The following is a 71,760-nucleotide window of genomic DNA, read 5'->3' on the forward strand; positions in this document are numbered from 1 at the left end:
TTTTACAGCATTATGATCTTTGACTATGTCGACAGGAGTACCGACAGGAAGATTTTCTAAACCCCCCCTTGGATCAATGAATTTGTCTCTGCAGAACTTCTGTGGAAGGTCTATTCCACTATGTAATTCCCATGATATTCAGATCCTAGAAGTAGATTCCTATCTGGAATTCTAAACCCTCGATGCAATCTTTCCAACAGTGATAAGCGAATTTATCTGTTGTGGGATGTGAACCCTCCGGTCTCCTATAGCAGGATCCCCGACCCCCAGTCCGTGGACCTGTCCCGGTCCGTGGCCTGTTAGCAACCGGGCCGCAGAGTAAGGCAGAGAGCTTCACTTACCCCTTATTTTAAAAAACTCCATGGGGAACAGGGATGGGGTGTGGGCTTGGGGACAGCCTGGGGCAGCAAAAACTCCAGCACCCCCCCATCCGCACTGGAATTTTACATAGCTGCTTATATTTTTAAATTTATTTTAGACATTTAGATTTTGTATAAATGAACTGAACAACTGAATGTAGTTTTATAATATTAGGCGTGTAATTTTCTTTTACTCTTCTTTCTTCTTTTAGTTGTAACGGCCAATGGCCATACACAATACAATAAACTACCCCTACCACCAAGCGGTAGCAAGAGTTGAAGGGCTTGGAAGGCAAAGACAAAAGGGGTTGGGATCCCATGAAGGACCCCTGGCCGCCCGCTGGATTTGAACCTGGCTCCCCACGTTCAAGGCCTGCCGCAGGATTCGCCAGAGCCCTCAGGAGGATTTGCACCTGGCTCCCCACGTCCACCTCCTGTGGCTCTCGCTAACAGCCACGCTGAACCCCAAAGAACAAGGAGTCAAGAGCTGATATTTCAAAGCTTGTTTCACGAGGAATTTCCAAGTTATGGTGAGGGCAGGATTCTCTAGAGACTCATTTCCCTTCTCCTTGGAGTCAGTGTCTCCTCTCGTTCCTCTCCCTTCTCTCAGTCAATTTAAAAAAACTCCCAGTTGGCCTCTTTCTGAGGCCTTCTCTGTCTGTTGGAGTGTTGCAGTGCATTCTGGGAAGCCCTGTATGCAAATGACCTCATGCTGCCACCAAGGCTGGCCCCTTGTTGGGGAAGGGGAGGACAGGAGGGCCCAGAGCTCCCCCGCCATAGGACCCCTAAACACAGTGCCACCCCCTAGGGTGCATGGTGCCCCAGGAAAGCCACCTGCCTGCCCCCCACCCCTGCCACTGCCCCAACGCTGCACTGTGCTGGGGAAGGGAAGGGGGAGTGGGCAGTGTTGGCGGAGACAAACAGGCAATTGTTTTGGGCAGGGGGGGGAATCCCAATTCCCCCCCCCCTTTCTGGCGCCCTAGGCATTTAAAAGGTGTGTGATCCCTTTAAATGTGATGGTCAGAACTCCCTTTGGAGTTCAATTATGCTTGTCTTGTTTGGTGGCCAGTTTGGTGTAGTGGTTAAGTGCGTGGACTATTGTCTGGGAGAACCAGGTTTGACTCCCCACTCCTCTACTTGCACCCGCCATAGCTCTGGCAGAGGTTGTCCTTGAAAGGGCAGCTGCTGTGGGAGCCCTCTCAGCCCCACCCACCTCACAGGGTGTCTGTTGTGGGGGGAGAAGTTATAGAAGATTGTAAGCCGCTCTGAGTCTCTGATTCAGAGAGAAGGGCGGGGTATAAATTTGTGAATTTAGGGGGGAGGTGTTTGTGAGTTTCATGCATTGTGCAGGGGGTTGGACTAGATGACCCTAGAGGTCCCTTCCAACTCTATGATTCTAATTCTTCTTCTTCTTCTCGTTACAACCTTCCTCCTGGCCCAACACTCAGAGTCCCCAGACATTTCTTGAATTGGACTTGGCAATCCTAGCTCACTTATAGAACCAGCCCTTAACAGTAAAGTTATTCCTCATTTGCTGTATGGAATAGAACTCTGGGGCTGGAAGGAACAACGCTTGCTAGTTGGGAGACAATCCAAAACCATTTTTGTGGCGCCTTTTGGCATTACTGAAGGGGTCTCCAGCAGCCTTAGTGCGGACAGAAGTAGGCACCCCTTCATTTAGGGCCCGAGGACATTCAGCTGTCCTGAAAACCTGGAAGAAATACCAACTCTTACCAAGGGATTTTCTTACTAAACTTTTTGTGAGCTATTATATAAGGACCAAATTTACTCTGAATTTTAAAATAACAATATTGCTCGATATACGTTTCCGGACGACTTACTTAGACAAAATTCAGGATCTGCGACAATGGGTGTATAATGGAGATGCTCTAATACAGGGGTGTCAAACATGCAGCCTGGGGGCCGCATCAGGCCCTTGGAGGGCTCCTATCAGGGCCCCTGAGCAACTGGCTCTAGTCTGCTTCCTTCTCCCTCTCTCTTGCTTCCTTCTGTGTAACAGATTGCTTTGCCAGGTTCTCTTGATCGCACAGGAGCTACAAAGCAAAACCTCTATTTTCTCTGTTGGCTGAGGATCCTCCCCCCTCCTAGTCCCCTGAGGGAGGGAGGGAGGGAAAGAGCCAGAGCTTCCTTCATCCAGTTCCCTGGATCCCCTGGGAGAAATACAAAGAAAGCACCTTTAAGACCAACAAGTGCTAATGTTTTAAGCGTATTTTATTTTAAGGTTTTGGGTTTTTTAAATCTTTAGTTATGTTTGTGTCCTTTAAAAAGTTTATATCTCTGATACCTAATCTTAAACAGGTACACATATGGCCCAGCCTGGCCCAGCCAGGCCTGGCCCAACAAGGTCTCTTTTATGTCAGATCCGGCCGTCATAACAAATGAGTTTGACGCCCCTGTTCTAATAGACCATCAGCTTCTTGCTCAACTGAAATCTACTCCTTGGTATAAAGTCCTAAAGAAATGTCATTCCAGAGCCCCTCATTTGGCTAATATCACCGCGCACAGTTCAAGAGAAGCTTTTACAGCATTATGATCTTTGACTATGTCGACAGAAGTACCGACAGGAAGATTTTCTAAACCCCCCCTTGGATCAATGAATTTGTCTCTGCAGAACTTCTGTGGAAGGTCTATTCCACTATGTAATTCCCATGATATTCAGATCCTAGAAGTAGATTCCTATCTGGAATTCTAAACCCTCGATGCAATCTTTCCAACAGTGATAAGCGAATTTATCTGTTGTGGGATGTGAACCCTCCGGTCTCCTATAGCAGGATCCCCGACCCCCAGTCCGTGGACCTGTCCCGGTCCGTGGCCTGTTAGCAACCGGGCCGCAGAGTAAGGCAGAGAGCTTCACTTACCCCTTATTTTAAAAACTCCATGGGGGAACAGGGATGGGGTGTGGGCTTGGGGGCAGCCTGGGGCAGCAAAAACTCCAGCACCCCCATCCGCACTGGAATTTTACATAGCTGCTTATATTTTTAAATTTATTTTAGACATTTAGATTTTGTATAAATGAACTGAACAACTGAATGTAGTTTTATAATATTAGGCGTGTAATTTCTTTTACTCTTCTTTCTTCTTTTAGTTGTAACGGCCAATGGCCATACACAATACAATAAACTACCCCTACCACCAAGCGGTAGCAAGAGTTGAAGGGCTTGGAAGGCAAAGACAAAAGGGGTTGGGATCCCATGAAGGACCCCTGGCCGCCCGCTGGATTTGAACCTGGCTCCCCACGTTCAAGGCCTGCCGCAGGATTCGCCAGAGCCCTCAGGAGGATTTGCACCTGGCTCCCCACGTCCACCTCCTGTGGCTCTCGCTAACAGCCACGCTGAACCCCAAAGAACAAGGAGTCAAGAGCTGATATTTAAAGCTTGTGTCACGAGGAATTTCCAAGTTATGGTGAGGGCAGGATTCTCTAGAGACTCATTTCCCTTCTCCTTGGAGTCAGTGTCTCCTCTCGTTCCTCTCCCTTCTCTCAGTCAATTTAAAAAAACTCCCAGTTGGCCTCTTTCTGAGGCCTTCTCTGTCTGTTGGAGTGTTGCAGTGCATTCTGGGAAGGCCTGTATGCAAATGACCTCCTGCTGCCGCCAAGGCTGGCCCCTTGTTGGGGAAGGGGAGGACAGGAGGGCCCAGAGCTCCCCCGCCATAGGACCCCTAAACACAGTGCCACCCCTAGGGTGCATGGTGCCCCAGGAAAGCCACCTGCCTGCCGCCACCCCTGCCACTGCCCCAACGCTGCACTGTGCTGGGGAAGGGAAGGGGGAGTGGGCAGTGTTGGCGGAGACAAACAGGCAATTGTTTTGGGCAGGGGGGGGAATCCCAATTCCCCCCCCCTTTCTGGCGCCCTAGGCATTTAAAAGGTGTGTGATCCCTTTAAATGTGATGGTCAGAACTCCCTTTGGAGTTCAATTATGCTTGTCTTGTTTGGTGGCCAGTTTGGTGTAGTGGTTAAGTGCGTGGACTATTGTCTGGGAGAACCAGGTTTGACTCCCCACTCCTCTACTTGCACCCGCCATAGCTCTGGCAGAGGTTGTCCTTGAAAGGGCAGCTGCTGTGGGAGCCCTCTCAGCCCCACCCACCTCACAGGGTGTCTGTTGTGGGGGGAGAAGTTATAGAAGATTGTAAGCCGCTCTGAGTCTCTGATTCAGAGAGAAGGGCGGGGTATAAATTTGTGAATTTAGGGGGGAGGTGTTTGTGAGTTTCATGCATTGTGCAGGGGGTTGGACTAGATGACCCTAGAGGTCCCTTCCAACTCTATGATTCTAATTCTTCTTCTTCTTCTCGTTACAACCTTCCTCCTGGCCCAACACTCAGAGTCCCCAGACATTTCTTGAATTGGACTTGGCAATCCTAGCTCACTTATAGAACCAGCCCTTAACAGTAAAGTTATTCCTCATTTGCTGTATGGAATAGAACTCTGGGGCTGGAAGGAACAAACGCTTGCTAGTTGGGAGACAATCCAAAACCATTTTTGTGGCGCCTTTTGGCATTACTGAAGGGGTCTCCAGCAGCCTTAGTGCGGACAGAAGTAGGCACCCCTTCATTTAGGGCCCGAGGACATTCAGCTGTCCTGAAAACCTGGAAGAAATACCAACTCTTACCAAGGGATTTTCTTACTAAACTTTTTGTGAGCTATTATATAAGGACCAAATTTACTCTGAATTTTAAAATAACAATATTGCTCGATATACGTTTCCGGACGACTTACTTAGACAAAATTCAGGATCTGCGACAATGGGTGTATAATGGAGATGCTCTAATACAGGGGTGTCAAACATGCAGCCTGGGGGCCGCATCAGGCCCTTGGAGGGCTCCTATCAGGCCCCTGAGCAACTGGCTCTAGTCTGCTTCCTTCTCCCTCTCTCTTGCTTCCTTCTGTGTAACAGATTGCTTTGCCAGGTTCTCTTGATCGCACAGGAGCTACAAAGCAAAACCTCTATTTTCTCTGTTGGCTGAGGATCCTCCCCCCTCCTAGTCCCCTGAGGGAGGGAGGGAAAGAGCCAGAGCTTCCTTCATCCAGTTCCCTGGATCCCCTGGGAGAAATACAAAGAAAGCACCTTTAAGACCAACAAGTGCTAATGTTTTAAGCGTATTTTATTTTAAGGTTTTGGGTTTTTTAAATCTTTAGTTATGTTTGTGTCCTTTAAAAAGTTTATATCTCTGATACCTAATCTTAAACAGGTACACATATGGCCCAGCCTGACCCAGCCAGGCCTGGCCCAACAAGGTCTCTTTTATGTCAGATCCGGCCGTCATAACAAATGAGTTTGACGCCCCTGTTCTAATAGACCATCAGCTTCTTGCTCAACTGAAATCTACTCCTTGGTATAAAGTCCTAAAGAAATGTCATTCCAGAGCCCCTCATTTGGCTAATATCACCGCGCACAGTTCAAGAGAAGCTTTTACAGCATTATGATCTTTGACTATGTCGACAGAAGTACCGACAGGAAGATTTTCTAAACCCCCCCTTGGATCAATGAATTTGTCTCTGCAGAACTTCTGTGGAAGGTCTATTCCACTATGTAATTCCCATGATATTCAGATCCTAGAAGTAGATTCCTATCTGGAATTCTAAACCCTCGATGCAATCTTTCCAACAGTGATAAGCGAATTTATCTGTTGTGGGATGTGAACCCTCCGGTCTCCTATAGCAGGATCCCCGACCCCCAGTCCGTGGACCTGTCCCGGTCCGTGGCCTGTTAGCAACCGGGCCGCAGAGTAAGGCAGAGAGCTTCACTTACCCCTTATTTTAAAAACTCCATGGGGGAACAGGGATGGGGTGTGGGCTTGGGGGCAGCCTGGGGCAGCAAAAACTCCAGCACCCCCATCCGCACTGGAATTTTACATAGCTGCTTATATTTTTAAATTTATTTTAGACATTTAGATTTTGTATAAATGAATTGAACAACTGAATGTAGTTTTATAATATTAGGCGTGTAATTTCTTTTACTCTTCTTTCTTCTTTTAGTTGTAACGGCCAATGGCCATACACAATACAATAAACTACCCCTACCACCAAGCGGTAGCAAGAGTTGAAGGGCTTGGAAGGCAAAGACAAAAGGGGTTGGGATCCCATGAAGGACCCCTGGCCGCCCGCTGGATTTGAACCTGGCTCCCCACGTTCAAGGCCTGCCGCAGGATTCGCCAGAGCCCTCAGGAGGATTTGCACCTGGCTCCCCACGTCCACCTCCTGTGGCTCTCGCTAACAGCCACGCTGAACCCCAAAGAACAAGGAGTCAAGAACTGATATTTAAAGCTTGTTTCACGAGGAATTTCCAAGTTATGATGAGGGAAGGATTCTCTAGAGACTCATTTCCCTTCTCCTTGGAGTCAGTGTCTCCTCTCGTTCCTCTCCCTTCTCTCAGTCAATTTAAAAAACTCCCAGTTGGCCTCTTTCTGAGGCCTTCTCTGTCTGTTGGAGTGTTGCAGTGCATTCTGGGAAGGCCTGTATGCAAATGACCTCCTGCTGCCGCCAAGGCTGGCCCCTTGTTGGGGAAGGGGAGGACAGGAGGGCCCAGAGCTCCCCCGCCATAGGACCCCTAAACACAGTGCCACCCCTAGGGTGCATGGTGCCCCAGGAAAGCCACCTTCCTGCCGCCACCCCTGCCACTGCCCCAGCGCTGCACTGTGCTGGGGAAGGGAAGGGGGAGTGGGCAGTTTTGGCGGAGACAAACAGGCAATTGTCTTGGGCAGGGGGGGGGAATCCCAATTCCCCCCCCCCTTTCTGGCGCCCTAGGCATTTAAAAGGTGTGTGATCCCTTTAAATGTGATGGTCAGAACTCCCTTTGGAGTTCAATTATGCTTGTCTTGTTTGGTGGCCAGTTTGGTGTAGTGGTTAAGTGCGTGGACTATTGTCTGGGAGAACCAGGTTTGATTCCCCACTCCTCTACTTGCACCCGCCATAGCTCTGGCAGAGGTTGTCCTTGAAAGGGCAGCTGCTGTGGGAGCCCTCTCAGCCCCACCCACCTCACAGGGTGTCTGTTGTGGGGGGAGAAGTTATAGAAGATTGTAAGCCGCTCTGAGTCTCTGATTCAGAGAGAAGGGCGGGGTATAAATTTGTGAATTTAGGGGGGAGGTGTTTGTGAGTTTCATGCATTGTGCAGGGGGTTGGACTAGATGACCCTAGAGGTCCCTTCCAACTCTATGATTCTAATTCTTCTTCTTCTTCTCGTTACAACCTTCCTCCTGGCCCAACACTCAGAGTCCCCAGACATTTCTTGAATTGGACTTGGCAATCCTAGCTCACTTATAGAACCAGCCCTTAACAGTAAAGTTATTCCTCATTTGCTGTATGGAATAGAACTCTGGGGCTGGAAGGAACAAACGCTTGCTAGTTGGGAGACAATCCAAAACCATTTTTGTGGCGCCTTTTGGCATTACTGAAGGGGTCTCCAGCAGCCTTAGTGCGGACAGAAGTAGGCACCCCTTCATTTAGGGCCCGAGGACATTCAGCTGTCCTGAAAACCTGGAAGAAATACCAACTCTTACCAAGGGATTTTCTTACTAAACTTTTTGTGAGCTATTATATAAGGACCAAATTTACTCTGAATTTTAAAATAACAATATTGCTCGATATACGTTTCCGGACGACTTACTTAGACAAAATTCAGGATCTGCGACAATGGGTGTATAATGGAGATGCTCTAATACAGGGGTGTCAAACATGCAGCCTGGGGGCCGCATCAGGCCCTTGGAGGGCTCCTATCAGGCCCCTGAGCAACTGGCTCTAGTCTGCTTCCTTCTCCCTCTCTCTTGCTTCCTTCTGTGTAACAGATTGCTTTGCCAGGTTCTCTTGATCGCACAGGAGCTACAAAGCAAAACCTCTATTTTCTCTGTTGGCTGAGGATCCTCCCCCCTCCTAGTCCCCTGAGGGAGGGAGGGAAAGAGCCAGAGCTTCCTTCATCCAGTTCCCTGGATCCCCTGGGAGAAATACAAAGAAAGCACCTTTAAGACCAACAAGTGCTAATGTTTTAAGCGTATTTTATTTTAAGGTTTTGGGTTTTTTAAATCTTTAGTTATGTTTGTGTCCTTTAAAAAGTTTATATCTCTGATACCTAATCTTAAACAGGTACACATATGGCCCAGCCTGGCCCAGCCAGGCCTGGCCCAACAAGGTCTCTTTTATGTCAGATCCGGCCGTCATAACAAATGAGTTTGACGCCCCTGTTCTAATAGACCATCAGCTTCTTGCTCAACTGAAATCTACTCCTTGGTATAAAGTCCTAAAGAAATGTCATTCCAGAGCCCCTCATTTGGCTAATATCACCGCGCACAGTTCAAGAGAAGCTTTTACAGCATTATGATCTTTGACTATGTCGACAGAAGTACCGACAGGAAGATTTTCTAAACCCCCCCTTGGATCAATGAATTTGTCTCTGCAGAACTTCTGTGGAAGGTCTATTCCACTATGTAATTCCCATGATATTCAGATCCTAGAAGTAGATTCCTATCTGGAATTCTAAACCCTCGATGCAATCTTTCCAACAGTGATAAGCGAATTTATCTGTTGTGGGATGTGAACCCTCCGGTCTCCTATAGCAGGATCCCCGACCCCCAGTCCGTGGACCTGTCCCGGTCCGTGGCCTGTTAGCAACCGGGCCGCAGAGTAAGGCAGAGAGCTTCACTTACCCCTTATTTTAAAAACTCCATGGGGGAACAGGGATGGGGTGTGGGCTTGGGGGCAGCCTGGGGCAGCAAAAACTCCAGCACCCCCATCCGCACTGGAATTTTACATAGCTGCTTATATTTTTAAATTTATTTTAGACATTTAGATTTTGTATAAATGAACTGAACAACTGAATGTAGTTTTATAATATTAGGCGTGTAATTTCTTTTACTCTTCTTTCTTCTTTTAGTTGTAACGGCCAATGGCCATACACAATACAATAAACTACCCCTACCACCAAGCGGTAGCAAGAGTTGAAGGGCTTGGAAGGCAAAGACAAAAGGGGTTGGGATCCCATGAAGGACCCCTGGCCGCCCGCTGGATTTGAACCTGGCTCCCCACGTTCAAGGCCTGCCGCAGGATTCGCCAGAGCCCTCAGGAGGATTTGCACCTGGCTCCCCACGTCCACCTCCTGTGGCTCTCGCTAACAGCCACGCTGAACCCCAAAGAACAAGGAGTCAAGAGCTGATATTTAAAGCTTGTGTCACGAGGAATTTCCAAGTTATGGTGAGGGCAGGATTCTCTAGAGACTCATTTCCCTTCTCCTTGGAGTCAGTGTCTCCTCTCGTTCCTCTCCCTTCTCTCAGTCAATTTAAAAAAACTCCCAGTTGGCCTCTTTCTGAGGCCTTCTCTGTCTGTTGGAGTGTTGCAGTGCATTCTGGGAAGGCCTGTATGCAAATGACCTCCTGCTGCCGCCAAGGCTGGCCCCTTGTTGGGGAAGGGGAGGACAGGAGGGCCCAGAGCTCCCCCGCCATAGGACCCCTAAACACAGTGCCACCCCTAGGGTGCATGGTGCCCCAGGAAAGCCACCTGCCTGCCGCCACCCCTGCCACTGCCCCAACGCTGCACTGTGCTGGGGAAGGGAAGGGGGAGTGGGCAGTGTTGGCGGAGACAAACAGGCAATTGTTTTGGGCAGGGGGGGGAATCCCAATTCCCCCCCCCTTTCTGGCGCCCTAGGCATTTAAAAGGTGTGTGATCCCTTTAAATGTGATGGTCAGAACTCCCTTTGGAGTTCAATTATGCTTGTCTTGTTTGGTGGCCAGTTTGGTGTAGTGGTTAAGTGCGTGGACTATTGTCTGGGAGAACCAGGTTTGACTCCCCACTCCTCTACTTGCACCCGCCATAGCTCTGGCAGAGGTTGTCCTTGAAAGGGCAGCTGCTGTGGGAGCCCTCTCAGCCCCACCCACCTCACAGGGTGTCTGTTGTGGGGGGAGAAGTTATAGAAGATTGTAAGCCGCTCTGAGTCTCTGATTCAGAGAGAAGGGCGGGGTATAAATTTGTGAATTTAGGGGGGAGGTGTTTGTGAGTTTCATGCATTGTGCAGGGGGTTGGACTAGATGACCCTAGAGGTCCCTTCCAACTCTATGATTCTAATTCTTCTTCTTCTTCTCGTTACAACCTTCCTCCTGGCCCAACACTCAGAGTCCCCAGACATTTCTTGAATTGGACTTGGCAATCCTAGCTCACTTATAGAACCAGCCCTTAACAGTAAAGTTATTCCTCATTTGCTGTATGGAATAGAACTCTGGGGCTGGAAGGAACAAACGCTTGCTAGTTGGGAGACAATCCAAAACCATTTTTGTGGCGCCTTTTGGCATTACTGAAGGGGTCTCCAGCAGCCTTAGTGCGGACAGAAGTAGGCACCCCTTCATTTAGGGCCCGAGGACATTCAGCTGTCCTGAAAACCTGGAAGAAATACCAACTCTTACCAAGGGATTTTCTTACTAAACTTTTTGTGAGCTATTATATAAGGACCAAATTTACTCTGAATTTTAAAATAACAATATTGCTCGATATACGTTTCCGGACGACTTACTTAGACAAAATTCAGGATCTGCGACAATGGGTGTATAATGGAGATGCTCTAATACAGGGGTGTCAAACATGCAGCCTGGGGGCCGCATCAGGCCCTTGGAGGGCTCCTATCAGGCCCCTGAGCAACTGGCTCTAGTCTGCTTCCTTCTCCCTCTCTCTTGCTTCCTTCTGTGTAACAGATTGCTTTGCCAGGTTCTCTTGATCGCACAGGAGCTACAAAGCAAAACCTCTATTTTCTCTGTTGGCTGAGGATCCTCCCCCCTCCTAGTCCCCTGAGGGAGGGAGGGAGGGAAAGAGCCAGAGCTTCCTTCATCCAGTTCCCTGGATCCCCTGGGAGAAATACAAAGAAAGCACCTTTAAGACCAACAAGTGCTAATGTTTTAAGCGTATTTTATTTTAAGGTTTTGGGTTTTTTAAATCTTTAGTTATGTTTGTGTCCTTTAAAAAGTTTATATCTCTGATACCTAATCTTAAACAGGTACACATATGGCCCAGCCTGGCCCAGCCAGGCCTGGCCCAACAAGGTCTCTTTTATGTCAGATCCGGCCGTCATAACAAATGAGTTTGACGCCCCTGTTCTAATAGACCATCAGCTTCTTGCTCAACTGAAATCTACTCCTTGGTATAAAGTCCTAAAGAAATGTCATTCCAGAGCCCCTCATTTGGCTAATATCACCGCGCACAGTTCAAGAGAAGCTTTTACAGCATTATGATCTTTGACTATGTCGACAGAAGTACCGACAGGAAGATTTTCTAAACCCCCCCTTGGATCAATGAATTTGTCTCTGCAGAACTTCTGTGGAAGGTCTATTCCACTATGTAATTCCCATGATATTCAGATCCTAGAAGTAGATTCCTATCTGGAATTCTAAACCCTCGATGCAATCTTTCCAACAGTGATAAGCGAATTTATCTGTTGTGGGATGTGAACCCTCCGGTCTCCTATAGCAGGATCCCCGACCCCCAGTCCGTGGACCTGTCCCGGTCCGTGGCCTGTTAGCAACCGGGCCGCAGAGTAAGGCAGAGAGCTTCACTTACCCCTTATTTTAAAAACTCCATGGGGGAACAGGGATGGGGTGTGGGCTTGGGGGCAGCCTGGGGCAGCAAAAACTCCAGCACCCCCATCCGCACTGGAATTTTACATAGCTGCTTATATTTTTAAATTTATTTTAGACATTTAGATTTTGTATAAATGAACTGAACAACTGAATGTAGTTTTATAATATTAGGCGTGTAATTTCTTTTACTCTTCTTTCTTCTTTTAGTTGTAACGGCCAATGGCCATACACAATACAATAAACTACCCCTACCACCAAGCGGTAGCAAGAGTTGAAGGGCTTGGAAGGCAAAGACAAAAGGGGTTGGGATCCCATGAAGGACCCCTGGCCGCCCGCTGGATTTGAACCTGGCTCCCCACGTTCAAGGCCTGCCGCAGGATTCGCCAGAGCCCTCAGGAGGATTTGCACCTGGCTCCCCACGTCCACCTCCTGTGGCTCTCGCTAACAGCCACGCTGAACCCCAAAGAACAAGGAGTCAAGAGCTGGTATTTAAAGCTTGTTTCACGAGGAATTTCCAAGTTATGGTGAGGGCAGGATTCTCTAGAGACTCATTTCCCTTCTCCTTGGAGTCAGTGTCTCCTCTCGTTCCTCTCCCTTCTCTCAGTCAATTTAAAAAAACTCCCAGTTGGCCTCTTTCTGAGGCCTTCTCTGTCTGTTGGAGTGTTGCAGTGCATTCTGGGAAGCCCTGTATGCAAATGACCTCATGCTGCCACCAAGGCTGGCCCCTTGTTGGGGAAGGGGAGGACAGGAGGGCCCAGAGCTCCCCCGCCATAGGACCCCTAAACACAGTGCCACCCCTAGGGTGCATGGTGCCCCAGGAAAGCCACCTGCATGCCCCCACCCCTGCCACTGCCCCAACGCTGCACTGTGCTGGGGAAGGGAAGGGGGAGTGGGCAGTGTTGGCGGAGACAAACAGGCAATTGTTTTGGGCAGGGGGGGGAATCCCAATTCCCCCCCCCCTTTCTGGCGCCCTAGGCATTTAAAAGGTGTGTGATCCCTTTAAATGTGATGGTCAGAACTCCCTTTGGAGTTCAATTATGCTTGTCTTGTTTGGTGGCCAGTTTGGTGTAGTGGTTAAGTGCGTGGACTATTGTCTGGGAGAACCAGGTTTGACTCCCCACTCCTCTACTTGCACCCGCCATAGCTCTGGCAGAGGTTGTCCTTGAAAGGGCAGCTGCTGTGGGAGCCCTCTCAGCCCCACCCACCTCACAGGGTGTCTGTTGTGGGGGGAGAAGTTATAGAAGATTGTAAGCCGCTCTGAGTCTCTGATTCAGAGAGAAGGGCGGGGTATAAATTTGTGAATTTAGGGGGGAGGTGTTTGTGAGTTTCATGCATTGTGCAGGGGGTTGGACTAGATGACCCTAGAGGTCCCTTCCAACTCTATGATTCTAATTCTTCTTCTTCTTCTCGTTACAACCTTCCTCCTGGCCCAACACTCAGAGTCCCCAGACATTTCTTGAATTGGACTTGGCAATCCTAGCTCACTTATAGAACCAGCCCTTAACAGTAAAGTTATTCCTCATTTGCTGTATGGAATAGAACTCTGGGGCTGGAAGGAACAAACGCTTGCTAGTTGGGAGACAATCCAAAACCATTTTTGTGGCGCCTTTTGGCATTACTGAAGGGGTCTCCAGCAGCCTTAGTGCGGACAGAAGTAGGCACCCCTTCATTTAGGGCCCGAGGACATTCAGCTGTCCTGAAAACCTGGAAGAAATACCAACTCTTACCAAGGGATTTTCTTACTAAACTTTTTGTGAGCTATTATATAAGGACCAAATTTACTCTGAATTTTAAAATAACAATATTGCTCGATATACGTTTCCGGACGACTTACTTAGACAAAATTCAGGATCTGCGACAATGGGTGTATAATGGAGATGCTCTAATACAGGGGTGTCAAACATGCAGCCTGGGGGCCGCATCAGGCCCTTGGAGGGCTCCTATCAGGCCCCTGAGCAACTGGCTCTAGTCTGCTTCCTTCTCCCTCTCTCTTGCTTCCTTCTGTGTAACAGATTGCTTTGCCAGGTTCTCTTGATCGCACAGGAGCTACAAAGCAAAACCTCTATTTTCTCTGTTGGCTGAGGATCCTCCCCCCTCCTAGTCCCCTGAGGGAGGGAGGGAAAGAGCCAGAGCTTCCTTCATCCAGTTCCCTGGATCCCCTGGGAGAAATACAAAGAAAGCACCTTTAAGACCAACAAGTGCTAATGTTTTAAGCGTATTTTATTTTAAGGTTTTGGGTTTTTTAAATCTTTAGTTATGTTTGTGTCCTTTAAAAAGTTTATATCTCTGATACCTAATCTTAAACAGGTACACATATGGCCCAGCCTGACCCAGCCAGGCCTGGCCCAACAAGGTCTCTTTTATGTCAGATCCGGCCGTCATAACAAATGAGTTTGACGCCCCTGTTCTAATAGACCATCAGCTTCTTGCTCAACTGAAATCTACTCCTTGGTATAAAGTCCTAAAGAAATGTCATTCCAGAGCCCCTCATTTGGCTAATATCACCGCGCACAGTTCAAGAGAAGCTTTTACAGCATTATGATCTTTGACTATGTCGACAGAAGTACCGACAGGAAGATTTTCTAAACCCCCCCTTGGATCAATGAATTTGTCTCTGCAGAACTTCTGTGGAAGGTCTATTCCACTATGTAATTCCCATGATATTCAGATCCTAGAAGTAGATTCCTATCTGGAATTCTAAACCCTCGATGCAATCTTTCCAACAGTGATAAGCGAATTTATCTGTTGTGGGATGTGAACCCTCCGGTCTCCTATAGCAGGATCCCCGACCCCCAGTCCGTGGACCTGTCCCGGTCCGTGGCCTGTGAGCAACAGGGCCGCAGAGTAAGGCAGAGAGCTTCACTTACCCCTTATTTTAAAAACTCCATGGGGGAACAGGGATGGGGTGTGGGCTTGGGGGCAGCCTGGGGCAGCAAAAACTCCAGCACCCCCATCCGCACTGGAATTTTACATAGCTGCTTATATTTTTAAATTTATTTTAGACATTTAGATTTTGTATAAATGAATTGAACAACTGAATGTAGTTTTATAATATTAGGCGTGTAAGTTCTTTTACTCTTCTTTCTTCTTTTAGTTGTAACGGCCAATGGCCATACACAATACAATAAACTACCCCTACCACCAAGCGGTAGCAAGAGTTGAAGGGCTTGGAAGGCAAAGACAAAAGGGGTTGGGATCCCATGAAGGACCCCTGGCCGCCCGCTGGATTTGAACCTGGCTCCCCACGTTCAAGGCCTGCCGCAGGATTCGCCAGAGCCCTCAGGAGGATTTGCACCTGGCTCCCCACGTCCACCTCCTGTGGCTCTCGCTAACAGCCACGCTGAACCCCAAAGAACAAGGAGTCAAGAACTGATATTTAAAGCTTGTTTCATGAGAAATTTCCAAGTTATGATGAGGGCAGGATTCTCTAGAGACTCATTTCCCTTCTCCTTGGAGTCAGTGTCTCCTCTCGTTCCTCTCCCTTCTCTCAGTCAATTTAAAAAACTCCCAGTTGGCCTCTTTCTGAGGCCTTCTCTGTCTGTTGGAGTGTTGCAGTGCATTCTGGGAAGGCCTGTATGCAAATGACCTCCTGCTGCCGCCAAGGCTGGCCCCTTGTTGGGGAAGGGGAGGACAGGAGGGCCCAGAGCTCCCCCGCCATAGGACCCCTAAACACAGTGCCACCCCTAGGGTGCATGGTGCCCCAGGAAAGCCACCTGCCTGCCGCCACCCCTGCCACTGCCCCAACGCTGCACTGTGCTGGGGAAGGGAAGGGGGAGTGGGCAGTGTTGGCGGAGACAAACAGGCAATTGTCTTGGGCAGGGGGGGGAATCCCAATTCCCCCCCCTTTCTGGCGCCCTAGGCATTTAAAAGGTGTGTGATCCCTTTAAATGTGATGGTCAGGACTCCCTTTGGAGTTCAATTATGCTTGTCTTGTTTGGTGGCTAGTTTGGTGTAGTGGTTAAGTGCGTGGACTATTGTCTGGGAGAACCAGGTTTGATTCCCCACTCCTCTACTTGCACCCGCCATAGCTCTGGCAGAGGTTGTCCTTGAAAGGGCAGCTGCTGTGGGAGCCCTCTCAGCCCCACCCACCTCACAGGGTGTCTGTTGTGGGGGGAGAAGTTATAGAAGATTGTAAGCCGCTCTGAGTCTCTGATTCAGAGAGAAGGGCGGGGTATAAATTTGTGAATTTAGGGGGGAGGTGTTTGTGAGTTTCATGCATTGTGCAGGGGGTTGGACTAGATGACCCTAGAGGTCCCTTCCAACTCTATGATTCTAATTCTTCTTCTTCTTGTTGTTACAACTTTCCTCCTGGCCCAACACTCAGAGTCCCCAGACATTTTTTGAATTGGACTTGGCAATCCTAGCTCACTTATAGAACCAGCCCTTAACAGTAAAGTTATTCCTCATTTGCTGTATGGAATAGAACTCTGGGGCTGGAAGGAACAAACGCTTGCTAGTTGGGAGACAATCCAAAACCATTTTTGTGGCGCCTTTTGGCATTACTGAAGGGGTCTCCAGCAGCCTTAGTGCGGACAGAAGTAGGCACCCCTTCATTTAGGGCCCGAGGACATTCAGCTGTCCTGAAAACCTGGAAGAAATACCAACTCTTACCAAGGGATTTTCTTACTAAACTTTTTGTGAGCTATTATATAAGGACCAAATTTACTCTGAATTTTAAAATAACAATATTGCTCGATATACGTTTCCGGACGACTTACTTAGACAAAATTCAGGACCTGCGACAATGGGTGTATAATGGAGATGCTCTAATACAGGGGTGTCAAACATGCAGCCTGGGGGCCGCATCAGGCCCTTGGAGGGCTCCTATCAGGCCCCTGAGCAACTGGCTCTAGTCTGCTTCCTTCTCCCTCTCTCTTGCTTCCTTCTGTGTAACAGATTGCTTTGCCAGGTTCTCTTGATCGCACAGGAGCTACAAAGCAAAACCTCTATTTTCTCTGTTGGCTGAGGATCCTCCCCCCTCCTAGTCCCCTGAGGGAGGGAGGGAGGGAAAGAGCCAGAGCTTCCTTCATCCAGTTCCCTGGATCCCCTGGGAGAAATACAAAGAAAGCACCTTTAAGACCAACAAGTGCTAATGTTTTAAGCGTATTTTATTTTAAGGTTTTGGGTTTTTTAAATCTTTAGTTATGTTTGTGTCCTTTAAAAAGTTTATATCTCTGATACCTAATCTTAAACAGGTACACATATGGCCCAGCCTGACCCAGCCAGGCCTGGCCCAACAAGGTCTCTTTTATGTCAGATCCGGCCGTCATAACAAATGAGTTTGACGCCCCTGTTCTAATAGACCATCAGCTTCTTGCTCAACTGAAATCTACTCCTTGGTATAAAGTCCTAAAGAAATGTCATTCCAGAGCCCCTCATTTGGCTAATATCACCGCACACAGTTCAAGAGAAGCTTTTACAGCATTATGATCTTTGACTATGTCGACAGAAGTACCGACAGGAAGATTTTCTAAACCCCCCCTTGGATCAATGAATTTGTCTCTGCAGAACTTCTGTGGAAGGTCTATTCCACTATGTAATTCCCATGATATTCAGATCCTAGAAGTAGATTCCTATCTGGAATTCTAAACCCTCAATGCAGTCTTTCCAACAGTGATAAGCGAATTTATCTGTTGTGGGATGTGAACCCTCCGGTCTCCTATAGCAGGATCCCCGACCCCCAGTCCGTGGACCTGTCCCGGTCCGTGGCCTGTGAGCAACCGGGCCGCAGAGTAAGGCAGAGATCTTCACTTACCCCTTATTTTAAAAACTCCATGGGGGAACAGGGATGGGGTGTGGGCTTGGGTGCAGCCTGGGGCAGCAAAAACTCCAGCACCCCCATCCGCACTGGAATTTTACATAGCTGCTTATATTTTTAAATTTATTTTAGACATTTAGATTTTGTATAAATGAATTGAACAACTGAATGTAATTTTATAATATTAGGCGTGTAATTTCTTTTACTCTTCTTTCTTCTTTTAGTTGTAACGGCCAATGGCCATACACAATACAATAAACTACCCCTACCACCAAGCGGTAGCAAGAGTTGAAGGGCTAGGAAGGCAAAGACAAAAGGGGTTGGGATCCCATGAAGGACCCCTGGCCGCCCGCTGGATTTGAACCTGGCTCCCCACGTTCAAGGCCTGCCGCAGGATTCGCCAGAGCCCTCAGGAGGATTTGCACCTGGCTCCCCACGTCCACCTCCTGTGGCTCTCGCTAACAGCCACGCTGAACCCCAAAGAACAAGGAGTCAAGAGCTGATATTTAAAGCTTGTTTCACAAGGAATTTCCAAGTTATGGTGAGGGCAGGATTCTCTAGAGACTCATTTCCCTTCTCCTTGGAGTCAGTGTCTCCTCTCGTTCCTCTCCCTTCTCTCAGTCAATTTAAAAAACTCCCAGTTGGCCTCTTTCTGAGGCCTTCTCTGTCTGTTGGAGTGTTGCAGTGCATTCTGGGAAGGCCTGTATGCAAATGACCTCCTGCTGCCGCCAAGGCTGGCCCCTTGTTGGGGAAGGGGAGGACAGGAGGGCCCAGAGCTCCCCCGCCATAGGACCCCTAAACACAGTGCCACCCCTAGGGTGCATGGTGCCCCAGGAAAGCCACCTGCCTGCCGCCACCCCTGCCACTGCCCAGCGCTGCACTGTGCTGGGGAAGGGAAGGGGGAGTGGGCAGTGTTGGCGGAGACAAACAGGCAATTGTCTTGGGCAGGGGGGGGAATCCCAATTCCCCCCCCTTTCTGGCGCCCTAGGCATTTAAAAGGTGTGTGATCCCTTTAAATGTGATGGTCAGAACTCCCTTTGGAGTTCAATTATGCTTGTCTTGTTTGGTGGCCAGTTTGGTGTAGTGGTTAAGTGCGTGGACTATTGTCTGGGAGAACCAGGTTTGACTCCCCACTCCTCTACTTGCACCCGCCATAGCTCTGGCAGAGGTTGTCCTTGAAAGGGCAGCTGCTGTGGGAGCCCTCTCAGCCCCACCCACCTCACAGGGTGTCTGTTGTGGGGGGAGAAGTTATAGAAGATTGTAAGCCGCTCTGAGTCTCTGATTCAGAGAGAAGGGCGGGGTATAAATTTGTGAATTTAGGGGGGAGGTGTTTGTGAGTTTCATGCATTGTGCAGGGGGTTGGACTAGATGACCCTAGAGGTCCCTTCCAACTCTATGATTCTAATTCTTCTTCTTCTTGTTGTTACAACTTTCCTCCTGGCCCAACACTCAGAGTCCCCAGACATTTCTTGAATTGGACTTGGCAATCCTTGCTCACTTATAGAACCGCCTGTAGCAGCCGTAGAGGACGCAAGGACTACGAGTCACAGCATGCACCTCGCGAAGGGAGGCCGCGCCGTTTCCCCCCCCCACCCCCGCTTCCACGTTTTTGGAGACCGGGGGGAAAGGCTTCTAATCCAGGGGTCCCCCGGCAGGGCGGGGGTTTTGGGAAGCCTATCTTAAGTACTGCCCCACTCTGGCTTTAGTGTGGTGAAGTGAAATGCCAATATCATTGTTCAGCTGTGTGCTGGCATTTTCCTGGGCTGAATTGTAAAACTGTGATTTAGCTATGCGTTCTGAAAACCAGTCACTTTCCAGTTCTGCCAGAGACATGCCCAGGCCTTGCTAGATTGTCAGTTTCTGCCTCTAATTTGTCAGGTTTTGTCTTACCTCTGCCTGTTGCTTGCCAAATTCTGTTCTTGCTCCGCCCCTGATTTGCCAATGGCACCTTCAGCATCCAGACTCCACACCTGGCCTCCGCAATTCAGCTCCAGCACTACTTCCTGGCCTGCCCATTGGGTAGGGTTGCCAATCCCCAGGTGGGAGACTGGGAGAAAACTTTCCGTGTTCCTTTTCCTTTTTTGCCCCAGGTACGGGGCAGGGGATCCCCCGGTTTGGAGGACCTCCCCCCAATTCAGGGTCATCAGAAAGTGGGGGGGGGGGGAATGTCTGCTGGCCCCTCCGTTATTTCCTATAAAGACCGATTCCCATAGGGAATAATGGAGAATTGATCTGTGGGCATCTGGGGCTTTGAGGGGGTTGTTTTTTTGAGACAGAGGCACCAAATTTGCAGCATAGCATCCAGTGTCTCTCCCCAAAATACCCTCCAAGTTTCAAAAAAGATTACACCAGGGGGGTCCATTTCTATGAGACCCAAAAGAAGGTGCCCCTATCCATTATTTCCAATGGAGGGAAGGCATTTAAAAAAAAGTGTGGTCCCTTTCATTGTGATGGCCAGAACTCCCTTTGGAGTTCAATTATGCTTGTCACCACCTTGCTCCTGGCTTCACCCCCAATGTCTCCTGGCTCAACCCCCAAAGTCCCCAGCTATTTCTTGAATTGGACTTGGCAACCCTAGACTAGGGGTGGAATTCTAGGAGCTCCTTTGCATATTAGGCCACACCCCCTGATGTAGCCAATCCTCGAAGAGTTTACAAGGCTCTTTTTTATAAGCTCTTGCAGGTTTGGCTATATCAGGGGTATGTGGACTAATATGCAAAAGAACTCCTAGAATTCCACCCCAGCAAAGTGATCCGAATGTAATGGTGATGCCTAATTTTTCAGTGCACTTTTCCATGTGCTTACTTAGTGACCAAATGATGAACTGAAGTTCTTCATAAGCCATTTCATTCAATATTGGTGAAATGAGTTTTATCACAGTTGTGCAGACCCAATTTTTTTTAAAAAATGGATTGAATGTTTATCAAATTACAGTGCTGCAACTATGGAATGCTCTTTGTCGGATAAGAATTAACCCAGATCATCTGCTTCAGCAATTGACAGGAATGACACAACTTCTGTAGAAAGCCTGAACCTCTTTTGGGGGTGTTACTGGAGCATCAGATATAATCAGCTTCTCTCCCTGTGTTTCTCTCTCCGTGTTGGGAGCCGATATTGCCTCTCTCTGATCTGCAGGAAGCATACACTGGCCTAAGTCCAACACACTAATTTCAGGAATGAGGTGACAGTTTATGTTCCCTTATCTGGTGGTGAGCTGCCCTGAACACAGAGGAACTTGAATCTGGCTAAAGTGTAGAGGAATGAGCACTTTAAACCTGTTCCCGTTTCAAAAAGGAGGGCAGGCTGCTTGAATCCAACACACGAAATTCAATGTTAGAAAGAACAGATGATTCATAAGTAGCATAGACCACAGGTCCCCAGCCTTTTTTGAGCCTTTTATGGTGTAAACTGGCAAAATCCAGTTGGAACATGCATTGAAATTGGACAGAAAGTGCATTATTTAGTGTGTGTGATCACAGCCTAAGTTTCTATGCCCGAGAGAAGCCCTGCGTTTTGCATCAGCTGCCTTGCAGTATCAAGATCAGGATGGCCCTGTAGGCAAACTTGCTTGTTCAACATGCATGAGCTGCCTTGGACTGATGTCCATTTTGACTGGCAACAGCTCTCAGGAGGAAGTCACTTTACATCACCTACAACAACCTGGTCTTTTCAATGGAGGAGCCAGGGATGGAACCTGTGGACTTTTGCATACAAACCAGATGCTCTGCTACTGAGTCATGCCTCCTACCCAGCCCTTTAAACCCCAATTATTGCACAAAACCTTGGTGATGCCCATTTTTACTGCAAACGGGAGGGTGAAACCTGCCTCCTCCCTCCCACACCAGGGCACTTAGTGGCTTTGTGTTTGGCCCCATGCCTGTCTGATGCAGGAAGCAGATCAAGATGAGTAGGGGGAGTTAAAGCAATGGAGTGCCCCAAATGGAAAGCAAGAGAGGGGCTGAGTTTAGCTGCTCCCTTGCATGCTTTGCATTCAGTTTCTGCTACTTCTGCTTTATGTGGCCTTTTCTGTCCTTGTCACATTTTCATCTTTCTCCGAGAAGTCAAGGAAGATGAAAATGTGACAAAGCGCACATCATACTGCCCCCCCTCTACTTTGACCCTCACTACTTTGTGAAGTTGGTTAAGCTGGCAGGGAGAGTACCTGATGGAGGATTCAAACCCAGGTCTCGCAAAGGCTAGCCCAGTCATTTCACCACACTCAGCCTAGTGGATCCTCCTGTCAATCATGCCTGTCTGTTGGCCCTGGCAAACCTGGCTCAAATAGATTTCCTGAATGGTTGCATGCAGGCATTTAAGAAGCCACACTTAATGATTAAAAAAAACATTTCTGCTTTTCATGTTGACTGCAGAAAAAATCAGTATACTATGAGCAGTTCCTTCAACGCATTTAACATGTAGCATTGCTGTCACTTCAGGATATTTGGGGCAGAGGTGATGGCATGAGAAGGGGGAAAAAAGTTTTTGCCAGTTAGCAAAGGAGCTGTTAGCCTGTCTTTGCTTTAGATCTAAGGCCGTTTTCGCACTCACGTTTTACTGGCGCCACGACCCTCCTCACGCCGGCGAATCTGCATGGATTTCGCACCAGAAGCGCCGGCTACTTCCGTCGCTAAGCCAGCGCAAACGGAAATCGCAAAGATGCAGGAAAACGTTTGCGCTGGCTTAGCGACGGAAGTAGCCGGTGCTTCTGGGTGCGCCGGCGCTTCTGGTGCGAAATCCATGCAGATTCGCCGGCGTGAGGAGGGTCGTGGCGCCAGTAAAACGTGAGTGCGAAAACACCCTAAGTGTTTTTCTTGTTTTCCAGCCTGACTCTGGTTAATGGGGTGGGGGCGGAGATTTCCATTTGGAAGAATGTGCATTCCCTGGACAAGGCTTCAGCATCACTTCTTATTTATTTTGGCGTTTGTGTAGACATTTTTCTCTTCTAACCAAAAAGAGAAAATCAATATTATTTTGGGGCTGGGTACAAGTATGATAAAGAAGCTCCATGGCGCAGAGTGGTAAGCTGCAGTACTGCTGTCCAAAGCTCTGCTCATGACCTGAGTTCAATTCCTTCACAGGCTGGGTTCAGGTAGCTGGCTGAGCCTTCCATCCTTCTGAGGTGGATAAAATGAGTACCCAGTTTGCTGAGAGGAAAGTGTAGATGACTGGGGAAGGCAATGGCAAACCATCCCGTAAAAAGTCTGCTGTGAAAACATGTGACGTCACCCCAGAGTCAAAAACGACCGGTGCTTGCACAGCGGACTCCTTTTACCTTTTTTTTTTTTACAGGTATGATAACGCTATGAACAAAGAAAATCAGCCACCAGCCTCAGAATTTAAGATCGCAAAGTTTCCCAAACGGAAGTTCTTGATCCCCCTCTCTCTCTTTCCCTCCCTACCCCCCTTCAGCATTCATGTTGGGTGCTTGGAGGAAAGAGAAGTTGCTACGGTGCTGGCCAGGGGCTGAGTTCTGGTTTCCCATGAATGAAGCCTGGTCTTGATCCTCAGCTGGCCCCTCCTCTTAAAGGACAGGAGGCCTTGGGAAAGACTTTTTGTCTGCCGCAAACCAGGAAGGGCCACAACCAGAACAAAACTCATGCAAAACTCAGAGCAAAAATTGGATGGACCAATGGACTGACTAAACGTAAAGCAGTTTCATACATAACACCTGAAACTTAGGTGGAAGCAAATGAACAGAGCAATCAGAGCCACCAGGAAACTGAAAAGTCCTCTAGACTCAGCGGATTGCAGCACTGCATTTGACACACCAGGCTTTGTCACTACATACCGATCATACCCTGTCCTTTCATTAAAGTTCACACCTGGAGCCTCCTCTCCATTACAGGTTCTTGGAGGCACTCTTTCACTCCTTCCACAATCGCTTGTGGCTTCTGAACCACAGGAGTGTTAGGAAACAGCTATGCTGACTGTTCAATCTCATGAAGGATCTGGCTGTACGTCATTTTCAGCACCATGATTCAACTTTGCAATTTGTGAGGTGTTAACAAGTCAGAGAGTGCCTTTGAGGACGTGCAGAGGGAGTTCCCTTCTCTGCCCAGCAACCACACCCAGTCTGCATCTATCTGGGATTGAGGTGGGAATCGGAAGGAGGACTCCCAGGGTTTACAGGGTGACTTTGGTAAGGCTCTGGCTCCAGAACCTCTCATTAGAGCCAGCCTAGTCCAAGAGTTCAAGTGCCTGCACCAGATGGGATTGAACCCAGCTTCAGATTCACATCCAGCCTTGAAACTCCATGGGTGATCTTGAACCAGCCACCCTCTCTCAGGCTAGCCTACCTTGCAGGCTTGTTGCAAGGATAAAATGGAGCAGGCCTGTGCTCTTGACTGCCTTGGAGGAAAGGCAAAGGAAGAAAATTAATGGGCTAAACCAGGGATGTCAAACTCCTTTGTTGTGAGGACTGGATCTGACATAAATGAAACCTCGTTGGGCCGAGCCATGTCAGGCCAGACCATGTGTGTACCTATTTAAGATTAGGAAGCAGAGATATACATTTTATAAAGAACACAAACACAAATATATTTTTTAAAACTTAAAACATGCGTAAATGTTAGCACTTATTGGTCTTAAAGATCCTTTCTTTGTATTTCTCCCATGGGATCCAGAGAATTGGGCAAAGGAAGCTCTGGCTCTTTCCTTCCTTTCCCAGGGGACTGGGGTGGGAGGAGCCTCAGCCAATAGAAGGAAGAGAGGCTTGGTTCAGTCACTCTGCTGTGCGATTGAGAGAGCTTGGCAAAGCAAGCTATTCCCTTCCCCTTCCTCCCCAATGGAGGAACCTTAGTCAATGGAGAAAATTTTGCTCTGTAGCTCTTGTGCAAACGAGCAAGCCTGGCATAGCAAGCTCTGATGCTGAAGGAAGCAAGAGAGAGGGAGAAGGACACAGATGACAGCCAGTTGCTCGGGGACCTTATAGGGGCCCTCCGGGGGCCTGATTCAGCCCCCAAACTGCATGTTTGACACCCCTGGGCTAAACAGTAAAAGAACTCAAAAAGAGAGGCTGCTCTTTGCAAGATCCATGGAAGCTTTATTAAAGGTTCTTCTTTCAAGCTGCAAAATAACAATACAGTTCGTGGGCAGATCTCAGCTGTTGCACAACTATTTGGCTATCTTAAAAAAAAAAAAAACCCTAAAATCACAGACCACATCTCTGTGTCTCTGTGGAAGAAAAGGGCAGTTCTTTGCAGGTAGTGAAGGCACCAAATTTTTCAAAAAAAGGGAAGTACATCTTTTGTTTTATGCATCAAGCTCTGCCAGAGCTCTCTGCAAGGGATCTATGCTCCAGTAATCATCTTCCCAGCCCAGGAACCAGCCGGTGAAGGTGGGGGGTTCGTGTCCTTGCCGGATGACAGTGACGGGAGTCCTTCTGTCACGGTTGGCAGGATCGGTCTCGATGTACCTTGTTGCTGTAAAGATTGGAAAAAGAAAATGAGTCCACTGCTCTGATCCTAAAATCCCACCACACCTTACAGTGGAGAGCTGTGACTGTATACAATTCTGTTTTTGCTAACGCAATCTTTGGAAAGGGAGTCCAAATATAATTGGAGCAGCACCACCAAAGGGATGGAGTATTTAGCCATACCAGTTACCAATTCTTAATTTTTCTCCTCACTTGGCAGATGCTGTTGGGTGAAAAAAAAATACAAGTGCTCTCCCACTGCAGTTGCATTAAAATACGGGTGAAAATGTCAGGACCTTCAGCAGCATGCAGTTCAGACATTCCACCTTAAGAGAATACAGGATATTGAGAAACTGGATAGAGACCCTTCCCACCACCACCCCCCTTTTCCATTACACAGGAACTCAGGGGCATCTAGTTTTCATGGGCAGTAGATTTAGGACAAACCCAAAGGAAGTTCTTCTATACCAGGGATGGCTAAACTTGCTTAATGCAAGAGCCACACAGAATAAACGTCAGATGTTTGAGAGTGGGAAGGGAACGGAAGGAAAGGAAAGGAAGATAGATGGGGTGGGAGAGGTAGAAAGAAAGCAGCTTTAACTTCAAATGCATTCTCCAAGCTGCCAGCTGACTTGGCTTGGAGAAATTAAAGAGACAAATGCCTTCTCCAAGCTGGCCAACAGAGTGGTGGGGGCTTCAAGAGCCACACAATACGTGTGAAAGAGCCACGTGTGGCTCCCGAGCCACAGTTTGGCCACCTCTGCTCTATACACAATGAGAGATGTGGGCAGGCCAACTTACCTGATGTCTGAGCCTCTGTCTTTTCCTCTTCCTGGGCATCTTTTCCAATCCATACAAAGACCTTTAAAAAAATTAAAAAGAGGATAATGCAATAAGGAGGGAGGAACCCCAAAATATACAAACAGCTGCAATCAGAAAATTTGGGATGGTGGCTTTAGAAACACGAAAAACTGGCTACCCACTTACACTATCAGCAAAATCAAGCAATAGTTTTTCTTGGGTTGAACTATTTCAGGGGGACTGACCATGCAAGTGCATCCCCGTGAAAAATATTTTTAAAAACCCTGCACACAGGAAAACAGCACGGCAGGCGAAGTGTGGCTAAATGCTTCTCCCTGATATGGTAGTTTTCTTCATGCAAGGAGGAGCTATTCCCAGGAAGGAGCTTTCAAACATATTCAAATGTTAAGTTTATCACTTGATTCAGATGACTGTATACATTGGCCTTCAGCCCAATAAAGCTGACTTATAAACAAAGACTCCTCCCGACCTCAAAGCCTCTTGCAGTCCACCTATTTTTGGATGACGAGTCAAGAGTCAAACTGTTAAAGGAGCAGCTGGGTTTCTGCAAAGAGCAGCAGCCTCATGACTCTCTCCTCCCTTGGCAATGCCAAGTCCAACAAAACAGCAAGGTTTTCTTCTTTGTAGAAGGCTCAGTGTCTCTAGCATGGAGTGCAAACAGACCTGGTTTTAAGGGAAGGGCTACATACCTGGTCCCAGGTGTCCAAGAGCATCACATCATCTGTGGCCAAATCATCTTGGGTCAGCTCTCCAGGAACTTCTTCAATCTAAAAGGAATATACAAAGATGTAATGGGCCTGAATACTCCAAGTATAATGATTGGATGTTCATGCCCTCAGGGAGCTACCACAAAGAAGACCCTGCTCCTAATAACTGGAAGAATAACTAAGACAGCAAGTGGCTGATCAAGGGACAACTGATCAAGCGAAGCAACTTTCCATAGTGTTAACAAACAAGATACTTACAACAAAGCGCCCACTCTTGTTGGAACAGGCAAAAAGCCGAGGTGGATGAGCATCCATTTTCTTGTCCTTCAGCCGTGGGGAAGTGCGATATGGGGCTCTCCCGCCCAGAGCTTCCCAGAAGCTGTCTGTAAAATGGAACAGGAGCTTCACAAACAAGTTTTACCAACCGTATCATCCCATTGCCCACAACAGGGGGGTATGCACTGAGTGCACTCGCTACAGTGGACTGGTTCTTACTGGGAAAATAATCCCTGGTGGGCTGCTTCTGTAGAGGAGGAAGCCATACAGAGCCAGTGCTGCCGGTGACAGTCACTACAGACCCAGCCAGCAGAATTGCAGATTTATAAGAAAGAATTGCAGATTTATACCCCACCCTTCTCTCTGAATCAGAGACTCAGAGCAACTTACAATCTCCTATATCTTCTCCCCCCACAACAGACACCTGTGAGGTGGGTGGGGCTGAGAGAACTCTCACAGCAGCTGCCCTTTCAAGGACAACATCTGCCAGAGCTATGGCTGACCCAAGGCCATTCCAGCAGGTGCAAGTGGAGGAGTGGGGAATCGAACCCTGTTCTCCCAGATAAGAGAGCTATGGCTGACTCAAGGCCATTCCAGCAGGTGCAAGTGGAGGAGTGGGGAATCAAACCCGGTTCTCCCAGATAAGAGTCCACACACTTACCCACTACACCAAACTTGCTCTCTTCAAGCAGTAATTTCTTAACTATGTAAATTGCCATTATATTGCTATTCTATTTAAAATTTGAATTCTATGTTAGAATCCTTGTATTGTAAGCCGCCCTGAGCCCGCTTCGGTGGGGTAGGACGGGATATAAATCAAATAAATAATAATAATAAATAAATACCCAGGACAGGCTTGGCCTCATTTGCAGTCTCCTCCTGTGCTATAATCAGGGGTGGAATTCTAGCAGGAGCTCCCTTGCATATCAGGCCAAACACCCCTGATGTAGCCAGTCCTCCAGGAGCTTATAAAAAAGAGCCTTGTAAGCTCTTGGAGGATTGGCTACATTAGCGGTTTGTGGCCTAATATGCAAAGGAGCTCCATCTAGAATTCCACCCCTGCCCATAATAACCAGATGCAAAACAAGCTTCCCTTCCTCTGCAGCACGGAACAGCTCAGCTTATTCCTGAGTCCTGAACCATTTTAATGTTTCACTCTGGTTTGAAGATTATTTAACAAGACTCCTTCAATATATCACCTACTTCTTGCCCCCCAAAGGTCTGCGATACAGTGAGCAGTAAAAAATGGTAAAATACATACAAAATCACATAGCATAACTTATATGGCAACAATGGTAGACCTGGGAGTAGAAAATAAAATTACTCTGGGGAGAAGAGGAAAATTCTCTGGCTAATTTCTCTGCTTTGCCCACAATTTAGAATTGGGATTTATCTACCCATAATTCCATTTCTCTCTCTCAGCATTCTCAAGTCTAGATGGTACTTGATTTTTTATTTGCAGGAATTCATTCCTTCTTTTTCTGGATTATTATTGAAACACTACCACCCCACGTTTCATATACCCAAGGCATCTTATAATCCAACTCAAGTAAAAACAGATAGAAATAATCATAATCTAAAACCTTTAAAAGGTCATTTTCCCTTATCATTATTTTTTTCCACTGAAGGGAGCCACAAAAGTTTTGATATAAAGAGGAAGACTGGGGTTGGGGGAGAAGTCTGTTAAATCTTCCTCCTCTCACCATTTATTTGCCACAATGCACCATTTCCCCAGTTACCTCCACTGGGGAGGGGGAGAAATGACTATCCATAAATGTTTCCCAGTGGAGAAAAAAGCAGCTTGGGGGAGGCACACAGGGGAAGAATGAAATAATTGCTCTCCCTCAATCCCAGGTTGGTTTCCCACTTTAAATCAGAGCTCTGCGGCTGCATTTGATTGAGGGGGAAAAATAGGAAAGGAAAGGAAAGGTCCCCTGTGCAAGCACCAGTCGTTTTCAGCTATGGGGTGACGTTGCTTTCACAATGTTTTCATGGCAGACTTTTTACAGGGTGGTTTGCCATTGCCTTCCCCAGTCATCTACACTTTCCCCCCAGCAAGCTGGGTACTCATTTTACCGACCTCAGAAGGATGGAAGGCTGAGTCAACCTGAGCTGACTACCTGAAACCAGCTTCTGCTGGGATCGAACTCAGGTTGTGAGCAGAGCTTAGGACTGCAGTACTGCAGCTTTAACACTCTGCGCCACGATGCTCTTGTCAGAAAAATAATCGCAGTACTAAATGTAACATATAGTCCTTTAAAATCAACTGTGGAATTTGGAAAGGTAATGTTTACTACAGGGCTTTTTTTGAGCAGGAACACACAGGAACGCAGTTCGGCTGGTTTGGGGTCAGGGGGTGTGGCCTAAAATGCAAATGAGTTGTTGCTGGGCCTTTTCTACAAAAAGCCCTGTGTGAAACAATGGTGACATCAAGAGTGTGGCCTAATATGCAAATGATTTCCTGCTGGGCTTTTTCTACAAAAAAGCCCTCGTTTATAACATAATAGCTTCCATAGCATTCATAGTTCATCCAGGAGATTCAACTCGTTTCAAAATCTGACACTTGGAAAGGGTCCTAGGACATATTCTGATGAAATCTGGACCTGGTCAGTGTCCAGATGGGAGACCTCTTGGGAACCTGATATAGGCCACTTTATGTTCCACAATGGAAGAAAGGACGTATATACATGAAATAAAGCTCCCTGAGTCTGGCACTGAAATGCTCATAATTTTCAGGGTTTTGGCCCTGGCTAAAGGTCTCCAGGTGGTATGTGGGGATCCCCCAGAATTGCAGCTCATCTCCAGACTATATAGATCAGTTCCCCTGGAGAAAATGGACACACTGGAGCAGGGGTGGCCAAACTGCGGCTTGTGAGCCACATGTGGCTCACACATATTGTGTGGTTCTCAAAGCCCCCACCACACTGTTGGCTGGCTCGAAGAATGAATTTAAAGTTGCTTTCTTTCCATCTCCCTCCCTCCCCCATCTATTTCCTTCCTTCCTTCCTTCCTTCCTTCCTTCCTTCCTTCCTTCCTTCCTTCCTTCCTTCCTTCCTTCCTTCCTTCCTTCCTTCCTTCCTTCCTCTCTCAAACATTTGACATTCATGTCTTTCAGCTCTCAAACATCTGACGTTTATTCTATGTGACTCTTAATATTAAGCACGTTTGGCCACCCCTGCACTGGAGGCTGGTTGCTATGGCATTGTATCCCACGGAGGCATCTGTTCTCCCCAGGCTCCTTCCTCAAATCTCCAGGAGTTTCCCAACCTGGATCTGGCAACAACCTTACCCCCAATCCCCCACTAGTGGCCAGTGGGAAACCTGGCAACCCTCGCTAAAGGCCAACAAACCAACCCAGGGCTGCAGACCACAGAAGGCTTAGAAAGGGCCGGTACGGTTAAGAATGCCACTTCATACCTGGTTCTCGACCCTCTGCAACCTGGGTTGCACTTGCACCTAAAACCTTCAACAGCTGCTGGGCCCCAGACTTCTCAGCATCGCTGGCTCCTTGGCCCACCCAGAGGTAAGCAGCTGAGGGAGTTTTTAATACAAAGACATCATTGGAATTGAGTTCTTTGGCTGCTGGATCCAGCTGTAAAGGAATAAGCACAGCTTAGCATTAGGGTTGACAATTCTGACTTTTCTCGAGGTACTGAGATTTCTCCACAAAGACACTCAAATGCCTAATTTCCCTTTTGGCTTCCAGCAAGGCAGACACCATTTACAATATATGCAAAATCATTAACAAAATCAACTCTAAAAATAAAAGCTTTCCTGGAGAGAAGCCCACCGAGCAAAAGCATTCTGGGAATAAATTATAAATTCATGGCAGCAGTTTGGTAATCAGTCATCCTTATCAGCAGGAAAAGAGGAACCTTCCAGAAATATATCTAGACCATGCAGTGCTATCTAAATTGCTATACAAGCGCCAACAAACTTCAGCGCATCTACTTAATTGCATGGCAGTCAGAACTTTCTTCGGTACATAAAATTAACAAGGTTGTCCCTTTGGACACTACAAATAAGTTATATTCACACCCTATAGCAGTGTTGACCAGTAGCAACTATTTTTCAGCAGATTAAATTAAATCCAAATAGATAATGTTTAAAATGAACTACAACATTTGCTTCCTAAAATATTGACATCAGAGTTAGTGGAAATCCCTGGCAAGAATTCTATCTGCATGTTCATTTACCTGCCCTAGGCCAAGAGATTTGTGTAATATCTACTTCCCTTCCAAATTTCAATAGCTCTGCCATTTGCAGCTATTACAAACTGTGTGATGGCTGGAAGTTTGGCATGGATTGGGAAGGCATGGATTCCAATCTATGCCAGAGACACAAAGCTGGCTTTGAGCCAATCATTCTTTCTTGGCATACCCTACTTCACATTATTGTGAAAGAAAAATGGGATTATGCCATCCTAAATTCCTTGGAGGCAGGATAGGATATATATGTGTGGAATAAATTAACCTGTTACATTTACATTTGTGTACCTGTCACTCAGTCACACTGCATGATGAGTTTTGTAGTCTTATGCGACGGTTTTCAGGTATGCATATTTTGCTCAGATTGTAGCTATGCAAATATTATATTCCTTGTAGGAATGTTCATGTGTACAAAATACATTTAGGTAAATAGAGTTCCTGTTTTGAAATAAGATTCTATATCCACAGGATCCCAAATTCCATTCTGAATGTTATATTATATTCCTTGTAGGAATGTTCATGTGTACAAAATGCATTTAGGTAAATAGAGTTCCTGTTTTGAAATAAGATTCTATATCCACAGGATCCCAAATTCCATTCTGAATGGAATTCAGCTGTACTACTAATTGGCAAAGCACCACCAAGAGATTCTAAGAAAAACCCATATTTCAACCACAAAGAGGAGGCAGTGGTACATAAGTTTTAAGTGTCCTGTCTATGAAGTCTTTTCTTATGGGTCATATACCTCTACTGCTCTGGTAGCTCCAGAAGTGCTGGACCGGACTTGGAACAGCCGTGTTGCTGCAGGGCTTGTTTGCCCACCTTCTCTGGAGGTGCCACCCTTGTACACAATCAGAGGTTTCCCACCAAACAAGCTCATGAGATGAGGTGGTTCTTTGCCCTGGACCACTCGTTTCTGTTGAGAAGAAGAAGAAGAAAAAGATATTGAATTTATATCCCGCCCTATACTCTGAATCTCAGAGTCTCAGAGTGGTCACAATCTCTTTTACCTTCCCCCCACCACTACAACAGACACCCTGTGAGGTGGGTGGAGCTGAGAGAGCTCTTACAACAGCTGCCCTTTCAAGGACAACTCCTACAAAAGCTATGGCTGACCCAAGGCCATTCCAGCAGCTGCAAGTGGAGGAGTGGGGACTCAAATCCGGTTCTCCCAGATAAGAGTCTGTGCACTTAACCACTACAGCAAGCTGGCTCTTGAGAAAGAGACCCATGATCAGACTACAGAAGAGGAGAAATTTTAAGGTAGATGCTCTGTCATGCAAGGAGTGGCCACTGGTACACATCCTGCACTAGGCTTCCCTGAAAAAAAGACCAGCAATTCCATGGATCACATAGTTATCTTAAATGCTAAATAAGATGTTCTACAAGTTTATATACACAATAGTACTTTATGCACAGTAGAATTTTGTTATATGTGGAATTAATCTACTTGATACCACTTCATTCAACAAAGTTCTGTACAACTTGGAATTTTCAATAAGCTTATCATATGTTTAAAAAAAAAAACAAGGCCTTTGGCTTGTCAACCAGTTAGAGAATTTATACTCCATCTATCATCTGCTTTTTAACAAACAAATCAGTTTGCTAGAAATTCTCCACTGACTGGTTCGTGATTCTCATGATCTTTGTGAGTACACTCCTCTTAAGAATTCCATCTTGAAGTTCATTTTCTTGACTTAGGTTGACAGATTTCCAAGAAACATCTGCTCAGATTTCATCTTGTTTTGTCAGTAATCCCCTTCCTTCCAATGATGTTTTCACATATGCATGCTTTACATGCCACTATACTATAGTCAACAGTTCTCCAAGAGAAGTATTTCCAGCTTCCAGCCTTCTGTAGCGTTGCTAGTTCTTTTCAGACCTTATTCCTTCCCTAGCTATGCTCCACCATACCCTTAAACTTCCTGGATTGTTCTGCTGGGTCTAATTACCTGTACAGGAGTGCCACCCAGCTCTTCATCCAGTTGGACAGTAAGAAAAGCTGAAGTTGCAATCTCATCTTGAGAAGAATCAGCACCCTGCCTGGAAAAGACAGAATGAAAACAGGGATGTATCTTTCAGGCCTTGCAGAATGAGTCCATTCTTTAAAATTAAATAATAATTCACTTATTTAAAATTTTTAATCATCATCTTTTGTGTAACCTAGAAAGTAACAGAGCAATAGGTTATGGCTTTTATTAAAGCTCTTTAACACAGATTTAGGAGAAGAAGAAGATATTGGATTTATATCTCGCCCTCCACTCTGAATCTCAGTCTCAGAGCGGCTCACAATCTCCTTTATTTTCCTCCCCCACAACAGACACCCTGTTAGGTGAGTGGGGCTGAGAGGACTCTCACAGCAGCTGCCCTTTCAAGGACAACCTCTGCAAGAGCTATGGTTGACCCAAGGCCATTGCAGCAGCTGTAAGTGGAGGAGCGCAGAGTCAAACCCGGTTTTTTCATATAAGAGTCCGCACACTTAACCACTACACTAAACTGGCTCTCAGGTTTCATTTGCTTCTACCTGACCATTTTCAAATGCATCAAAATTCTTAAGCAATGCTCATAATCTATTAAATAAAGGAATAGCTAATATTTTAATAAATGCCTACTGAACATCATCTGGCAGTTTTTCTGCAAATTATTTTGGCAGAGGCAGTATAAATGGTAAGTCTTTTCCTAGGAAATTTGTCTGAATTTGTCATCTATTTTAGCTGGAAACTGTCTGGAACAAATTTTAGTCCCAAGAACAGTTGTTTAAATTGATTTTTAAAAATTTATTTCCTTCTATTTATATCCTACCCTTCCCGCAAGCAGCTCAGGGCAGGTTACAACAAAGAATAAAACAACAGAAAGAAGAGTCAACCTTCATCCCCTAAGATGTTCATAACTAGGGTGTTCATAACTAGGTGGATCATTTCCTTGAGGTGATGAAAGGAACAATCCATTAACACACACACACACACACACACACGAAGCTGCCTTATACTGAACCAGCCCATTAGCCCATCAAGATCAATGTCTACTTAGACTGGCAGTGGCTCTACATACAACACCTCAGGTGAAGGTTTTTCACATCACCTACTGCCCGGTCCTTGGCAGGGATTGGACGTGAGACCTTCTGCATGCCAAGCAAAGGCTCTTCCACTGAACCACATAAGAACATAACAGAGGCCATGTTGGATCAGGCCAATGGCTCATCCAGTCCAACACTCTGTGTCACACAGTGGCCAAAAAACCCAGGTGCCATCAGTAGGTCCATCAGTGGGGCCAGGACATTAGAAGCCCTCCCACTGTTGCCCCTCCCAAGCACCAAGAATACAGAGTGTCACTTGCCTCCAGACAGAGAGTTCCAACAATACACTGTAATAACCATCTCACACTGTGGATCATGAACTCAGCTCAGATGGTTCATACCAGTGCTACCACAACCCTTCGAGAAAGAAAAAAGCAAAGAGCTTGGGGCCTTGACTCTGCAGTTTCCAGTTTTGGGGCTGCCTTCTAAAAAGGGCTGGAATCTGCTGGAAACCCCAAGTATTAACTGGGGCCTTTTTTCTGGCATACTATCTTCACTGACTTTGTTTTCAATTAAAAGTCTGGGTCTTGATATTTAAAACTCCTGTAGGAAACTACCTGAAATAATCCACAGATAGCCCACTTTGTGTAAGTATAATGGGTGGTCACAGATGACAGGGTCTTTCCAAGGAAATACCCCCAATCTCCTTCTCTGCCTGCTTTATTTATCTTTGCAATTCAATTTGATCCCACCCTTTCTCCACAGAGCTCAGAGTACATAGAATTATAGAATCATAGGCGAAAGATTTATGTGATCCAAAGAGAAACCAGAGTATATTGTGTATTGCAATGTACTCTTTTTTAATACTGTTATGCCATTAAAAAGTATTTTGATTTGATTTATAGAATCAGAGTTGGAAGGGATCTCCAGGGTCATCTAGTCCAACCCCCTGCACAATGCAGGAAATTCACAAATACCTCCCCCCGACACATGATTCTCTCCTCCGCCATTGTACCCTCATAACAGTCCTGTGAGAGGGGTCAGGCTGAGAATGAGTGACAGGCCCTTCCCTCCTCTGGTGTGCTTCATGGCTAAGTGGGGATGTGAACCAGGATCTCTCTAGTTTAACAACTACATCACTCTGGTCCTCAAGTTGCGGTCATTTCAGCACACCTTTAACCTGATTTTAGCAATCTGATTTTACTGTGTTCCAGTCGATGCTATGGGGCTTTGGTTCCTGTGGCACTTCAGAGAGGTGATTTTTTAAAAATGTTTCACGTTGTCTTTGTTAATGTTGCCAGATATTTCTCATTTAGTGTCTGGCTGTTTACTGGTTTTCATTACGACCATTAGCTGCACGGAGAATCCCCTCATGGGGATAGGAAGACGGGGCAGAAAGGTTTTCACTTGCTGAGCTTTGAACATATGAAGCTGCCTTATACTGAATCAGACCCTTGGTCCATCAAAGTCAGTATTGTCTTCTCAGATTGGCAACGGCTCTCCAGGGTCTCAAGCTGAGGTTTTTCACCCCTATTTACCTGGACCCTTTTTTGGAGATGCCAGGGACTGAACCTGGGACCTTCTGCTTACCAAGCAGATGTTCTACCACTGAGCCACCGTCCCTCCCCATAGCCTTTGACTTGAAAGTGAACTGAGCTTTAAAGAGAATCCGCTTACCAAGTATAGATGATTTTCCCCTGCTTGTTTCCATGTCTGTAATCATACAAGATGATATAGCTGTCTCCACCGTAGAACTGGCCATAATGGGAAGGACTGACAGGCACCTTGGCAGAACCTTCTATTCTCCAGATCTGTGCATGAAAAAAGAGGAATCATTTAAAGGCAGTACAAGAACAGCCTTTTCCCCCTTTACTAAGACCAGCTGCTCATTTCCTGAGTTGTAAAAGGAGAACTGGACAACAAGTAGAATCTAAAGGCAAAATTTCAATGATGTTCCAATTCCTCAAACAAAAAGACAGGCTTTCTTAACCGCTTGAAGCCTTGATGGGGCAAATGGCAGGAGTAGTATGCACTTTGCAATGAACCAGCTCAACCTTAAGTAGGAGCCCCATGACGCCGAGTGGTAAAGCTGCAGTACTGCAGTCCGAGCTATCTGCTCATGACCTGAGTTCAATGCGGGCGGAAGCTGGGTTCAGGTTGACTCAGCCTTCCATCCTTCCGAGGTCGGTAAAATGAGTACCCAGCTTGCTGGGGGGAAAGTGTAGATGACTGGGGAAGGCAATGGCAAACCACCCCATAAAAAAGCTGCTGTGAAAATGTCATGACGCGACGTCACCCCAGAGTTGGAAATGACTGGTGCTTGCCTTTTACCTTTAGTTCAATCTTGCAAACCTTGCCAACGTGCTCTTGCTTTGCTAACATCCCATTTTTGTGTGGTGTGTTCTCTCCTATAGGACAATCCTAAGAACGCATTCCTGTGTGCAAACGCTACTGAACAGATCTTAGTAGGATTTTGAGCAGACCTGCTAAGGACGGTGTTGGCCCAGGTTTCGAATCCCTACTGTGCCATGGAAGCCTGCTGGGTGATCCCTGTGCCCATCCCTCACTCTCAATCTAACCTACTCTCAATCTAACGATGTTGCAAGCCATTTTGGATCCCACGGGAGAGGAAAGCAGGGTATAAATATCTAAATAAAAAGCAGCAGCTAGAGATTGACAAACGTCTTTTGGTTTTTTCAGCAAATGCTGCTCACATTGCTGAACAGTGTGGAAATGTACAATCATTACACTGGCATTCCAGGATGTTTCTCCATACCCAACACCCTGAAACAAACCGTGACTTCCTGATTTCTATTGCCAATTGTTCTAAACTGCAGACTAGAAGAGTCACTCTAAAGTAGAGTTAAGTCTTGCTAAGTCCATCGATTTCAATGGACTTAGAAAGGTGTCTATCTGCTTAGAATGGCTTGCCCACTAGGCAAACTAGGCATCTGCCTAGGGCGCCGGGAGGGGGGGTGCGATGAATTCAGCTCTCCCCCTCCTGGTACCCCAGACAAATGCCTAATTCACTGCCTCCCCCCCCCCCCCCCCGGTGCACTCAAAGGAGTGATGCTAGCCTCCCCTTAACTGGCCGCTTTGACTCGGGCATTTCCATAAAGCATTCTGTTAAGAGAGCGCATAACACAACAAGGCTTCACTCCCCCCTCCCTTCTAGAAGCCTCTTCGTGTTGTGCGCTCTCTTAAGGGAACGCTTAATGGCAGGGGTGGCCAACGGTAGCTCTCCAGATGTTTTTTGCCTACAACTCCCATCAGCCCCAGCCATCAGCCATGCTTTATGGAAATGCCTGAGTCGAAGCGGCCAGGTAAGGGGGAGGCTGGTGTCGCTCCTCTGAGTGTGTGGGGGAGGGGGGATGGAGGGAGGGGGTGTGGCGTGCAGAGGGGGCGAGCTGTGGCAACTCTGCCTGGGTGCTGCACACCCTAGGGCTGGCCCTGTGCGTAACTAATAGCTTTAGTGGTATAGGACCCATGCATCTTCAGAACCGTCTCTCCTGGTATACTCCCCCAGAGCGAAGAGTGAAGTGCATGGCAGATAAGAACTTGATATTGGTATTGGATTTTTATATCCCGCCCTCCACTCCGAAGAGTCTCAGAGCGGCTCACATTCTCCTTTACCTTCCTCCCCCACAACAGACACCCTGTGAGGTAGGTGGGGCTGAGAAGATTCTCACAGAAGCTGCCCTTTCAAGGACAACCTCTGCCAGAGCTATGGCTGACCCAAGGCCATTCCAGCAGGTGCAAGTGGAGGAGTGGGGAATCAAACCCAGTTCTCCCAGATAAGAGTCTGTGCACTTAACCACTACACCAAACTGGCTCTCCACTTGCTGGTGGTCCCCAGCCCAAGAGACATTCATCTGTCCTCAATTCCATGTCTAATAACATCTGGGCCCTGTGGGATCTAATGCAATTCCACAGGGCCTGTAAGGCAGTGATGTTCCACCAGGCGTTTGGTTGAGGACAGCAATGGTTTCCGTCTCTCTGGTGCTCCCGTCTCCCAATCCCCCTCCACAAGGCAGTGGCACAATCAGTAGTTAGCATCATCTTTTCAGATTATTACTGTATTTTTATCATATCTCTGTTGTTTTAACCATTACATGAATATATATTTTTATCGATGTACACCGTCCTGAGGCCTGCCTCACAGAGGAGGATGGTTTAAAAATCTGATTTAATAATGATGACTATGATCTGTGTCTGGATACACAGTTTCCCCATGATCACAGTGTACGGCATGATTTTGTTTCATTTTTCTGGATTTTGTCTGAGCCAATACAGCTGTTTGCAACTTTTCTCTTACAAAATAGCCTTGCAGGGCCACCTCCTGGGGGGAAATGGTAAAACCAATAAGATATAAAACTTAGCAGAGACACAAACTTCCAGAGCAAAACAGAGCTTGGCTTTATCATGAGACCAATGCATGATGGTAGAAACAATGAACGCAATACTATATCTGTGGCCACTCTACATAAAGAGGGATCCCCAATTCCCGGGCCGTGGACCAGTACCAGTCCGTGGCCTGTTAGCAACCGGGCCATGAGTTGTATAATTATTTCATTATATACCATGTAGTAATAATAATAGCAAGAAGACGACGACATTGGATTTATATCCTGCCCTCCACTCTGTATTTCAGAGTCTCAGTGTGGCTCACAGACTCCTTTATCTTCCTCCCCCACAACAGACACCCTGTGAGGTAGATGGAGCTGAGAGAGTTCTCTCAGAAGCTGCCCTTTCAAGGACAACCTCTGTGAGAGGCTGACCCAAGGCCATTTCAGCAGCTGCAAGTGGAGGAGTGGGGAATCAAACCTGGTTGTCCCAAATAGAGTCCACACACTTAACCACCACACCAAACACTTTAGAAATAATGTACACAACTGTATCATCCAGAAACCATGCTTCCCCTCGCCCCGCCTGGTCCATGGTAAAATGTCTTCCACTAAACCAGTCCCTGGTGCCAAAAAGGCTGGGGACTACTGACCTAGAGGATCTAAGGAGATTTTTGAAAAGACCTTTCCCTTTCTGAGATCCTGGAGAACCACTGCCAGTCACAGAAGATAATGCTGAACCTGATGGACCAATGGTCTCACTTGGTATAAGACAAACAGGAAGGGCAACTTCACAAAATGGGCAGCTGACTCAATGCCAGGAGGTGGTGATGTTGGCCATTGGCTTATATGGACTGAAAAAAGGGGCTGAATGGATTTATCTCAGCCCTAACCTAGATGGCTCAGGCTAGCCTGATCTCATAAGCCAAACAGGGTCAGCCCTGATTAGTACTTGGATGGGAGACTCAACGTATCTTGCCTTGAATCAGCTATGACTTGATAGAAGAAATGCTCATTATAGCAAAAAAATATCATGTTGGCATGAGAGCTGAATGGGACCTCTGGGTTCATATGCAGAATACCTCGGGTTGTCAGATACTGGGCAGCAGTCAGCAGGCAAAGGCTTTCTCTCCCCACTGCACAAGCCAGTCAGTAAAGCCCAGCTTTATTTTTTCTGCAGGTGCTGCAGTAACTTTGTTCTCTGCCCCTTCCAACTGAGCAGGTCAGTCAGTGAAGCCCTGCTTGCCTATGGCTTTTTTCCAGCCACTGTGAGAAACAGGATGCTGGATGAGGTGGATCATTAGCTTGGTACAGAATGGTTATTCTTAAATTCTAATCTTTATAGATAATTTTGCTTAAGAACACACACACATCATGATTCGGGTGTTTTTAAAGGTAAAGATAGTCCCCTGTGCAAGCACCAGTAGCTTCTGACTCTGGAGTGACATTGCATCACGGTGTTTTCACGGCAGACTTTTTATGGGGTGGTTTGCCATTGCCTTCCCCAGTCATCTACACTTTCCCCTCAGCAAGCTGGGTACTCATTTTATCAACCTCAAAAAGATGGAAGGCTGAGTCAACCTTGAGCCAGCTACCTGAACCCAGCTTCCACTGGGACCGAACTCAGGTCATGAGCAGAGCTTGGACTGCAGTACTACCGCTTACCACTCTGAGACATGGAGCTCCTTGGGTGTTTTTAGAGAAACAAAATTGCTCAGAGCAACACTGTTCTTTTGCTCATTGCATAGCCCTTCTTGGGAGACCACCAAGGAAGACTCTGCAGAGGGAGGCAATGCCAAACCACCCATTTCTCCCTTGTCTTGAAAGCCCCTTGCTGGGGTCACCATAGGTTGGTTGCAACCTGACAGCACATGCATAGATATTCCCTTTCTTTCAGGGCTTTTATTTGAGCAGGAATGCACAGGAACGCAGTTCCGGCTGGCTTGACGTCAGAAGGTGTGGCCTAATATATAAATGAGTTCCTGCTTGGCTTTTTCTACAAAAAAGCCCTGTGTGAAACAATGGTGACATTAGGGGATGTGGACTAATATTAAAATGAGTTCCTTCTGGGCTCTTTCTACAAAAAAGCCCCGTGTGAAACAATGGTGACATCAGGGGTGTGGTCTAATATGCAAATGAGTTCCTGCTGGGCTTTCCCCCCCTACAAACAAAGCCCTGCTTTCTTCCATCATGAAACTGGTGTTGTTGGTCACAGGAACTCCAGGAGTTCTTCCATCCAGGCAGCAGACCGAGATCTACTTCAGCAAGGTTGCAGTGTTATATGCTTTCAGACCACAAGATGCAGATTCCTGGTGTCCTTTATGCATTATTAGTGATACCAACTTTTTCTAGACTAAGCAATCTCAAGCACCATGTGAAAGGGGTTACCTGCTTGTTCCCAGAGCCATCATCTTCCATGCCATGCTGGGCTGCCATTGTTGGGGAGGTGTGCAGTGTGGCAGCATCAAAAGGCACGTTCTCAATCTTGGCCACATGACTGGAGACGTACGCCACTCCCAGGCCCTCCGTCTGGTCCCTGTCCCGCCAGTTCTTGAAGAACTGCTTGAACAGGGGAGTCTCACCACTTTCTGGAAGGACTTGGATCTGAAGGAAAGAAAAGAAGTTTGAGCAGGGGTGGTCTTGCCCTGAACTATTTTCCTAATGGTTCTGAGCAGGTTTCTGATGAGGAGGCTTACGCACGTTTTAAATACATAAATACATTTTCACATACACGTCTTGAGGCTAATCTACAAGTGGACTGCGTTCTAGGATTGGAAATCCACACCTGTAATGGAGCCCTAAAAAACAGCAATGGGAGACACTGATGTCAATATGGACCATGGCACTACAGAAAGGGTGCTTAAATCTCCCCATCTCCCCCCATTGCTAGTTCCTGTCAGGCTCTGTAACTCTCATATCTAATAAATGTAGAATACTAACCATATGGACTCTTTGTACTAACCCAAAACTCTTTGTTGTAATGTAATTAATGTGCATATCAAAAGGGACTCCGAGTGATGTGTAAACTCTGTTGATGTTACCAGAGAACAAAAGAATGCAGCCTGGTAGATAACATGGCCGCAAGGCGTCTTCTCAGGGCAAAGAGATAAAGCTGAAGCCCTGTGTGAAAGTTTGCACCTTCAACCCCTTGATGTTATGGGAATGGGAGCTTTGTTTAGAAAGTGTTTGATGTAGAAGCTTTAAGAGTAGGAACCGCCTAATGCCAGGCATTAGTCTCAACTTTTGTATCTAGCTATGAGTTTCCAATAAAGTATCATTTTGTTTCAAATGAATGCTGCCTTGAGATTCCATTGCCTGACAGTTCCCTGGCCTAAAAAGCTCTCCTCACTGCTTTAAATTCTTGTGTGGGGGAAGGGGAGACCGGTATTGTGCTGTTCAAGCCTGAAAGCAGTCCGAGGAAGCTATTTTTTATTTGGAAATGGAGCAGAGGCGAGAGTCAAACCCTCACCTTCCCTGAGCATCAAGGTCCCAATCCATATGCCTTCCAGCAGCTGGTTTTTAGGATCAAATAAACACATTTGACATTCCTGTCATGGAATTTCAATGCCACGTGTAACTATGAATGCTAAATTGGATTATAACCAGAAAAGATGAAGCAGTTCATGGGTATGGTTATACTGCAAAGTTAGATGAGTTCTACACCAGTTTAATTAATTAAATTAGTAATTAATTATTGTCTCGATACATCGCATTAGCACCAGATGTTTTAAATGTTTTAACATTTTTATATTTAATGTTGTTTGTGTTTACTGTTAAATGGTTGGGCATGCTGTTGCTAACCCTCATGTTGTTAGCCGCCCTGAGCCTGCCTTGGCAGGGAGGGTGGGATATAAATTATTAATTTATATTAATATAGTTATAGTTAAGTTTGTGAGGCAGATCATGTTGGAGGTGAATTCAAGATATTATGGAGAAAAAAGGCACTAGCTTTGGGATAACATCTGGATGTAGTCCCCCAGAGGCCAACACAATTAAAAATTTGAAGGAACCATTAGATTTAACATTTTTTGAGGCACATCTCAGGCATAAAGTAAAAAGGTAGTCCCCTGTGCAAGCGCCAGTTGTTTTCGACTCTGGGGTGATGTTGCTTTCACGATGTTTTCATGGCAGACTTTTTACGGGGTGGTTTGCCATTGCCTTCCCCAGTCATCTACACTTTCCCCCCAGCAAGCTGGGTACTCATTTTACCAACCCCGGAAGGATGGAAGGCTGAGTCAACCTGGAGCCGGCTACCTGGAACCAGCTTCTGCTGGGATCAAACTCAGAGGGCTCTGACTGCAGTACTGCAGCTTTACCACCCTGCGCCACGGGGCTCCTATCTCAGGCATAAGGCACCATTTTATGATCATTTATGATATTGTGATAAGGAGCTGCTGACAAGGGTACTGCCCATGACATGAATGTTAATTAGTTTGGTTTTACTGCAAAGACCACTACAAAGAAGAACAAATGCAAAATAACATCAAGTAAACAAAACATTAAAACTGGATTGCTACCATAACTATTAAAAGTTACATTTCTGCATCAATTAAAATTCGTTTAATAAAAACGGCTCTTCAGAAATTTGTCTGGCTAGCTGTAGAAAAGAATAACATTTTTAGCCTTTGGACAATAATTTACATTGTATATTCTTGGCTGCTAGAGCAAAAAGAGCAACTTTCTGGGAGATTACTGGCTCCTCATCTGAAAGGAGAAATAAAACTTTCTCCATTGAGGTGCTTGGGCTTAAGCTAGTCAGAACTGTGTCTAAATTTTTTTTGCCTGAGAGCTGAAAAAAAAAATGGACAGGTCAACAAGTAGTGGCATAAAGCAGCTGATTCTGGGGCTCTGCAAATGCACAGACACTGATCGCCTGGTTTTTGTGCATAGCATCCTGCAAGCATGGCAGTTTGCATTGTCTGTAAACGAATAGATGCGAGAGCTGAGTGAAGTTTGTAGAAGGTGATTTTGGACAGATAGTGTGCCCTAGAATGATCCTTTTAATTAACTGAAACCGGGGAGTTGCCTATTGAATGCAGCATCATGTGCATATACACAGTCCTGGCAATTAAAATTGAACTGGGGGAGCACCACGAATGACATCTGCGGTTTTATACAGATGGAGAATTCTACATGGTGGACCATGTAGAATCTTTATGAAATAAAGTGAAACCTAGGCTGGAAACAAGGCCAGCCTTGCCACTAGGCAAACTAGGCAATTGCCTAGTGTGCTGGCTTTCTGGGGGCTGGGGCTGCCAAGTTCCCGGGGCAGGTGGGGGTTCTCCTGCCCTGGAGGTTTCTAACCTGCCGGCCCACATTGGGGCGGTGGGGGGAACCTCCCCCAACGTTGCCGGCGTAATGACGTCACTTGGAAGTGACGTCATCACGCTGGCGACGTCATGCACTGGTTGCTCTAGGAACGTCCGGGCAAACTCTATGGTTTTCTTGGACACTCTAGTAATTTGGGAGGAAAACTCTGTGCTACTATATGAAAACCATATGCTACCATAAGAGTTTCACCTCCCAAATTGCTAGACTTGGCAACCCTACTGTGTGCCCCCCATGTGACTTGGTGACGTTATCAGTGCAGGGGGGTAGTGCCAGAGGTTAGGGTGCCAGACAGTCTAGGGTCGGCCCTGGCTGGAAACCAGACTTTCTGGAGCACTCTTCTATTTGTGCCAGTAATTAATTAGGGCTATATGCACACGTGCCTGAATGGATGCAAGGCCCAATTCAGCTCTCAGCAGGGCAGCTGGAGCATTTGGGGATAGTGCTTGGATCTTTTTCAGGGAAAAGTTTTTGAATTTTCTCCAGGTTAACAACCATGGCATTGTTCCATCCGCATACCTCCACATCATAAAGAAGTTGAGTGATTACCTTGCTCTGGAAGAGTTTTTTAGCAGGATCTATCAGGAAGTCCCCTTTAGAGCAGCAGAATTTTAGAATGGCCTCCATTGTACAGAGGGCTGTTGATTTTATAATTTCTCAATTAAACTTCCAAGAAAATGGAAGCTTCCCAGATTCCTAGATATATTGGGTGAAGAGAGCTGTGTTTCTTGAAAACTTGCGCTACAATAGATTTGTTAGCCTTAAAGGTGCTGCTGAACTCTTTACTATTTTGGAGCAACAGGCTAACACGGCTAACTCCTCTGAATCCCAAATATTTGAAATTTCTGCACTGATCAGTTGGGAAGTTGTCTATTGACCAACAGACATTGCATCACCTCATTCCAAAGACTATCATCTTGGTCTTTGAATAGTTGATGTTTAATAATTCTGCTTTACAACAATTGCTGAACCCAGACGTGCTTAAACCAATGAGAGATAGAGACAGCAGAACCATGTCATCTACATACAAGAGGACTGAAGTTAGCCAAGGGCCAAGGCGGGAAAAGATCAGGGACTGAGAACATCTTAATGACGGCATTATTATAAAGATTGAAAAGAAGAGGGGCAAGAACACAACACTATTTCACTCCCCTGACTACAGGAATGTCTTCTGACCAGGGCTTTTTTTGTAGCAGGAACTCCTTTGCATATATACAAAATCACCCTTCATTATAAAGCCCTATACATTTTAAGTACGATGGAAGAAGCTACTAGACAAGCCAACCACTGTATCCTGTGAGGCAAGTAATGTATCATCCTCATTTTACAAGCAAAAAATTAAGCAAGAGAGAAAGAGGGGGAGATTATTGCCTCAGAATCACCCTCTAGTTACACAACTGAACTGGACTGTCAGCTAGCATAACAAAGCTATGTTTGGTTTAGAGTCCAATTCCATAGTTCCATGCAGCATTTCAATTTTAGATATATTATTTTACTTTATTAGATTTTATCTCACCCTTCCTCCAAAGAGTTCATAGGACATCCACATTCTTCCTTTAAAGAGGATTTTGGAAATTTCATATAGTCCCTATTTCTTGTCAGCCATGTTTCTTTACGCTCAGGTTCAATCCGTATCCGCACTGAAGTACAACCTACTTTCCTTTGACCCTCACCTGTGTGTGACGAGGGTAGCCCATCTTGGTGATGAATTCAGAGGCAGTTTTCAGGGCTGCCTTCCTTTCCTCAGCATTGGCATTTTTACCTAGGTTCAGAACAGGTATGTGAGAACACTGGTATTTGGCAGTCATTGAGTTAAAATATAATAAGTTGATCAATCATGTGAGGGTTGGCCAACTAATTAACTGATCACATCAACATATCAGATCAGATCGGTGTATCAGAAACAGTTGTCCTGAAGAAAATTTTGCTTTCATGTGACACATATAGAATCAGATCAGGCAGCATGTTAAAAGAGGCCTTCTCCTCTGTGTGTGAGAGCATATAAGCACATAGAAAGAGCCATGCTGGATCATACCAAAAGCCCATTTTGTTCACGCAGTGGCAGATCAGCATTCTGTTCATCAGTCAAGAAAAAAAATGTCTCATACAGGTTTTTTTTGAGCTGGGACGCACAGGGACGCCGTTCCGGCTGGCATGGTGTCAGGGGTGTGTTTATAAAATGATGTATGATGTGAAGGAAGTGGAACACAAAGAACTTTTCTTTCATCCATACCAGAAGTTAGAGTCACTCAATAAATCGGGCAGTAGATTCGGGACAGACAGCAAGAAGTAGCTCTTTGCACAAAATAAAATTAACACAAGAAGTCACTGCCTCAAGATGAAAATGAGGGTGACTTGCAGAAGTGACTTTTTAAAAGTATTAGGCAAATTTGTGGAAGACTGGTCTACCAACGGCTATTAGGCAGGATTGCTAAATAGAACCATATACAAAAAACAGAAAAGGAGAATAGGCAAATGAGATGACTGTCATTGCCATGCAGCCCTTGCCAGCTTCCAGTAGTGAAAACAAAATCTTGGTATGGCCAGCCTTCTGCTCTGATCCAGCTTGGCAATTTTAATTTTAATTTCGTAACCCTATTAAAATACAAACAGAAAATTCACATCCGTGCTCAACAAAGCACGTATATATGCACAGTCTTCAGAGAAAACCAGAACTTGGCATTGGCTGTCATATACCCTGGTTCAGCCATGCCCCCTCCCTTTACCTTTCCAGACAAAGATCTTTCCATCAGTGCCATGGTCGAGAATAAAGCAGTCCTCTGAGCTCAAGGCTGCCTGGGAGAATGGGTTCTCATCCGCCACCAGCGAAACCGCCATAGTCCCTGCGCCATTGGACACCTGCCACAGAGCAGTGGAGCAGACACTTTGAATCATTTGAAAAAGATAATCACATCCTTCCTCCACCCTGGCAAAGTACCGTACTTTCCCCCTCCTCTGGACTTTAGTCATTTGGTGGGTGGTAGAGGAAGAGCCACTCTGCATAAGCTTAGAGATGCTCTTCGACATCTCTCTTCACATTTTCCAAGGGTGATGCTCAAAAGTACAGCCTCAGCCTAAGAGCTATTCTCAAATTTCGCTTGAACTTGACTCATATGTGGAAAGACCATCTGAGAGCAGGCCGCCCTCTCATTTGGTTGTTATCTGGAGCAGGGCATATGTAACACAACATAAATCTTTATAGCAATATCAAGGCATGTGATGGGTTGGGGGAAGGCAAAATTATATGGTGAAGTAATCTGAATTAAAATCAAGCAGTTCTGTGGGCCCAATAAACCAAATTCACCAATGAACATTCACAAATACAACAGACAATTTTTCCTCAGACTGATCTCCAGGGGCTTCAGATTTGATGAGAATGATGCCTTACTTTAAGAATTCACATAGGTGTTTTCTTCCTTCACACAAAAACACACACCTGTGCAGGGATTGCATCTCAGGTTCGTGTCTCCTCAGAACACCATCATGGCTCTTCCTTCAAATGCCCACTGAAAACTCAAGTCTTACATCAAGTCTTTGGTTCAACCCCAGGCAGTCATTCTTAGGGCTGCCAACTTCCAGGTGACTCATGAAGACCTGTTTTACAATTGATCTCCAGACAACCAAATCAGTTCCCCTGAAGAAAATGGCTGCTTTGGAGGGTGGACTCTATGGCATTATACCCTGCTGAAGTCCCTCCCCTCTGCAAGCCCTGCACTCCCCAGGCTCCACCCCCAAAATCTCCAGGTATTTCTCAACCCAGAACTGGCAACCCTGTTCCCAGGGGTCATATTCACTGCCTGACTCTTCTTCCCTTCTTGCCTCACTGTCTGAATTGAGATTACAAACCCTTTGGGGGCTTGCATTCTTCTATAAAGCACCAGTGTGATACCATCTCTCACATTCTTCAAATTTGTCCTCAAAACCCACCTTCCCTGAGAAGCCTTTGATACGATTTCCTCCCTGAAAAGGACGAGGCCTTGTTCACACATTAAGGAAAATGAGATGGTAGAATGAACTGAGCTATGTTTGACAACCAGGGTTGGATTCCAGTTTGGAATACTCTTTTGTGTGTGGTGGGGACAAATAGGGAAACTGGAACAGCAGGGAGAAAGGTTCTTCCCCTTCTGTTTGCTTCCTTTCCTGGCTTTCTATTTGTAGAAATTTTGCAGCACAGGGAAGCATTCCAAAATGTTGTGTCCCCAGCTGCAGGCTGAAGTGGTCCCATCCATCCTACTGCCTCATTCTTTGTATTGTTGGGCCACAACACACGGTCATTATTCTCATTATTATTAATTTATACTTCACTTTTTTTTTATTTATATCCTGCTTTTCTCCCAGTTTGGGATTCAAGGCTTTTCGCTTCATTCCCACCTCCTCCTCTTAATCTAGCAGTAGCTTACAAGATCCTAAAGCAGCTTGCAAGATTGTTCTCCTCTCCTCCATTTTATCATCAAAACAAGCCTGTGAGATCAGTTTGGCTGAGAGAGACTGACTGGCTCAAGGTCACCCAGGTAGCTTCCACGGCAGAGTGGGGATTTGAACTTGGGTCTCCCAGATTCTAATGAGATCACATTCTTTCCATTTATTTCTGTCTCCACACCCCCTTCCTTCCCTTGTCTTGTCTCACGTTTCAGATGGTAAGGTCCTCTAGGCAGAGAACTCTTGCATTCTGAAAATTGCCATGCACTACCAAAATTAAAAAAAACCCCAAAGCCCTAATGTACACAAATGGCATTATGTCCATATTATTAACAATCAGATTCAATAGGTTGCTGCTGTCTTTCCAAAAACTGCCAAGGCAGCTCAGAAAAGTGATAAACTAATGAGGATGGGGAAGATGGTGGCAGCAGACGGATAGTGAGTGTTCTCTTGCAGCACCTCCTCCAGATACCCCAGATATTGCCCTCTTTTGTTATTTCTTCTGAGCATACTAAATATTCTATCTGCTGGACCTGAAGGTATCTGACTAATGAGGGATAGTGTCGACAATTTTCCCAGCATGCACTCTGCTCAGGGACTAGGAAGTGAGCCTCTCTAGCTGATCTTTGCACTCTTCAGAGATAACTCATCAGCTTCCCCTCCCTTTCTTTGCCATCTGCTTTGGCTTTTACCTTGTACAGCTTGGCCAACCTCCGATTGGATGCATCAGCCTGTTGATCATCAGTGGTGCCCGCAGGAAGGCTGGGCTTGGGTCCCAAGACCTGAAAGACCAAGAGCATTTTGGAGGATTTGATTTAGTTGGAGAGAAATGGCTAAACTTTTCCTCCAAACTGCCAACTGCCTACACAAACCAACCAACCAACATTTGTGAACAAACCAACCAACCAACATTTGTGTGATCCAGTCTCAGTTCTCCCATGTAATGCACAGTTTGGCCTCAAGGTTAGTTTCATCCACCTGTTTACATCATTCCTACAAGGCACTCAAAGCAGTCAGTTCTCTCATTTTATCTTGACAAGAAACCCTTCAGGTAGCCAAGAGAGAAGGACACAGACAACGACTTGCCTGAGGCCATGCAGCAAGATCTGTGGCTGAGCAGACTTTGAATCGGAGCTCCCTTAGCTCCATGAAAATGACATCCAGGACCCGACCTGGATTGTAAAGCAGTGGGTTCAGATGCTAGAGTGATTTCAGCATAGCTCTTTATTTAGCGAAAACCGAACTGAGAACACATGCGGCAAGTTGCACCTGTATACACATAAAGGTAAAATATAAAGGTAGTCCCCTGTGCAAGCACCAGTCGTTTCCGACTCTGGGGTGACGTCGCACCATGACGTTTTCACAGCAGACCTTTTTACGGGGTGGTTTGCCATTGCCTTCCCCAGACATCTACACTTTCCCCCCAACAAGCTGGGTACTCATTTTACCAACCTCAGAAGGCTGGAAGGCTGTTAACTACCTGAACCTGGCTACCTGAACCCAGCTTCCACTGGGATCAAACTCAGGTCGTGAGCAGAGAGCTTGGACTGCAATACTGCAGCTTTACCATTCTGTGCCACGGGGCCCCTGTATACACATAACCCACCACCAAAACACACCCCCAGAATACAACTAACCAATAGGAACATCAGACATTGTGCAAACCTCATTCCCTGAGTGCTAGTCCATAGAGGTTCCCTGATTGGCTGGCTCTGCAAGAGTAGCCAATCTGAGTGCAGCTTCCAGGATCCTTTCAAACAAAGGATCTTTGCCTGAAGCTCCTGATACACAACATGGATAGCCCAGGCAAGTCTAATCTTGTCAGATATTGGAAACTAAGCAGGGTCAACTGTGGTTAGTACTTGGATGGGAGACTGTCCTTAAAATACCCAGATGGGAGGCAGAGGCAGTTATTCAGCCACCTCCTTGAATATTCTCCAGGTCCCCAGTAGGGGTCAGTCACCAGAGGTCAATATGACTTCCAGGTGCAGACACACACACACAAAAAAACCCACCCAAAAATGAAATATTTTTTTAAAAAAACATCATCCAGTATATTGCACTGGCTTCCATGTTGAACAACAGTGCAAAATTAATTTTTTGAAAGATTAAATTTATTAATATACAAAATTCTGCATTCTACAACCTACATTCAAATATCATAAAGTAACCGCGCAACAATCTTATTACAGGTAATTATTACCACTAACATAATATTTCAGATAAAACGATATAATATTTTAAAAGGTTCATGTCTGCAATTATACTTTCAACCAGGGCTTTTTTTGAGCAGGAACGCACAGGATCGCAGTTCCGGCTGGCTAGGGGGTGTGGCCTAATATGCAAAGGAGTCCCTGCTGGGCTTTTTTTTAACAAAAAGCCCTGTGTGAAACAATGGTGATGTCAGGGGTATGTGGTCTAATATGCAAATGAGTTCCTGTTGTGCTTTTTCTGCAAAAAAAGCCCTGCTTTCAACTATAATCTACTTTCAAATAATTTAAAAATAAATCAGATCGAAGTAATATGGATTGATTGGCAGTATATCATGTTCAACAAGGTAAGTAACTATTGGGAGCCACATCTGCACAAATGTATTGCAGTATTTCCCAGGGTCAGTTGAGAAATATTGATTTATCATCTTATCTAATATAAAGTGGTCCCATAAGCTATTAAACCACATCTTAACTACAGGGGGCTCCTTGCATTTCCATTTAGAAGCAATTAAATGTTTGGCAACTGTTAGAAGTGTGGTTAATAATTTCCTTGTTTGTCTATTATAGGATGCATCTGGCCAGTGGTGAAGGAGGATTGATGCAACATTGTAAGGTAGGTATATATATAAAAAAAAACCAGTGCAAAATTAAGATGCATTTGAAATGAAATTGAACTCTTAAGGAAATAAATAATGACCTGAAGCATCTCTTCCCTCTCTGAACCTTCATCTATGACATAGACCCTGGCGCGACCACTTCGCTCGTTGTCCCGGATCCCCTTGGCAACCTGTGTGGCCTTCAGTTTTTCAAACCTGTTGCTCTGAGAGCCACACCACTGATGGATATTCTGTAAGACACAAAGCAAGGTCCAAGAGATGAATGCTGTCACCACAAGAGACGGGAAGGCTGGTTAACTTACAATGAAAGTGCTTGTCATTGACAAGAAACACATCATATCCAAGAAAGAAGGTTCAAAGGAATGGGAGGGTGAAGTCTAATGATGTGGATTGAAAAATGTCCTGGCCAAAGGAAAAAAAATCAGCATAATTCCCCTGCCCATAAGGATTAAAAAATTTGGCGAGATCAGTTGCATATTTTCAAAGCCATCATATGCCTCAAGGTGAGGATGCTTTTTAGACACTTGCTTCAGGCTAGAACTTTTAAATAGGATGGACTAAAAAAGTATGTTTGCTTTGCAGAAGGAGGTTCTATAGGCTGGTGGTGTATGGAGCTCTCCTGAAATTACAACTGATCTCCAAATGACAAAGGTCACATGACCTTGGGGAGAAAATGGCTGCTTTGGAAGGTGGATGCTATGGCTTCACATGCCTCCTGAGCTCTCTCTCCTTCCCAAACCCTGCCATTCTCAGATTCTACTCCCAAATCTCCAGGCAGGGCTGCCAAGTTCCTGGGTGGGGCAGGGGTTCTCCCGCTTTGGGGGTCCCCAACCCACCAGCCCGCAGTGAGCCAGCAGGGGGATCCCCTCCCAATTTTACCGGCACAATAACCACACTCGTAAGTGATGTCATCACACTCTATGGTTTTCCCAGAAGCTCCTAGAGCAGCCAGAACACAATGTCACCAGTGTGATGACATCACTTATGAGTGACATCATCACTCTTATAGTTCCCCACCAGAGGACATGGGGGACTTGGTAACTATCTCCATGAGTTTTCCCAACCTAGAACTGGCAACCCTTAGCTTGCATTGAGCTGCAACTAACTATTTGCTTTGTGGAAAGCAACGAATGCCGGCTATTCCATGTGTCTTATAGCAGGGGTCCCCAACCCCCGGGCCATGGACCAGTACCAGTCCATGGCCTGTTAGCAACTGGGCTGTGAATTGTATAAGTATTTCATTATATATTGCAATGTAATAATAAAAATAAAGTGCACAATTGTATCATCTTGAAACCATCACACCCCCACACTGGTCCGTGGAAAAACTGTCTTCCACAAAACCGGCCCTTAGTGCCAAAAAGGTTGGGGACCACTGTCTTATAGGATTGTATTTTTCTAATTCGTTATTGTATAGTTGCAAGCAGCCATTTTGAATGCCATACCTAAGATAATAATGGTGTGCTCATCCCCCAGCCCTCCCCAATTCAAGCAGGGTCAATGCTAGTGAATACCCACTGAGGCCCAAAGTCTGGCACAGAGACCTCTAAGCTGAATACAAGGAGTACCTGGAGGAAGCAGAGAAGAAAGCAGCACACGAGGATTTCATTCCACAGCCTCCTCTAGGCACTTCTCACACTCAGCCTAGAGGCCCCATAAGACTGTGGTGACTCTCTTGTTCCTTTTAGACCTGCACTGATGGGGCTTAAAGTATGCAAGAAAGTCCTACTCTCCTCCCTCCCTCTTTGCTGCAAAAGTGGGGAAGGGGTGCAGCCATAACTAGAGGGAAAATAAAGCCACAGAGAGGGGATGTCAGGGGGTGGGGAGACATGAACCATGATTGGAGGGGAAAGGGCTACTGTTAGGGGGCAAATGTGGGGAGGGAAATGTGTTGGAGGGGCCCACAGACAAAGTTGCTTAAAAAAAATCTGAATTCAAGCTGCAAAATGCTTCTGTGTGCAGAAGCTGCAAGAAACTTACATTGCCCAGATCCAAGATGAAGCAATCTCCAGTGTTGAAGCTGTCCCAGTTGACGGGGACCTCTGTAGCTCGTACTGCTCTCCTGCCTTTGATCTGGAGAAGCCTCTGGATAGTCACTTCATTGGGGACGACGTGCCGGAAGCCAGAAGCCACACCACCAGGCTTGAAAGCCAAAAAGAAAAGACATTGGTTTTCTGCCAAGAGAAGGAGCTGGGTTTGTTTTACCTGAGTGCCAACCCAGTCCTCAATGGGAAAGGGCCTTTGATAGCAGAGTAACTGAGGGGTTTGCATCCTTGGATGGCTGCTTTTTCTGTGAGGTAAACGGTCACTGCAACTTTAAAGATTAGGTCTCCCCTGGTGTGTCTCTCCATTGTCCTTCTTATTTTGAGGCACAATTGTAACCATTAACTATGCAAGCACACCTTCTCGTGCAATCTGTGAATTTTGTTCAATAAATTTGTGGGGCATACTTGGATTCTTTTAATTAAAGTGTGAGCTGAGCTTTGAATCCTGTATCTCCTTCCTGTCCACAGTCCTCTTTGTCCACTGAGGAGGCAGTCTTCCTCATGTGCCTCTCAAGCTAGTACTTGAAGGGCTGTCAAGTAGAGGATGGGGCAGAGTTGTTTTCTCTTAACCCAGAAGGTCAGACCAGAACCAACGGGTTGAAACTTAATCAAAAGAATTTTCAGCTAAACATTAGGAAGAACTTCTTGACAGAGCAGTTAATCAATGGAAGAGGCTACCCCGGGAGATGGAGGGCTCTCCTTCTTTGGAGGGGTTTTTTTAGTCATTCTTTTCTTGCCATAAACAAGATTTTTATTGAATATAAAGAACAGGATACAATTAAGAACCCTAAACATAACATAAACCATATTAAAATGGATAAAACCCATTAAAACATCCATCAAAGTTATCTCCAAACATAAATAATTAAATACTATTAGAACTTAGATCATGAGAGGGAGGGCAGGAAGGGTTGCATCAGTGCTTAGTTTTCTGGGCCCTTTCTTACATGCCCAGAGAAATGCCAATTGCCACAATTCAGGAAGCAATTTTTCTCCAGGCCAGTTTGGCCAGGTATCCTGGAGGTTTTTTGCCATCTTCTGGGCATTGAACAGGGTTCACTGGGTGTGGGTGGGGAGGTACTTGTGAATTTCTTGCATTGTGAAGGGCTGGACTAGATGACCCTGGAGGTTCCTTCCAACTCTATGATTTTAGGCATTTCTGCTACCTCAAGACCATTGTCTTCCAAGGTGCCAAAAAGTGCCTAGCACAAGAAGAGGTTCCATAGACTAAACAGCTTCCTCTCTAACAAAGAGAAGCACAAGCAGAAAGAAGGTACCCTCCAGCGTCCCAGTAGTTCCATGCCTCAATGGAAAATGCTATAATTATTTTCTGTTCCCCGCCCCGCAAAGCAACCTATTTGTGGATTGCCTTGGCCAAAAGGTTGGCAAAATGCAATGGGGAAGAGAACAAAGGATCTCTAAAACAAGTGCAAGGGCAGGCTGGTGAATAGGTTGACATCTGCACAATGGGATGCAAATTAACACTTCAAAAGCCCCAATAAAGGAGACAATAAGGAAGTAAATAACAATTCAGTGATCTTGTGAAATGTTTGCCCTGTTTTAAACCACAGGAAAAATGTAGTGTGCATCCACATGAAGTGGTTTGTGGGCAACCAGCAAATCACCACACACACACACCATTGCAACCCCTAAATTTACAGAGGATCTTCAATGACATTCTCATCACTATTGGCTCAGATAGTTTGGCAAGACTGGCATGCTCAAGGACTAGATGACACATGACATGAACAGATGAAACTACCTTATATATAGTCAAACAAGATCGGTCTTGGCTATTATTGAGTGGCAGCAGCACGCCATGGTTTGAGACAGGGCTCTTTCACATAACATGAGACTTTCAACATGCAAGGCAGATGCTCTACTGGTAAGCCACAGCCCCTCTCTTACATTAGATTCTTTCCAGTCCTTGAGTATAAAGATCTGGCATTAGAATGTCCCCCACTGAGCAAGACTCCAGGGTGTATTTCATTCAATTGGCATACCATGCAAATATTTGGTTGTTGTTATAGTGTCAATAGATGTTGTTTTCTATTGTTGGCATTTGTTTTATAATAGCACACTACTAAAACAAATGTGATTGATCAGACTATGCCAAATCCAGAAGATGGCTTTGGGTAAAAGAAGCAGGGGAGAAAAGCGGCATACAGAAACAGTTCATAAATAAGAACAGGCCCGATCTGTATATTCACCATCCATATTCTGATTTCCAAATTGTTTGTGTGGGATCTGGATTAGGTGCCTCCTTCTCTGCCAAAAACACAAACCCCAGTGGGACATTGCCTCCTTGGAAAACTGGCAAATCACCCCAGCACTCTCCCCCTGGAATTTGCTTTCCTCTACCCCCATCACTTCAATTGACTGAAAATCTGGAAGGGAATTTATGACCCAGCATTAGCAAATTAAGCAACCATTCTTTAGCCCCCCACATTGGAAGGCTGACCAGCTAGCCTCTATAGTAATGAAATACAGATACCCTGCCCCAACTGGTACTCACTTTGTATCTGATGGCAGGCTTAAAGTACCCCAGAAAAGTGGAAGACTCGTGTCCTTGCACCTCCCGATGCTGCACTGCCTTGCCACCAAGGTAATCATCCAACTGGACAGTGAAAATGGCTGCAGCTCCACTCTCATCCTGGCTGCACTGATCCCCTAGGAATCAAAAAAGAAGGAAACGCAAGAGGTCAGTGAGGCATTGGGTTGCCGCCAGTCAGATGCAGACTCAGTGAGACCCACTAGGTTTGCATAGGCAGAATGTCTCAGCACCTGGCTATTTACAGGGTTAATTCACCCATTTCTTTGAGTTGCACTTTGCAAGCCGTCATATGTATCCACCTTTTTTACCTTTAGGGTTGCCAGCCTCCAGGTGGCATCTGGAGGTCTCTTGCTATTACAATTGATGTCCAGGTGACCAAGATCAGCTCTCCTGGAGAAAACGGCTGCTTTGGAGGGTGGATTCTATGGTATTATACCTTGCCAAAGTCCCTCACCTCCCTAAAACTAGTCCTGCCTAGGCTCCATCCCCAAAATCTCCAGGTTTTTCCTAACCCAGAGCTGGCAACTTTCCTTGCAGGGTCCTTGGGTACCCAGAATTGGGTGGAAAGGCAGGATAGAAATGCTTTAAATAAATGAGTCACCAAAACCTGTGACCTGTGACTTTACTTTTATAAATAATAAAAGCAGAAGACTAAGATGTTGGAGAGTTCCTTCTCGAGTGGGAAGGGCTCCGGAATGGAGAACCGGATTGTGCAGCCTGCTCCCAATGTTTTAACTGCAGTGAAGAGACAGGCAGCTCTGTCTCTGTACAGCCCTCCAAGAAAGAGTTTTCCTTACCCAGCCAGAAATGAAGATCGTACTGCAGATTCCCGCTGCGCTGTCGGATGGTGTTTAGGACCACGTAGGCATCTCCGGTAAAGAACTCCCCGTACAAGTTTCTGGGCACCGGCACCAGGTCGAACCTTTCAATCCGCCAGATCTGGAGGCCAGGCTCCCTTCCAGCCTTCAGGAATTCAGCGTGCTCCACCATGCTGATGGGCTGATAAGAGGCGACAAGGAACGAAAAGCAGCAACTCAGTTCGGTTTGCTCAGTTACAAGGAAGCCTTTGTACTCTTTTACGCTGCCTCCAGTGCCAGGTTGCTAGATTTTTCCAGAGACCAGTTTTCATCCATACGAGATGACAACAGCAGAAATGTACCCAGATGTCCCAGACATAAGAAGCTGCTTGTTGGATCAGACCACGTCGTTCAGCATCCAGCTTTCCAGAGCGGTCAACCTATAAGCCTCTCCCTACTGTCTCCTCCAGCAATTGGCATTTAGAAGTATTGGAGATTCTATTGAGCCAAGTTGGCTAATAGACACTGATGGATCAATCCTCCACAAATTTAATTCTTTTTTTGTAAGTTTGAGGCCATCCCTACGTGCTGTGGCAATACCAAAGAAGTATTTTCTTTTTAAAAGATTTCTTCTAAACTTTTTTTTTTTAAGTCCCAAATGCTTTAATGGCAATGTGTGAAGAAACGGAAAGCCTTTTAATATTTGAGCTGCACACTGGGGGGGGGGGGGGGGGGGGGGACTATGTACAAGAATGTCAAGGATTTCCATTCTCGGATTGAAAAAACCCAAGGCTTTTTTTTTTTTTGCAGGAATGCAGTTCTGGCTGGCTTGGTGTCAGGGGTGTGGCCTAATATGCAAATGAGTTCCTGCTGGGCTTTTTTTTAAAAAAAAAAAACCTGGAAAAACCATGTTTTGATTACATCTGGACAGTCATCCCATGTCTGCAATAATATATTTACAAATGTACAGACTGATATTGGAAGGGTGCAAAAACAAGTCCACAGGCAGCATCTGATTCAAAGCAATATCCAAGACCTCAAATCCTAAAACTGTCCTCCCTACACCCACTAATTCTCCTCCAGCTCAGACTGGGCATGGCAATTTTAGCCTTTGTAAGGAATTTGGTCCCAAGTACATTGCGAAACAACTTTCAAAAAACAATATCATTCCACAGAAAGCAGTATCATTCCAGTTTCCAAAACCTCAGTTTCTAAAACTGGCCTCTCTACCCCCACCAGTTCTCCTCCAGCTCAGACTGGGCATGACAATGTTAGCCTTTGTCAGGGTTTTCTTTCTGCTGCAGCCCACAGGAGCAGAGCTCCACCTGGGCTGGGCAGGGCTCCGGCTGGCCCAACCCGCCATGTGGCAGCCATGCATTCCCAGGCCAGGCAGTGCGGCCTAATATGCAAAAGGCCTACTGGGCTTTTTCTCCAAAAAAAGCACTGGCCTTCGTATAGGATTTGGTCCCAGGTACATCACAAAACGCCTTTGGAGAAACAATAACCTCAAATGCCCGGCAGCATGCATTATTAATGCTCCAACCACACCGAGCCTACAGTGTATAACAAATCAGTATGACTTGAAGAGTGATTCACAACCGTGTTTTTACATATGTAGTTTTTACCATCTGCTTATATAAAAACACATCCAAAGGAAGAACTGACAGTAGCTCTGTTGGGAAACTCTTCTAGACATTGCCAACACTGAATGAAATTTCCCTGCTGGCAGGCAGGATGAGGGCTTCCCTAGCAGGTCTAGCTAGGATTTGATGCTATCGACACCCAGTTTAATTCCACCAGTTATTTATATCGCAAGCTATATTCACTTCTGCCAGCTTCTGCTAACTCCCTCCAGCTCCTTAAATAAGCTTGTTTCCTGACTCCTCAAGGCTACAGCTAGACAAACTGCGATCAGCTCCTAGATCACAATTCGCAGTGGAAGTGGCTAAATCGTAAATGATGGAATGGATCCAAGAGCCAAACACTTTGAAATCTTTTGTAACAGGGGACTCTCTCTGGTCTGAAGGGCACTGTTTTGTTTATATGCAAGTCTAAAAGAAAATGACACAACGGGGATCGTACCCAGCAACATAAATAAATGGAGAGTCAGCATGATGAAATAGTTAAGAGCCGGGGGGGGGGGGAGGGTGTCAGAAAAAGCCCAGCAGGAATTCATTTTCATATTAGGCCACACCCCCTGACATCATCATTGTTTAACATGGGACTTTTTGTAGAAAAAGCCCAGCAGGAACTCATTTGCATATTAAGCCATACCCCCTGACAGCAAGACTGGGGAAGGCAATGGCAAACCACCCCATAAAAAAGTCTGCCATGAAAACATTGTGAAAGCAGCGTCACCCCAGAGTCAGAAACGACTGGTGCTTGCACAGGGGACCTTTCCTTTCCTGAAAGCAAGCCAGCCGGAACTACATATATTGGCCACTGTGTGACACAGAGTGTTGGACTGGATGGGCCATTGGCCTGATCCAACATGGCTTCTCTTATGTTCTTATTCCTGTGAGTCCCTGCTCAAAAAGGTTAGAGCAACATTCTAACTATCTTAGACCAAGATCTGGGAGATCCAGGTTCAGATCTTCACTGGTCCGAAGAACCTTATCAGAAGACCTTGGACCGAGCACTCTCTCTCAGTCTAACCTACCTCACAGGGTTGTTGTAGCGAGGGTAAAATAAAGGATGGCAGAATGATGTCAGCTGTTTTAGGTGCTCATTGGGGAGGAAAAGCAGAGTATAAATATCTATAGAAATAAAAATTAATAACCTATCCCGCTTTTATTTCACACGTCCTTCTAAAGACTCAGGGCAGCCTCCTCCCCGTTTTATCTTCACAACAACTCCATGGGCAGGCTAAGAGAGAGAGGTCCAAAGTCACCTTCATGGCTGAATGGGGGATGTGAATCTTTGCCATCCCACTCTTAAGTTTAATCAGAGGAAGGTAAAAGCCAACCATCTCTGCTTCTCAGTCACCTTGAAAGCCCCTTGCAGGAACACCGTAAGCCAGATGTAACATGTCTACCAGGGCCGACCCTAGACTGTCTGGCACCAAAGCTAACTTCTAGTGCCCATTGATAACGTCACTGAGTCACGCGGGGGCACTCAATTTGGTACCCCAAGAAGGCTGGCGCCCTAGGCAATTGCCTAGTTTGCTTAGTGGTAGGGCCAGCTGTGTTGACTACATTTATGTAAGTACCTTAAAAAGGTAAAGGTAGTCCCCTGTGCAAGCATCAGTTGTTTTCGACTCTGGGATGATGCAAGTACCTTACTGTGTGTCAATACCGCCTGCAAGATGACCTGTTTTTTTCTACCCAAAGGGTTAGACTACATTCATTTATAGCGAAGTATCAACCAGTTCCCTTGTGAGGATTCCGTGAGTCTAACTAGTTAAAGGATTTTTAAAGAAGTAAATTCCAGGAAGAGGACACTTTTATCCTTCCAGTCCTGCACAATTTCACCTACATAAACCCATCCCAACCAGCCCTGACCTGGATAGCCCAGGCAAGCCTGATCTTGTCAAATCTCAGAAGCTAAGCAGAGTCAACCAGGGCAAGTACGTGGACGGGAGAACCTCCAAGGAATACCAGGACCAGGAGACAGAGGCAGGCAGCAAGCCACCTCTGTGAACGTCCTTGCCTTCCAGCCCCAATAGGGGTCACCAGAAGTCAGTCATGACTTTTAGGCATGCACAAACCCAATTGAATAACAATAACCCTCTCCGATGCTGTTATTAAAACAATTTTTAAAAAGACAAGCAAAAGTCTCCCACCCCTTTGAATGGCACTGAATCAAAAGGAGGCCCTATATGAGTTCATTTTGTTTTTAAAAAACACTGGGAAGATTCAGTTGCTGTTCTCTCACAGTCTGTTCCAGTACCACCCTCAGATGCTCAACACGATGAACAAGCCTTTTAGTTCCACTGGTTGGGCCGCAGATTTGTTTAGTTTCTTTTCTTTCATCAGCAGGTGAATCTGTGGCTTCTTCCAACAAATATGGAACCCCACAATGAATAGAATTGACATTTTGCAAAGATGCCTGCCGGAAGGCACATACCCGTCGCAAAGAAGGGAGCAGAGCCTTTCAATGGCTCGTGACAAGAGTTATCAGGTGATAACAACAGCTGAGCTGGGATGTCAACATCTGTTTCTATATGGAAGGAAGGATTTTCTAACCCGATATTAAACCTACTGGTCTGTATCCTACCAGTAGGGAGTTAAACTGGGGTCTCTGGCCAGCTTGGTGTGGTGAAGAGCAGCAGACTCTAATCTGGAGAACCAGGGTTGATTCCCCACTCCTCCACATGCAGCTGCTGGGTGACAAAGCTGTTCTCTCAAGAGCAGTTCTCTCTCTCAGCCCCATCTCCCTTACAAAGTAACTGTGGTGGGGAGAGGAAGGGAATGAGATTGTAAGCCACTCAAAGACTCCAAGCAAAGGATGGGGTATAAATCCCACTCTTCTTCATCTCTTACCTCCAACTTTCACTGAAGCCTTGCTGAGCTTCTCAAAAAAAACAAAAAAGATCAAATCTATTTTGGAGGTAAAAGAGCAACCCTTTCAAAAAGCAACACAACCATTTTAGCAGTGATGTAGAGCTATGTGGGTGTTTAAAGCACTCCATGTACATTAGAGAAGTAATCCTTACAAGACGCCTATAGGACAGAACAGTCTGAACATCCCCATAATTACAGGTAGTGGGACTGAGGCTATGAGACTTGGCAAAGGCTACCTAAGAAGATAATGGCATACAGGACATTTCAGCTGGGGATCTAGCTCACATCTCACTCTCTTAACTGCTACTCAAAAGCTGTCTCTAAAGAAAGCCGTTCACTTACCGTGGCGCAGAGCACAACAGCTACTACGAGGGAAGCAAATCCCCAGACAGGCACCATGTTCACACTTAATTGCACAGACTTTTTGTTTATGAAAAAGCCACAAAGTTTTCGATGCACTCAAACTTGCTCAGCTTCCTTCTCGAGTCTGCCTCCGACAGGAGCTGCCAGAGGAAAGAGGGACCAGGCAGACCCCGGGCTTTCCTTTTATCTCCTGTCCCACAAAGATGTGCAATTCTTGGCCGGGCTTTGATCCCCGGACACGCCCAACTCCAGCTGAAATGCAACAGTGGGAACGCCTGTTTTGTTCTTGGAGGAGGCTTTAGGGAGGTCAGAGGCTGTTCATGTGGCCCAGAGGACCAGTAGGGCGTCAGCTAACGTGCTGTTACCCTGAGGCAGCTCTCACAGAAAACACATGCTGCTGGCCATTGTGTGGCCAGTAAATTGTGTTAACATCAGAATGCACCTTTGGCAGCAGACCAGAGTTTGGGAACCCAGGTCTTTGCCAGGGTGGCAAACAGGAGATCTGCAAAAGAAAAGCAATGGACTGAAAAGGAAGCAGGATCCTTCTTGCCTGGTAGCCCCCCCCTCCTTGCAATCTCTAATTCTAGTTGCTTTCCCTCCCCCAGAGTAGGAAATGTGTGTCTAGAACCTTCCTGGAGGGGGAAGGAGCAGATGTTTAAGGGTTAAGTACACACATCTCATGTGTGTTGCCATATATCTGCAAATCACCCAGCTGCTTTGCAGTTCAGAGGGGTTTAGATAAAAATATGGAGCAGAGGTCCATCAGTGGCTATTAGCCACAGTGTGTGTGTGTGTGTGTGTGTGTGTATTTTTTGCCACTCTGTGACACAGAATGTTGGACTGGATGGGCCATTGGCCTGATCTAACATGGCTTCTCTTATGTTCTTATGTTCTTCTTATGTTCAGCAGCGATCTGGGTTTCCACATTCAGGCCTGCCATTGCATGGGAATTTAACTCTCATTGAGAACAAGCATTGATTAAATATATATATATATATATATATATATATATATATATATATATATATAGTGAATTTTGCAAGAACTTGGAGATAACGAAGGAACATCTGGGCAAAGGACAGGCCTACCTGTTCCCACCAATGCATTAAAAAAAAGAATGGGCTTTTTAAAGACCACCCATAAACATTCTCCATCAAGCTGACAGCATATGCATCATTCTCTATTTCTGACTTTTTTGTCCTGGATCTACCATTGCAAAAAATTGGGGAAACAGTTAAGAAGGCAATGTAACAGTTTAGAAGATGAGAGGACTTAACTGGTAAGTATGGAGGCCCTGGAAAATTATTTCCCTGGGCTAGTCTCCCTTTCCTTTGGACATGCATACTACCCACTGACTGACTAATTTAAGGGTACCCCAGCAGCAACAACCCAGTGAAGCAAATAAGGCTGAACAGGGCTTTCTTTGTAGAAAAAGCCCAGCAGGAACTTATTTGCATATTAGGTCACACCCCCTGACATCACCATTGTTTCTCGAAGGGCTTTTTCTGCAAAAAACCTCATTTTCATATTAGGCCACACCGCCTGACACCAAGCCAGCCGGAACTGCATTCCTGCTCAAAAAAAAAGCCCTGAGGCTGAACAATGGTGTGGATCACCATGTCTGCATCCATACACATGCAGCTGTGTGGGGCTGAACAGTTGGCTGATCTCTAGGATTGCCAAGTCCCATTCAAGAAATACTTGAGGACTTTGGGGGTGGAGCCAGGAGTAAGATTGTGACAAGCACAATTGAACTCCAAAGGGAGTTCTGGCCATCACATTTAAAGGGACTGCATGCCTTTTCAATGCCTTCCCTCCATTGGAAATAATGAAGGATAGGGGCACCTTCTTTTGGGGCTCACAGAATTGGACCCTCTGGTCCAATCCTTTTGAAACTTGGAGGATGTTTGAGGAGAGGCATTGGATGCTATGCTGCAGATTTGGTGCCTCTTCCTCAAAAAACAGCCCCCCAGAGCTCCACAGATCAATTCTCCATTATAGTCTATGGGAAACAGTCTCCGTAGGGAATAATTAAGTGTCCAGCAGTCATTTCCACCCCCCTGTGCTTTCTGATTACCTTAAGTAGGGGGAGGGCCTTCAAACCAGGGGATCCCCTGCCCCCACCTGGGGCTTGGCAACCCTACTGATCTCTGACTGCAAGGGTTTTCTTCTTAAGGAGGAGCTTTGGGGTTCAAGTAACTGTGACCTTTCTTCCCTCCTCCTGGGGATGCCCTTTCTAGAACAATGTGTTTATCTTGCTCAATCGCTCCCCTCTGAGTTGGCAAAAGTGTTGGGACATACTTACTTCAAATCGCTCCCCTTTTGGCCAAGAACTGGCCATCGACTTTTTTCAAGGCCTTTCGTAATAAAATTAAGAAAACAACCTTGGATGTTCTCAGACTTTCCTTCTGCTCTCTGTTTGCGCCTTGATCCTTCTACCCTTTCCATCTCCCATGAAGACAAAGAATTCGTGGGAGGGTCACAGCTTGCAAACCAACAGAAGAATCGTCCCACAGTATATGCTACCCAAGGAAAAAAATGGTGGCATGACAGCCATATGCAGTACCAAAGATGTAACAAGGTTCCCATAGTTGATGGGGAATACTGTGGTCTACATCGTCTCAGCCTCTCCTTCCATTTCTCTGCCATAAGGAGATGTATGCATTTATATAAGCATCTAAATATATGCAGAACTGCATATGCATTTATTATGTGCATCTACATATTTATGGGAATCTACATCAGCTTACCACTCTGCTCTACTGCAGCTTACCACTCTGCCCTGTGGCACAGAGTGGTAAACTGCAGTCCAAGCTCTGCTCACAACCTGAGTTCAACCCCGGCGGAAGCTGGGTTCAGGTAGCCGGCTCAAGGTTGACTCAGCCTTCAATCTTTTCGAGGTCGGTAAAATGAGTACCCAGCTTGCTGAGGGTAAAATGTAAATGACTAGGGAAGGCAATTGCAAGCCACCCTGCAAAAAGTCTGCCAAGAAAACGTCATGATGTGATGTCACCCCCGGGTCGGTAATGACTCTGTGCTTGCACAGGGGACTACCTTTACATTTTTACATCAGGGTAAAAACTGGCTGCTGTCTGTGGCTTACAAACTCACTCCTTCCCCCAGTTTGCTATTGGATTACCTATTTTGCTGTGAATGGAATGTTCACAAACATTCCAATAACTAAGGGAGAAGGCAAAGTCGTATCCAATGACAAAAAGAGTAGGTGCAGTGAGGAAACTATTGGCAGGCAGGATACACTCCCCTTTTCCCTTCTTGTTAGTTGCAGGCATAGGGACTGGCTCTCTCTGGAGGGAGACCCCAAATTCTTCTTCAGCTTTCTCAAGCTTACAAAAGACCTATCAAAATGCACAATTTGCTATACTTTACTTCTTACTGTTTTTACATCCTAGGTCATAAACAGCAAACCCTCATCCCACGGGAGAAGAACCTAAAAATTAGTTATCGTGCAACTTAATAACAGCTGCCTAACATGTAACTTAACAACATTATTAGATTTAGGGGAGGGATGGTGGCTGAGTGGTAGAGCATCTGCTTGGTAAGCAGAAGGTCCCAGGTTCAATCCTTGGCATCTCCAAAAAAAGGGTCCAGGCAAATAGGCGTGAAAAACCTCAGCTTGAGCCCCTGGAGAGCTGCTGCCAGTCTGAGTAGACAATACTGATTTTGATGGACCCAGGGTCTGATTCAGTATAAGGCAGCTTCATATGTTCATATGTTCAGATATTAGAAGTTGCCTGGATCATAAAGACCCAGTTTCCTGCTGTTATTCAACAGGTAGATAATCATTTCAAGGATGTGTAGTTCTCAACAGCCATATGCCAGCTGCTGAGATGGTTAATCCAACATCTGGATTTAATAATACATCATCTTCTGTTGTTTGTTTTATTCATCTTTGCTCCAGTTTTTAACAGAACATTCTGAGTTTGTAAAATGTTGGCTTATTTTATGCAGCCCAGTTGTCTAGATGACCCTCCACAATGACTCAGCCTATATATGTACAAACATATTGCATTTTATTAAAAAGAACAAACAAACAAAAATGTTGTGTGGGAGTTAGAATGCAGGAATGGGAGGAGGTGAGACCCATGATCCAATCCTCCCTCATCCATTACTGAGGAAAATGAAAACAGTTTGGTGTAGTGGTTAAGTGTGCAGACTCTTATCTGGGAGAACCAGGTTTGATTCCACACTCCTCCACTTGCAGCTGCTGGAATGGCCTTGGGTCAGCCATAGCTCTCGCAGAGCTGTCCTTAAAAGAGCAGCTTCTGGGAGATTTCTCTCAGCCCCACCCACCTCACAGGGTGTGTCTGCTCTGGGGGAGGAAAGTAAAGGAGATTGCAATCTGCTCTGAGACTCTGAGATTCAGAGTGAAGGGCGGGGTATAAATCCAATATCATCATCATCATTCTCTCAGCCTAACCTTACCTATTACAAGATTGTTGCAAGAGAAATTAGGCGGGGAAGGGAGGAACTATGAAGCCATCTTGAGCTCCTGGAAAGAAAAGCAGGATGAAAATATTATAAACTAAATAAAAATTACTGAGGTCCTTTATCAATGTTATTCATTTAATAGAAATGTAATTCCTGGGTCTCCAGCATGGCTGAGCCTGTTGACCCTCTGGGAATGTTGAGAACATCACGGAACAGCTGCCCTGGGTGCTGCTGGGGCCAATCACAGAACCCCGAAGGTCTCAACCCAAGCAATCTCCTGTGAAGGAGGCCGCGGTTTCTGAATGGGGACTTCCTGAACTCCAAAGGGGATGGTTTCCTGAGATCTTCTGAGGTGCTCCTGTACCAGTGAGGTAAAAGAAAGCCAGGACTGGCCCTCTAGTGTAGGGAAGAAGCAAGTTGGCACCCAGAAACACATCAATGGACCCCATGGTGTCCACAGGCACCACGCTGGGCATTACTGATGGATTTCACAGAATGCAAACAATTGGAAGAGGAAGAGGAAGAAAAAGAGGAGGAGGAGATTGGATTATACCCTGCCCTTCATTCAGAGTCTCAGAGCAGTTTACAGTCTCCTTCCCTTCCCCTCCCCACAACAGACACCTCGTGAGGTAGGTGGAGCTGAGAGAGTTCTGAGAGAACAGCCCTGAAAGAACTGTGACTGGCCCAAGGTCACCCAGCCGGCTTCCTGTGGAGGGGGAGTGGGGAATGAAATCCAGTTCTCCCTGATCAAACTGGGCCAGGTGTTGGTGTTGCATGTGCACTTGGGGGCTTAAGGGAGGGTCCTATTTTTCTTGTTCAATCAGTGGCCACCCAGGCTTTGGCAATAAGTACAGTAAAACGGCAAGTTTGCATCAACTAGGATATTAAAGAAAGCAGGCAGTCTCCAAAGTTGTCATGCCTGCTTGGCTGGAGGTGACGTTTTCTTGCGGCAAATGACTGGGAAAGGCAGCTGTCTGCAAACCTGTTATCCCTCCAAGACACAGCATTTAGCTGGTCAAGCAGTGGTCAAATATTTTTAAAGCATTAACATTATCAGAGTAACATAAAAGGTACTTCAGCCATCAACAGGTGTGATTGTTAGGACCTGCCCAAGTTAAGCCTCAGCTTGGGAGGAAGATCCCTGGAGAGAGAGGAAGTCTCCTCAAGATTCCTCCTGCCCCCCCCCCCGGGTTCCTACTACATCTGAGGCTTCCTGCAACCAACTCTCCAAGAACGGACACATTGCCAGGGCTTTTTTGTTTTTTAAAAAGCCCAGCAGAAACTCATTTGCGTATTAGGCCACACCCCTTACATCACCATTGTTTCACGCAGGGCTTTTTAAAGCCCAGCAGCAACTCATTTGCATATTAGGCCACACACCCCTGACACCAAGCCAGCCAGAACTGCGTTCCTGCACGTTCCTCCTCAAAGCAGCCCTGCCCACTGCCTTCTCTATCACAGCAAGGCCCTGCTCAACAGCTGGTGGACCCAAGTGTATGCACACACCACCACCAGCCCCCTGAGTCTTCCCCAGAACCCCAGGATGGAAGGCAGAGAGATGGATACAAAACTTGAACCAGGCAGAGGAATGTGCACATGGCACCTTGAGATGCCTTCACTTCCAGTCCCATGCAGGAAGAGAGCACTCCAGTCCACTCAAACAATCTTTGCAGGGCCAATACAGGAAGAAGTGGGGCTGTCAGCTCTCTGACCTATGCTGATCCTGGGCAGCTGCCCACAGCAAGGCTCTGGCTCCTAGATCCTGATCTTGGCTGCCTTCCAGGGAAAGAGAATAAGAAGAATGTGCTATCTAGTCACAACTGATTCATGGCAACTGCAAACATGGGGTGTTCCAGGCTAGAGAGGAGAAGAGGTGGTTTGCCATTGCCTGCCTCTGCACAGCAACCCCAGTCTTCTTTGGTGATCTCCTATCTAAGTATTAACCCTGAGTAGTTACGGTTGCCAGGTCTGTCTTGGAAAATACCTGGAGACTTTGGAGGGGTGGATCCGGGAGAGGGTGGGGTTTGGGGAGGGGAGGGGAGGGACCTTAGCCGGGTGCAATGCCATAGAGTCCACCCTTCAAAGCAGCCATTTTCTCCAGGGGAGCTATCTCTGCCAGCTGGAGGTCAGTTGTAAAAGCAAAGATCTCCAAGCTTCACCTGGAGACTGGCAACTCTATCTGTAGCTCAGGCTAAGCTGTGCTATGCAGGCTGCTGTCTTCTAGAGAGCACATTTCCCACAGTTGGCCAAGGGGGATATGGGACATTTTATGCTAAACTCAAAAAACAGGCTAGTTAAACAGTATTGTGAAATGATGGAATTCACTTTTTAAAAAAGCAATAAATTATTATACCCTTGAATAATGTCAGAAAGGGTAATTTTTTCGAACAGCTCTGCTCTTTGGCTTTCATCCCAGAACACCATTACTTTAAAAAAAATGAAATTACAACCAGAAAAAAACAAATAATCCATCAGCAACTTGTTTTTTTTTTCTTTTTACTGAGGCTGCTAGCATCTGGGGTGTCTGGGTGGGTCTGATTCTTCTCTTGAAAACAGAGTGGAGGTAAAGAGTTAAAGTGCCATTGCCTTCATCCAGACTGTCTCCTACAATTGTGTTTAAATGACACTAACAATATCAGGAGATCCAGATCCTACTTCATCTAGCTAAATTCCCAAAGCTATAGGGCTGATTTTTAAGCCATGAGTCACACTCCATTGCATTCACCCAGAAGCTACATACAATAATATTTTCAGTCACAGGGGCTAGAACTTAAGAGTATTTTTGCTAAGATGTCTCTTCCAGCGCAGTTGTAGAAAAACCCACTTGCTACAGCCTTGCAGCCTCACCGTTCCATAGGGTTGCCAAGTCTGTCAGAAAATACCTGGAGATTTTGGGGGTGGATTCGGGAGAGGATGGGGTTTGGGGAGGGGAGGACACATAATCTAATACTGGGCTCAAAACTCAACATCTTGAGAACCTCAGCATTAACAAAAAAATTGAAGATTCTAGTCCAAGGGTGTCAAACATGCTGCCGGGGGGGCCAAATCAGGCCCCCAGAGGACTCCTATCAGGTCCCTGAGTAATTGCCTCTTGTCTGCTTCCTTCTCCCTCTCTCTTGCTTCCTTCTGCATCTCAACTTGCTTTGCAAGGCTTGCTCAATTGCACAGGAGCTACAGAGCAAAACCTCTATTTTCTCCATTGGTTGAGGCTCCTCCCCCTCCTGGTCCCCTGGGGAGGGAAGGAAAGAGCCAGAGCTTCCTTTGCCCAGTTCCCTGGATCCCATGGGAGAAATGCAAAGAAAACATCTTTAAGACCAACCAGTGCTAATGTTTTAAGCATGTTTTATTTTAAGTTTTTTTTAAAAAAAAAATCTTTAGTTATGTTTGTCTGTGTCCTTTAAAAAGTTTATATCTCTGCTACCTAATATTAAATAGGTACACACATGGCCCGGCCCAGCCCAACAAGGTCTCATTTATATCAGATCTGGCCATCATAACAAATGAGTTTGACGCCCCTGTACCTAGTCCATATGGATAAGATGATGGACCTTCCCCCAGAATCAACAGAAAAAAATGCCAATATACTTAATTTGCATGATTATATATTCATATCCAATAGTGTACATTCTGCAAGCCAAGGGATTTGTTAAGGAGCTGTGAGTTCTGTCAGCATCTCCCTCCTCCCCAGAAATCAACTTTCTCCCCATCATATGTCTGGCCAGCTGGCAAGATACCATTTATGATTTGGCAGCATGGCAAAGCTGAAATTGCAGACGCTGAGTAGGCAAACAAGCCTTTTTATTCCCCTGTCCAATGAAACCAGCATTTCCCCATAAAATCTACTCTCCCTTCAATCCTTCCTCCAAATATTCTCTCTAGCACTACAAAGTCCCAGGAGCCATCTAACAAACCAATAAACAATCCCTCGATATATGTCAATCGGTCAGTCAAATAGTTTATTGCAGGGGCGGCCAAACTGTGACTCGGGAGCTACATGTGGCTCTTTCACACATAATGTATGGCTCTCAAAGCCCCTACTGCCTTGATGGCTGGCTTGGAGAAGGCATTTCTCTCTGTAAATCACTTATCCAAGCCAAGTTGGCTTGGAGAATGCATTTAAAGTTAAAGTTGCTTTCTTTCCATCTCCCCACCTATCTATCTTCCTTCCTTCCTTCCTTGTCTTGTGACTCTCAAACATCTGATGTTCATGTCTTGTGGCTCTCAAACATCTGAAATTTATTCTGCTATTATGTTAAGCAAGTTTGGCCACCTCTGGTTTACTGTATATAGCTATAGGCCATTACAAGTTAAAAAACCACAAGGTACAATTCTGTGGCCACTGTGGAGGCCTAGTGGGACACTAAGTGGCATTGTACGCAAAAATGCAATAGCAAATGGCTAACTACAGGCCATCCAGTAGGCATATATATGACAGTTGTTCAATATATTATAAAATTCCAACAAAATAAAAATGTTAACAACATTGAAAAAATCCCTTTGCATTCCCTCAATATATGGGTGATCCAACCGTCAATACTGAGTGATTACTTAAGGAAGTTGTGCTTCAAACAACCTTTTGCAGCACTGTGGCTCAAAACCCAATACGAACAGTATCACTCCGCTAATCTAATCTTGTTAGCTCTTGGCTACAAAGCAGGGCCAGCCCCCGGTAGTATTGGATGGGAGACCACCATGGATGTCCAGGCAGGTAATAGCAAACCACCTCAGAACACCTCTTGCCTTGGAAACCACTTAAGTCAGCTGTAACTTAGCACTTTTTACGACAGTACCTTAGATTATGGTATCCTAACCTACAGACTGGGCTACCAACAAAAGGCAACTATGAGGTTTGGGTCCAAGACTGGAATTGGAAGCCAGCAGAGGGATAAGAAAATCAGAGGGACACATATCCTGTTAGGGTTGCCAGGTCTGTGCTGGAAAATACCTGAAGATTTTGGGAGTGGATCTGGGAGAAGGAAGGGGTTGGGGAGGGGCCTCAGCATAGTATAGTGCAATAGAGTCCACCCTTCAAAGCAGCCATTTTCTCCAGAGGAGTTGATCTCTGCCAGCTGGAGATCAGTTGTAAAAGCGGGAGATCTCCAGGCTGCATCTGGAGGTTGGCAACCCTATAATGTGGTTCAGAGTCTGATTAGGGAAATCCACCAGTTGCCACCTGAACTACCTGCCCTGCTCTCAGTAGCAACAGCAGCAACAATGACCGGGAAAATGGCACAATACGGTGAGTGGGGGTTGACTGCGATTGGTAGTTTAAAGAAATTTTTTTAAATGTATATATTGGTATACAATTCAGGGGTGGCCAACGGTAGCTCTCCAGATGTTTTTTGCCTACAACTCCCATCAGCTCCAGCCAGCATGGCAATGGCTGGGGCTGATGGGAGTTGTAGGCAAAAAACATCTGGAGAGCTACCATTGGCCACCCCTGGTATACATAATTGGAAACAGAAATGTATTAATATGAATTTAAGGTCTGTATATGTGTTAGAAAGCTGAACAATCATGCAAATCCAGAGTCCATAAAGCTAACCAATTAGAGAAGGAGGGAATGCAGAACTGTCCTATTCGTCCCTTAGCTTGGTGAGAGAGGAACCAATTAGCCAACAGGGAGAACGTAAGGTTTAGAATGCTGGCAGAAAACGCCTCAGAAGACTATAGGTTTGAATTAATATAAGATAAGAACCAAGACACTTCTCCTGTACTCAGTTCTGCATTTTGCTATTGTTCTTGTCAAGTTGGTGTTAAATATTAAAGAATACAGAATAAAGTTAGTCCAGCAGCACTTTTAAGACCAACCAAGTTGTTTGGACTTGAGGACAAACAGGTTTTTCTTTTACTAGGGAAGCAAGCACCTAACTATAGTAACCAGCCCTAAGCAACATGGCAATTTCAGTGGGAGCGGTGAAATCCCAACAATCCAAGTAAAGCAGCGGCAAAACGGCTGATTATCTGCACAATCTTGTGCCTTGGGAAGTACAGTTAATAGAGAGTAC

At 46.0% G+C, this 71,760-nt stretch overlaps 1 protein-coding gene across 1 annotated transcript; it reads right to left on the bottom strand.

The window, feature by feature from the left end:
* Positions 1–24,898: 24,898 nt before the first annotated feature.
* Positions 24,899–56,662, bottom strand: GSN (gelsolin). The gene is made up of 16 exons (XM_060250566.1): positions 56,439–56,662; positions 55,603–55,757; positions 53,023–53,184; positions 51,123–51,272; positions 48,905–48,994; positions 46,520–46,652; positions 45,467–45,555; positions 40,854–41,069; positions 35,800–35,933; positions 33,059–33,149; positions 31,852–32,022; positions 30,316–30,490; positions 26,881–27,005; positions 26,605–26,682; positions 25,895–25,955; positions 24,899–25,100 (listed from the first exon to the last, which is right to left on the bottom strand). The coding sequence occupies exons 1-16, from the start codon at positions 56,629–56,631 to the stop codon at positions 24,931–24,933; spliced, it is 2,193 nt and encodes a 730-aa protein (XP_060106549.1). The 5' UTR covers positions 56,632–56,662; the 3' UTR covers positions 24,899–24,930.
* Positions 56,663–71,760: the final 15,098 nt, after the last annotated feature.

The sequence above is a fragment of the Heteronotia binoei genome, chromosome 12 (assembly GCF_032191835.1).
Source record: "Heteronotia binoei isolate CCM8104 ecotype False Entrance Well chromosome 12, APGP_CSIRO_Hbin_v1, whole genome shotgun sequence".
NCBI lineage: Eukaryota > Metazoa > Chordata > Lepidosauria > Squamata > Gekkonidae > Heteronotia > Heteronotia binoei.

Bases quoted from the DNA above. Each gene is read 5' to 3' on its own strand.
- GSN (XM_060250566.1), bottom strand. From the start codon at position 56,631: ATGGTGGAGCACGCTGAATTCCTGAAGGCTGGAAGGGAGCCTGGCCTC. The intron at 41,070-45,466 runs GTGAGGGTCAAA...TCTTTCCTTCAG, and splicing joins GCTACCCTCGTCACACACAG to ATCCAAGTCCTTCCAGAAAG. The intron at 35,934-40,853 runs GTAACCCCTTTC...TTTCATGCACAG, and splicing joins ATGGCTCTGGGAACAAGCAG to ATCTGGAGAATAGAAGGTTC.